The sequence below is a fragment of the Lathyrus oleraceus genome, chromosome 1 (genome assembly GCF_024323335.1).
Source record: "Lathyrus oleraceus cultivar Zhongwan6 chromosome 1, CAAS_Psat_ZW6_1.0, whole genome shotgun sequence".
In the NCBI taxonomy this organism is placed as follows: Eukaryota; Viridiplantae; Streptophyta; class Magnoliopsida; order Fabales; family Fabaceae; genus Lathyrus; species Lathyrus oleraceus.
In genome coordinates, this window is record NC_066579.1 from 259,884,314 (window position 1) to 259,956,402 (window position 72,089).

The window sequence follows — 72,089 nt, forward strand, 5'->3', positions numbered from 1 at the left end:
GTAACCGTCATCCACTTAGGATGAACAAAAAAGTTAACTCTGCAAAGGGGAGAAAATAGGGTTTACATATACCGGTATAAGGGTAGTAAACCACAGGCTCCGTCGGGGGTAAGATGAATGATTACCGATTACCGAGCAATTATTCATTTATGCCACAGGGAAACACAGGAGACAGTCACAAGAGGCCAATTTGGGATCAAACCAAAGAGTCAAACTGAATCAAAACTCGTCCTAATAAAGATATAACTCAATAGGGAAGCCCATCCCAATATATGTGTTGGGAGGAAGCGAAAACAACCGTCGTCCACGAGGATATAACTCAGTGGGGAATGCGGAAGGAAAGATAAACACTTTCTGCTTAAGGGGCTGACTCTCTATATTGAGGGATTAGACATCGACATCTTGCTTGGGAAAAGTATTACCCACTAGCAGAGGGATAACAAACAAGGATATATGGCAAAAAATGCAATATGAATATCCAAATGTTTGAAAAATATATGCACACATGCGTGGTTTATGCTTGATGAATGCTGACAGACAGACATTTCTAACACAAACAGCTCCAAGGAGTACAGACATCCGGTACTACATCTCAAGAGAGAAAGCCAAAATCACCGGAGAGTATCCAATCTGCCGGGGATCAGAGATGCCAGTAAACAACAATACCTCTGCAGGGGATGAATCATCAGTCTCAGCTGGGGAAAAGAGTTTATTGCACAAGTAGAATCTGCCAAATAAGAAACTCTACTGGGGAATCTATCCGAGGGATAAAGGGATTCTGGGGATCAACCACCAAGTGTTGTACCTACCAAGGAGATCACGTCTGCTGAGGAGAAAATGTTGCTACCCCTCTGAAGGGGGAGAGTGGTGAATATCTAATCAAGCATACCACTCAGGCTCCGGAGGAAGAAAATACAGTTATGTCAGGAATATGAACAAACGTCTTACCATGTTGGAGATCATACCATCCTTGGGAGAGCACTGAGGATCTCCTAAGTATCCTTTTCATCATTGTGAATGTTCACCTTGTTTAAAAACAAGTTATGAAAAATTCATTTTTTTACAAAACAATGATATTTTCTCAATTAAAGGCATGCAAAACGTTTGTTGAATAGAAACAAATAAGAGGGCAAATAATTGGATAAAAGGCTCAAATTTACTTGATGGAATGGTAGCCTGCAAATGGCAAGACTCCATGGATCTTTACAAGTTTGAAATTGGTGATATATATTGGAAAAGGGCTACATTGAACATAATGACCATTTCTCCACCAATTCTGAATTTGATGTATTTGAAGCTTCGGTTAATGACGAATGAGCAAGAATCTCTGACGGATGACAGATGTAGAACAAGGTCTTGTCAGGATGCAATTACTTGCCAAATCCCTAATTTTTGCCTAGATTGCCTCAGGATGAGGTACTCAATCTAGCGGGATACAAATATTCATTTTTTTTATGTCTCTAACTTTTGCCTGGATCGCCCTTTCGGGTTTTCAATCCACCGAGACGCTCATTTTGGCCTAAGTCGCCCTTTCGGGTTTTCAACTTAGCGAGCTATTCTGTTTTTATTTTAAGGCGAAGTATTTCTTGACTGCATCTGAATTCACAGGACGAGTGAAATCCTCTCCATCCATAGTTGTAAGTATCAACGCACCGCCTGAAAAGGATATCTTAACAACATATGGACCTTCATAGTTTGGAGTCCACTTGCCCCTGGAATCGGGCGCGAAAGACAAGACTTTCTTGAGCACAAGGTCACCTTCTCGGAACACACGAGGCTTGACCTTCTTATCAAAAGCTTTCTTCATTCTCTGCTGATACAACTGACAATGGAACATGGCAGTCAATCTCTTCTCTTCTATCAAATTCAGCTGGTCATAACGACTCTGAACCCATTCAGCATCAGTCAACTTGGCTTCCATCAAGACCCTCGTTGATGGGATCTCCACCTCTACTGGGAGTATAACCTCCATGCCATAAACAAGAGAGAAAGGGGTTGCCCATGTTGAAGTGCGGACAGACGTGCGATATCCATGTAAAGCGAATGGCAACATCTCATGCCAATCCTTATACGTGACCACCATTTTCTGGATATTCTTCTTGATATTCTTATTAGCAGCTTCAGCAGCCCCATTCATCTTGGGTCTATAAGGAGAAGAATTATGGTGTGCAATCTTGAACTCACTACACAGCTCTTCCATCATTTTGTTATTCAAGTTAGATCCATTATCAGTAATGATCTTATCTGGCACACCATAACGGCATATGAGTTGATTCTTGATAAACTTCACGACCACCTGCCTGGTCACATTTGCATATGATGCCGCTTCAACCCATTTGGTGAAGTAATCAATAGCTACGAGAATAAATCTGTGTCCGTTAGATGCTTTAGGCGCTATCATGCCAATCATGTCAATTCCCCACATGGAGAAAGGCCATGGTGATGAAATCACATTCAGAAGTGTCGGGGGAATATGAATCTTATCCGCATAAATCTGACACTTATGGCATTTCTTCACGTATTTGCAGCAGTCAGACTCCATTGTCAGCCAATAGTAGCCTACTCTCAACATTTTTCTAGCCATGGCATGTCCATTGGAATGAGTACCAAATGAACCCTCATGGACTTCAGTCTTCAACAGGTTTGCTTCGTGTCTATCCACGCATCTGAGAAGAACCATGTCAAAGTTTCTCTTATAAAGTACATTGCGGTTGAGGTAGAAACTGCCTGACAATCTCCTCAAAGTCTTCCTATCTTTTACAGATGCCCAGGCGGGTAACTCTGGTTCTGAAGGAAACACTTGATGTCATAATACCATGGCTTATCATCTTTCACTTCTTCAACCGCAAACACATGAGCTGGTCTGTCCAAGCGCATCACGGTGATATTGGGAACTTCATTCCAAAGTTTAACCACAATCATCGAAGCAAGTGTAGCAAGAGCATCTGCCATCCGGTTCTCATCTCGAGGAATATGGTGAAAGTCAACCTCAGTAAAGAACGTTGAAATCCTCCTCGCATAGTCTCTATATGGAATGAGACCAGGTTGATTCGTTTCCCATTCACCCTTAATCTGATTAACCACGAGGGTCGAATCACCATATACATCAAGGTGCTTGATCCTTAGATCAATACACTCTTCTAAACCCATAATACAGGCCTCATACTCAGCCATATTATTCGTGCATTTGAAAGTTAGCCGTGCTGTAAAAGGAATATGTATGCCCTAAGGAGTAATAATTACGGCGCCATCAAACACCATGCTCGATCTGGAACCAGGCTCTGGCCCTTCATCGAGTGTAGGCTCATCGCAATCTTTCACTTTCAAATACAGAATTTCCTCATCCGGAAAATCATACTGAACTGACTGATAATCTTCAATAGGCTGATGTGCCAAATGGTCAGCCAAGATACTACCTGTAGCGGTGTATTCGTCACTTTATGATTTATTGATTAAACCAAAAGCAAAGCATACAAGGAATCGAGTCGCCATGGCACTTTTATTTATCTAAAGGAATGGCTAAAAAGCGAACAAAAGCCTAAGTAGTTTTACACGTAGAAAACTAATGAAAGATTAGAGAATCTGGGTAAGGGGTAAATTACGCAATGGGAAGGTGTTAGGCACCCAAAACGTCCTAGGTACTCCTAGGGAGCCCTTTTCGCACTTGTTGAAATGAAATGTTATTTGTTATGAAAAGCATTAATTGTGCAAACATGGATTGAGAGGATGAGAAAAGAATATCAATCATCTATTTTGGCGGATTATGGTTTACACCTTATCAACGCCCAAGTTCCATTGATATTAAGGATGTCTGAACGACTCAACCATGAATCACGGGTTTGCTGATAGTCACGAGCATGGAGTCTCGGTTAAGAACCACCCAAAGGGAATGTACTAGGGTTTAAACCTGTCGAACATGTTCTACCAGAGGTTCCCATAGTCATCATCCCATCTTTCGAATATTATCGGAGGAACGAATACTCGTATTCCAAAAATATTCTCAAGAGAGACTCTCATGAGTGTAGTATCGCGTAACAATCGCATCAGATCTTACATCTGAACGACCTCCGCACTACGTCCTAAAATAGGCCAAGATGGGCTTGGTAAACTACAGTCCTTGGCTTCTAAGGCACATGATTGAAAGAATAATGCCTAACCACAAATAACTTGTGTGACATTATTAATCCAACATGACCTCCACCAAGTGAATGGACTCGCAAGTCAACTTGTTAAGGAATACTCCACACAAGTCGACAAGACTATGCCATTCTCCTATCCTAAGGTGCACTCGAGTTCGGGTATAGAACTTATCTCACAGAGATCACCAAAGTAAACAGCAATTGTATATCAAGCAATTCAAACATTACAATCAATACAGTTATCCCAAATTGTACAAAAATATGTCACATAATAGATAAACAATATCATACAACAAGGGTGAAAAGTAGGCAATACCACCAAGGATATTTATCCCCAACAGAGTCGCCACTTTTCTGTAGCGGTGTATTCGTCACTTTATGATTTATTGATTAAACCAAAAGCAAAGCATACAAGGAATCGAGTCGCCACCGCACTTTTATTTATCCAAAGGAATGGTTAAAAAGCGAACAAAAGCCTAAGAAGTTTTACACGTAGAAAACTAATGAAAGATCAGAGAATCTGGGTAAGGGGTAAATTACGCAATGGGAAGGTGTTAGGCACCCAAAACGTCCTAGGTACTCCTAGGGAGCCCTTTTCACACTTGTTGAAATGAAATGTTATTTGTTATGAATAGCATTAATTGTGCAAACATGGATTGAGAGGATGAGAAAAGAATATACAAGTTATTATTTTTGTGTTTGAACGGATGAACCCGTTGCCTACGTACCTTCCCATGAAAGGTAAGGATCAAAACACCGTAGTTCGGCTAAAAGATTTCCAAAATATGAGTGGGTTCATTTTAAAACAAAAGCCCTAAAGTCTTTCGTTATCCACGGGAGAAAACTCAACCTTATACAAACAACGAGTCCACCACGTGAGAATAGCTTCAACTTGCTAGTGAGGGGTTAACCCTATAATAAGCAAGGAAGTCTTACAATTCAATCACTAAGGACAAGAAGATGAGATTAATATCAACCAACTAGGATAAATCAAACCTATGGCTAATGTATGAAAACTTATCAAGAATGGACAAAGCCATAAAACAATTGAATGAGTTGGATTAACCAATTAGGATTTATTCACAAAAGAGTGGTCAAGGTATGATTAGAATTCAATTCAAAGAAGTATTATGAAATGGAGTTTGAAAAATCAAAGGCCTAAAGCCTAGGTTTCTAATTTGAAAAGAGATGACAATGTTTGCACAATATTTTGATTAACATGCGAATGGAGGTTTAAAGAAACAAAAGATGGAAGGGTGAAGGAGGGTAAAACTTCTTAGATGTTCACCTCTTGAGATCATATGTAGATGATTCAAGTGTGTCCTTTGGAATGAGGCAACAATGTAAGTAAGCAAATGAAAAATGGATACCGGATGCCAATCAATGGGCTTACACCAATCTCCTAAAACAAACATGGATATCAGATGCCAATCAATGGACTTACACTAATCTCACAAACAAAGGTGGATACCGGATACCAATCAATGGATTTACACCAATCTCCTAAAACAAAACAATGATACCAGATGCCAATCAATGGACTTACACTAATCTCACAAACAAAGGTGGATACCGGATACCAATCAATGGATTTACACCAATCTCCTAAAACAAAACAAATGATACCAGATGCCAATCAATGGACTTACACTAGTCTCACACCATATCATAGGGACAACTGCCAAGTAATGGACTTATGCTTGTCTCCTCCATGGACAAAGCAAAAATGCTATAAAACGAAGTTTATGAAATGATATACAAATGATGATGATAAATGCACTAAGGCACACTCAAGCAGATATGCACAGATGAATCAAGTAAGTAGACAATCAATTCAGTTAGCACACATTATATACAATCAATTAGGCTCAAGCAAGGTTAGACTTTAAAGTCAACTGGAATGGGGTAAGTTGTGCTCTTAACCTTAACATTGAGAGTTAAGGTGAAGCAGATGAAATGGAGATGAGGGGTGTGCCTCATAGCTCTTATCCCTGGTCAGGGAGAGCATTGAATAATAGAAGGTGTGGGAGTTCAGAAAGTTGGAACTCTTCTCCACAAATGATTAGACTCTATAGATCTTGGGCTTTTACTCACTATGCATCAACACATGTGGTGTGAGCAAGGTGAGTGACACACTGAGTAGCAGGAGATGGATTACACATCTCTTTTATCTGCCAATTGCCTTATCAAAGGACTTTTCCTGCTTAGCACAAAGATAAACAAACACACGCATTGCCTCTTAAGGAGGGCTTCAGACAGGTGCCTGACCACATAACAGGCCAGGTCTTCCAGACTACATGAAGAAGAGAGGTTATACCTAGTTGGTTAAGCAACCAAGCAAGAGCAAGTTCAAAGTGAACTTAAGCAACTTATGTACCTCTTGTAGAACAGTGCTGGAATTGGTGTTGTTCAAGCCTTGCAGTGCTCAATATCTCCTCTAGAACTCTTGTATGGATGATTGGAAGAGGAATTACAGCTCAATTGCACACGAACTTGCAAGAATTTGGATTCACCATTGATGTTCAAAGCTTCAAGTATGAACAAAACTGCACGAATTGCTATGGATCTTCCTTCAATCTTGCTCAAGAACTCTCCAGAAGCATGAATCAACAAAGGAAATGCAAATTGTTGAAGAATTGGAGAGAAAATTTAGAGAGAAAAAAGTGTGAAAAATTTCTAGATCTGAAAAATGAAGTGTTGTTAGCAGAAAAATAGTTATGATTTGCTATATATACCTCTCCCTAATTACTCTCCTAAACATGTTTAAGCAATGGTTAAGCGGATTAGCCAAAATGGAGTGTTTGTGCAAATTGGCATTTCACCCTATGCATGAAAATGCATGGTGAACAGTGCACGGGTTTGTGTTTAAATTCACTTAAAAACTCATTTTGAAGCTGAATGCAATGGAACCATGCTTAAACAATGCACCAATTTCAAATTTTGAAAATTCCCTCCAAAAATCCAAGAATGTGAAAATGATTATGTGATGAGAATTGGTGTAATGCAATGCATATTTTGGAAAGTAGAGGTCAAGAGAAGAATGTACAAAAAAGACCCACTTGAATTGGACATTTGGTTGAGAAGTTATGCACACTTGAATCTCCAAGTACACTTTGCCATGATTTGATCACATCTCCATAACCACACATGAGAAATGATGATCTTGGACTTTTTGGAAATGGGAGAGAAAGATCTACAACTTTCATGTTCAACAAAATTTCATTTGAAGCTTTCTTGATGATGTAATTTGAAGTTGAAGTTAAGTTAAAACCTTTCCATTTTTGGCAATTTTGAATTATAGGTCACTTTCTATTTTTGGAAAACTTTGACCTGACTTTATTTTCTTCAATGTTGATGTTTGAAATGTCAAATGAGACTTGTTTGAACATGAATGAAGTATTTCCCATCACTTCCCACCTCCAAATCGAACAGTTGACTGGCTAGGGTTTCAGTTGACTGAAGAATGCCTTGATGAGATTCAAGCCTCTACCACTTGGGGTTTTGATTCAAAATGATATCATGGCTCATATGAACTCTTATGAAAGATTATGGTGCCCAAATTCTCAAGAATGGCCACCGTCTATTGCTCAATGGCTGCCTTTGACTGCCTTGACCTATGATTGCTTCATCTGCAAGACAAAGGTTAGATGACATATTTTTGTACTTTGGTTAGTGGTAAAATGAAAAGCAATGATATACAAATACAAAAGATGCTTGGTGATCAAGAAATCACACTCAAAAGCTAACCCACCCACAGGGAAGGAGGCAAGGTGCACAAAGATCCTTGAGGCAATGAAATGATATGATATGATGCCATGAGGGATCTTAGGGACAAAATTGGGGTCTTATAGATGCCCCTATTTAAGGTCATTCTAGCCGGAGAAGTGAAGTTTAGAAATCTTCATCTCGACGCGGTAGAATGGGCTTAAATAACAGTAATGAGACAAATTTTGGTCCCTAAGAGACCTCATGATGCAGATGTATGCATGCAAAAGAAACAACTCTGTGGGGAATAATAATCCACAAAGAAAAGACAATCCATCGGATTAATACACTCACCAAGAACAAAGACTCTAACAGGACTCTCACGGGGATAAGAAAAAGAAAAAGAATGCGTGAGCAGGACACGACTCTGAATTAGGGGAAACAAGAATTAGACACAGCGTGAGCAGGACACAATTGGATTAGAGTCCTTACTGGGGAGTAAAGGACTCAAACAGGGGAAAAGAAAGAATTCCAAAGGAAGACACATCTATTGGAAAGACTCAAGCTGACTCAAACTATCCACAAAGGATACTTCGGATGAAAATCCGGACTCGGACCAAGGAAAAGATTCACAAAGAACCTCCCTGCCGGGGAAAATTGCATATATTGGGGAAAACGCCAATACAGCACCGGGGTAAAAATCACCACAGGAAACTCCACTGGAGAAGGTCTAACAAAGAGACTCTCCTGGAGAAGCAACAAAGAATGAGGTGTTACGGGTATAAGGGTAACAGGCTCAGGAAGAATGAATATCTAAGACCGGTATAAGGGTGAGAGATATCAATCAACCAAACATCTGAGAAAGACCTGAAAAAGGTACATCAACTCAGGAAAATCTGACTCCACAGGGGACCAAAGTCATAATAGGGAGCAGAAAGGAAGGAACACCAAGGATACCGGTTACTGGGTATATAATAGGTGACCGACCGAAGCGTGAATTGGTATATATGCCAAAACACTCATCATCCGAAAGGAGAGCTTGAAAAAGCAAATCGACTTACAGGATGGACATTCGAATCCACAATAGGAAAATGAATCTTACTCAACTAGGGACACAAACCCAAAGAGCGCATGAGATATAATATCCATTACCGTCAGAACATGGATAGAATACTCGCATGAGATATATTATCTATTACCGTCAGAACGTAGATAATATACTCGCATGGAAGAGAACACCAGGGATACCGGTTACTGGGTATATAATAGGTGACCTACCGAAAACGTGAATTGGTATATATGCCAAGACACTCATCATCCAAAACACAAACTTGTTAAAGGATGGATATTCGATTCTACAAAGAATACGAATCTTACTCTACTGGGGAAAATCAACAAAGGATTCCAACCAAAGAGCGAAAGAGATATATCATTCATTACCGTCAAAACGTGAATAATATACTCGAAAAGGAAGAGACACCAGAGATACCGGTTACTGGGTATATCATAGGTGATCAACCAAAAAGAGAAACAATCGTTACCAACAACAAGGTCAACGAAAGATAACTCACAGGGGATAAATTGCAAGCATCCGACAATTATCCAAGAAACAAAGAATATTCAATTCCACAAAGGAATACGAATCTTACTCGACTAGGGAAACACAACAGGCTTCGACTGAAGAGTGCATGAGATATATTATCCATTACCGTCAAAACGTGGATAACATACTCGAATGGAAGATTATCCACCACCGGTTACTGGGTTAATAAAGGATAAATCGACCGAAAAGAAAGACATCGGGATACCAAAACTAGGTATATAAAGGTGACCAATCAAAGGGAGCAACAATCATTACCAAGCAAAAGGGTAAATGAAAGAAGACCCACTGGGGATGAATTGCATAAACAAAAATTATCCACAAGGACTTGCTGGCGACTTCAAAGGGGATAAAATTGCAGGCAAACGGCAACTACCCAGAAGAAGATTTGCTGGGGATACAATTGCTAGCAAAAGGCAATTATCCAGAAGCAAGGGAGGAATATCAACATCGAATACTGGATGAAGATAACCACGAAGAGTAACCATCATCGGTTAGGATGAATAATAAGGTTAACTCTGCAAAGGGGAGGAATTAGGGTTTACAACTACCGAATACGGGGTAGAAGACCAAAACTCTGGTTGAGGATAAAAATTGCTAGCATTCGGCAACTATCCACAAAAAGCACAGACTCCGTTGGGAATAAAACCACAACAACATAGGATTTACAACTACCGAATACTGGGTAGAAGACCACAAAATCCACCATCAACCAGAACGAACCACAAAGGTTACCTCTGCTAGGGGAAAAGAGATGGGACTTACGACTACCGAATACGGGGTAGTAGCCAACAACTCTGATGAGGATAAAAAATAAGGTTTACATCTACCGAATACTGGGTAGAAAACCAGACAACTCCTGCTGAGGAATAAAAGGTATATAACCATAAATTCCGCCAAGAAGAGGGAACATAGGACTTACAGCTACCGGTATGAGGGTAGAGGCCCAAAAGATTCCGCTGGGGATAAAAGAATTATTGCCGGTTACTGGGCAATTCATTCATTTATTCCACAGGGAAGCACAAGAAACAGTTGACAAATAGCCAATTCGGAATCAAACCGAAAAGACAGACTGAATCAAGACTCATCCTAATGAGGATATAACTCAATAGGAAAATCCATCCCAATATATGTGTTGGGAGGAAACGGAAGAAACCGTCATCCACGAGGATATATCTCAGTGGGGAACTGCAGAAGGAAAGACAGACACTTTCTGCTTATGGGGCGGACTCTTATATTGAGAGATTAAACACCCGACATCTGCTTGGGAAGATCTATTGGAGATCTATATCACCCATTAGCAGGGAACAACAAACAAGAGATATATGGCAAAAATGCAACATGAATATCTGAATGTTGAAAGTATGCATGAATATGCGGAATTTATGTTTGATGAATGCTGACAAAACAGACATATCTAACACAAATAGGCCCAGGAATCAAACGCCCGGTACTACACTTCCAGAGGAAAAACCAAAGAAATCCAACTGGAAAGCTAATCTGTTAGAGATCTACAAGCTGAAAAGCAAAGATCTGCGGGGAGGCCAAAGATCAGAGATATCAAAGAAACCATAAAATCTCTGAGTGATGGATCAACAATCAACCCAACTGGAGTATAGAAAGTCACAACAGGCATAAACAGCCACAAAGACAAATCTGTTGGGGAATGGGAGAGCTCCCAAAATATCTGCAGGGAGATTAAGAGTTCACTGCACAGGCGAGAACTGCCACGAAAGCAACTCCAAATAACTCCGCTGGGGAACAACCCACAAAGGGAGAACAAATCATCCAAGTAGAATCTAAATGCACAAGCAACTCTACTGGGAAATAATGTCAACCATTCCATTGGGAAATAAACCCACTAAGGGAAAAGTAGATCACACAGGTAGATTCTGCAACAAGCTACTCTACTAGGGATCAAAAGCATCAGGAAATCAACCAAATCTCTGAGGATGATAGATCACCAACCGACCCTACTGTGGGAAAACAACTCCGGCGGGGATCCTGACTCTGTTGGGGACTCTGGGGAAATCATAGCTAAGATCCACCATACCATAAATATACTGACGGCTTCATTGGGGAATCTACCGGGGACGAGGAAGAGAGCTGGGGATCAACCACCAAATGCTGAACCTTCCAAGAATAAACCCACAACTGCTGAGGAGGAAAATAAACACTGCTCTGCTGAAGGGATAAGAGGTAAAACCTCAACAAGCACTCCGATGGGGAGATATAACATCAAATGCAGTATATCATATCAACAACCCTGGCGACAATGCTGAGGAGAGAAGCAACAACTCCGCTGGCGACTGCACTGGGGAGAGTGATGGGGTACCGGGGTCTCAAACCACCTACTACCGAATCTTCCAAAGGAAAGCACCCATGCTGGGGAGAAAAACTGTTGGAGAAGAAAACGAAGTCTTCAACAAGCACTCTGCTTGGGGAACAACCCCAAAAACAGCTTTGCTTGGGGAACAACCCCAACCACAATCTGGAGAAAAAGGATCCAACCATGCCAGGAATATGAACAAATGTCTTACCTGTTGGAAATCATGCCACCCTTGGGAGAGCACTGAGAAATCTTTAAGTATCCTTTCATCATTGTGAATGTTCACTTTGTTTAAAACAGTAGTTTGAAAAATTTATTTGTTTAAAACAATGACATTTTATCAATTAAAACATGCAAAACATTTGTTTAATTGAAACAAATAAGAGTGCAAATAATTGGATAAAAAGCTCAAATTGATTTGATGGAATGGTAGCCTACAAATGGCAAGAGTCCATAGATCTGTACAAATTTGAAATCAGTGATATATATTGGAAGAGGGCTACATTGAACATAATGATCCTTTCTCTACCAATTTGAATCTCGATGTATTCGAAGCTTCAGTTGACGACGAATCGAGAATCTCTAACGAAAAGACGGTTGTGGAACAGAAAGTCTTATCGGGATGTAGTTACTTGCCAAATCCCAAATTTTTGCCGAGATTTCCCCAGGGTGAGGTACTCAATCTAGCGGGATGCAAATATATCCTTTTTTTTATGTCTCTAACTTTTGCCTGGATCGCCCTTGCGGGTTCTCCACCGAGACGCTCATTTTTGCCTAAGCCTCCCTTTCGGGTTTTTAACTTAGTGAGCTATTATGTTTTTATATACTTTTTAGGCGAAGTATTTCTTGACTACATCTGAATTCACAGGACGAGTGAAATCCTCCCCATCCATCGTTGTAAGTATCAAAGCACCGCCTGAAAAGGCTCTCTTAACAACATATGGACCCTCATAGTTTGGAGTCCACTTGCCCTTGGAATCGGGCGCGAAAGACAAGACTTTCTTGAGCACGAGGTCACCTTCTCGGAACACGCGAGGCTTGACCTTCTTATCGAATGCTTTCTTCATTCTCTGCTGATACAACTGACCATGGCACATGGCAGTCAATCACTTCTCTTCAATCAGATTCAACTGGTCATAATGACTCTGAATCCATTCAGCATCAGTCAACTTGGCTTCCATCAAGACTCTCATTGATGGGATCTCCACCTCTACTGGAAGAACAGCCTCCATGCGGTAAACAAGAGAGAAAGGGGTGGCCCCTTTTGAAGTGCAGACAGATGTACGATATCCATGCAAAGCAAATGGCAGCATCTCATGCCAATCTTTGTACGTAACTGTCATCTTCTGGATAATCTTCTTGATATTCTTATTAGCAGCTTCAACAGCCCCATTCATCTTAGGTCTGTAAGGAGAGGAATTATGGTGTGCAATCTTGAACTCAGCGCACAACTCATCCATCATCTTATTATTCAGATTAGATCCATTATCAGTAATGATCTTATCTGGCACACCATACCGGCAAATCAGCTGATTCTTGATAAACTTCACGACCACCTGCCTGGTCACATTCGCATACGAAGCGACTTCAACCCATTTGGTGAAGTAATCAATTGCTACGAGAATAAACCTGTGTCCATTGGACGCCTTTGGTTCAATCATGCCGATCATGTCAATTCCCCACATAGAGAAAGGCCATGGTGATGAAATCACATTCAGAAGTGTCGGAGGAATATGAATCTTATCCGCGTAAATCTGACACTTGTGGCATTTCTTCACATATTTGCAGCAGTCAGACGCCATTGTCACCCAATAGTAGCCTGCTCTCAACATCTTTCTTGCCATGGCATGTCCATTGGAATGAGTACCAAATGAACCCTCATGGACCTCAGTCATCAACAGGTTTGCTTCGTGTCTATCCACGCATCTGAGTAAAACCATGTCAAAATTTCTCTTATACAGCACTTCACCACTGAGGTAGAAATTGCCTAACAACCTTCTCAAAGTTTTCCTATCTTTCACAGATGCCCCAGGCGGGTAGGCCTGGTTCTAGAGGAAATTCTTGATATCAAAATACCAAGGCTTGTCATCATTCACTTCTTCAACTGCAAACACGTGAGTTGGTCTGTCCAAGCGCATCACGGCAATGTTAGGAACTTCATTCCAAAACTTGACCACAATCATTGAAGCAAGCGTAGCAAGCGCATCTGCCATCCGATTATCCTCTCGAGGAATATGATGAAAGTCAACTTCAGTAAAGAATGTTGAAATCCTCCTCGCATAATCTCTATACGGAATGAGACCTGGCTGATTCGTCTCCCATTCACCCTTGATCTGATTGACAACCAGGGCCGAATCACCATACACATCAAGATACTTGATTCTCAAATCAATACATTCTTCCAGTCCCATAATGCAGGCTTCGTACTCAGCCATATTGTTCGTGCATTTGAAAGTTAGCCTTGCTGTAAACGGAATATGTGTGCCATGAGGAGTAACAATTACTGCCCCAATTCCATTTCCGTACTGATTCACAGCGCCATCAAACACCATCGTCCATCTGGAACCAGGTTCTGGACCTTCATCAAGTGTAGGCTCATCACCATCTTTCATTTTCAAATACAGAATCTCCTCATCTGGGAAGTCGTACTGAACAGACTGATGATCTTCAATCGTCTGGTGCGCTAAATGGTTAGCCAAGATACTACCTTTGATAGCTTTCTGAGCTCGATACTCGATATCAGACTCAGACAACAACATCTGCCAACGGGCAATCCTCCCAGTTAAAGCAGGCTTCTCGAAAATATACTTAATTGGATCCATTCCGGATATCAACCAAGTAGTATGATTTATCATGTATTGGCGCAAACGCTTAGCAGCCCAAGCCAAAGCACAACACGTCTTCTCAAGCATGGAGTATCGAGACTCACAATCAGTAAACTTCTTACTGAGGTAGTAGATAACGGATTCTTTCTTCCCTGATTCATCTTGTTGACCGAGTACACAACCCATCGAGTCTTCAAGCACAGTCAAATACATGATCAGAGGTCTTCCTTCTACAGGCGGAGACAAGATCGGAGGTTCAGACAGATACTCCTTGATACTGTCGAAAGCTTTCTGACAATCCTCGGTCCAATCATGAGATTGATCTTTCCGGAGGAGCTTGAATATCGGCGTACATGTGGCAGTCATGTGGGATATAAATCTAGAAATATAGTTCAAGCGGCCAAGAAAACCTCGGACTTGCTTCTCAGTTTTGGGCGCAGGCATCTCTTGTATTGCTTTGACCTTTGCAGGATCAACCTCAATACCTCTTTCGCCGACAACAAAACCCAACAACTTGCCGGAACGGACTCCAAATGTACATTTGTTCGGATTCAGACGAAGCCTAAACTTCCTCAAACGCTGAAAAAGCTTCAACAAATGCTCAACATGTTCAACTTCCGTTCAGGACTTGTAGCGGTGTATTCGTCGCTATATGATTTATTGATTAAACCATAAGCAAAGCATACAATGAATTCGAGTCGCCACCGCACTTTTATTTATCCAAAGGACTGGCTAAAAAGCGAACAAAAACCTAAGAAGTTTTACGCGTAGAAAACTAATGAAAAGATCAGAGAGTCTGGGTAAGGGGTAATTTACGCAATGGGAAGGTGTTAGGCACCCACTACGTCCTAGGTACTCCTAGGGAGCCCTTTTCACACTTGTTGTATAAAATTGTTATTTGTTATGAAATATTTATTGTGCAAACATGATTGGGATGATGAGAAAAGAATATACAAGTTAATTATTTTTGTGTTCGAACGGATGAACCCGTTGCCTACGTACCTTCCATCAAAGGTAAGGATCAAAACGCCGTAGTTCGGCTAAAAGATTTCCAAAAGGTTGGTGTAGCATGAAACAAACAAATAAGTTCGAGCTCTTTGAAGTTTTCAGCAAAAATTCAAGTGAAGAGAAAATGAATGTTTTTGAGAGCAAGAGAGTTTTTGATCTGTTTAGTAAAAAGTGGCTGCTAGGGCTTTTCAGAATGGAAATGTGGTATATGTAGTCTGTTTAGCATTTGTAATCATGGTTAATGGAAGTGTTAATTGGAAATTTGGTTAATGGAGTGTTTTTGCCATTTGCTAAAAATCACTCAAGTTGCATGGGGGTGCATGGTAATGCATGAAATGGGCCTTGAACAACCTCTAAATATCATTTCTGAACTTTGGCAAGTGGTAGAATGTGTAGCAAATAGCTATTTTGAAAGTCAACTTTTTTACCCTTCCTTTTTAATTCAAGTCAACTAAAAAATGCCATTTTGATTGGTTGAGTTTTGGTGAATTGTGATGAAAGATTTGGATAGAGCACATCAAATATGACTTGTAGCAAAAAACCTCACTCAATTTGGCCAAATGGTTTGGAAGTTATGGCCTTTTGAAGTTCAAAATTGTTTGAGAATGATTTGATCATAACTTGCCAACCATAAATGAGAAATGAGTGTTCTTGGACTTTTTGGAAATGGGAGAACAAGATCTTCAACTTTCATGTTGGACAAAAATTCATTTGAAGCGTTTATGATGAAGTAATGTTGAGGAGAAGAAGTTTCCATTTTTGGCAAATTCCAATTACAGGTCAACTTTCTATTTTGGGAAATTTCTTGTCTGACTTTATTTTCTTCACTGTGGATGTTTGACATGTTATATGAGGCTTATATGGACATGAATGAGACCTCTCAGACCAATTCCCACCATCAAATCACTGATTAAATGCACAGTTGACCAAGGTTGACTTCAGTTGACTTTGCTAGGGTTTAGCTTGACTGAACCATGTTCTGATGAATTCCAAGTCCCTACCACTTGATATCTTGATCCAAAATGATGTCACAACTCATATGAACTCTTGATGAGTGATCATGGTGCCCAAATTCTGCAAGAATGGCCACCACCTATCTCAATGACTGACTTTGACTGATTTGACCTAATTTGCTTCATCTGCAAGTAACATGGTTAGCTGACAATATTTTTGTACTTTTGGTTAACAAATAGATGAAAAGCAATGATATACAAATGCAATACATGCTTGGTGATCAAGAACCACACTCACAAGATAACCCACCCACTAGGAGGGAAGCTAGGGCATGCAATGATCCTTGAGGCCATGATATGATATGATATGGGCCATGAGGGATCTTAGGGACAAAATTGGGGTCTTACAGGGCTTAGCAATCATATCGTCAACATAGACCTCTATCTCCTTGTGCATCATATCATGAAACAAGGTAGTCATTGCACGTTGATACGTGGCTCCGGCGTTCTTCAAACCGAAGGGCATCACTCGATAACAGAATGTTCCCCAAGGTGTGATGAATGTTGTCTTCTCCATATCCTCGGGTGCCATCTTGATTTGGTTATAACCGGAAAATCCGTCCATAAAGGAAAAGACTTTGAATTTAGCTGTATTGTCTACCAACATATCAATGTGTGGTAGAGGGAAATCATCTTTCGGACTAGCTTTGTTCAAATCTCTGTAATCAACACACATACAGACTTTTCCGTCCTTCTTAGGCACAGGCACAGTATTGGCCACCCATTGAGGATATGTAGAAGTCACCAGAAACCCCACATCAATTTTCTTCTGAACTTCCTCTTTGATCTTCACCGCCATATCTGGATGAGTTCTTCTGAGCTTCTGCTTCACAGGCACGCACTCAGGCTTCAAAGGCAGGAAATGTTGCACAATATCTGTATCTAGACCCGGCATGTCTTCATACGACCAAGCAAAGATATCGGAATATTCTCGTAGCAAACTGATCAACCCCTTCTTGACAGACTCTTCAAGAAGTGCCCCGATCTTCACCATACGAACACAATCTTCAGACCCCAAGTTGACTGTTTCCAGATCTTCGAGATGCGACTGAATGATCTTCTTCTCGTGCTCAAGGAGACGGGAAATCTCATCAGGAATTCCTTCAACATCATCTTCCTCTGTCTCGAATACAGGGAATTCAAAATTGGGAGATGGCGTTGGATCATTATGTTCAATGGGTTTTAGAATCAACCTGCATAATGATTTTGGTTAATGAAAAACTTTAGAATTTAAACAAGCAAATCATTATGCAGATGAAAAGATTGCTTTTATCTCGTTTTTAGGGTTTTTTGTGATCACTGATTTCATGCAAAAGCAAAAAGTGAAAACAAATGGAAAAACAAATGTTTAACAATGCATTAATTGAATGAAAACATCATTGTATATTATGCTGCCAACAATGTCATCACTTCTCCTTTTGGCATGGGAGAAGGGTTTTGAACAAAGTGAACCATTACTCTGATCTATGAATGACTGTAGGAACATCTACAGCGACCCAATTGTGGCAGACACCACCAGGTATGATAAAGTTGCTCAGGTCCTCTGCATCCACTTCTAAGATAGCAGCAGCTTCCTCAAGTTGATCAGCATGGATGAAACCTCCACTCTTGAACAAACCTTGCTCGTTAAATGCCCCAGAGGAATAGCCAATGCCAGCCCGGGACTTGTTGTCTTCAAGCTCGATCATCTTCCCTAAACCAGCAACTGCACCACATTCAATGGCCAGTTTCGCATCACGGCAGGAAGCAAATGAAGGAGACTTCTTCTCAATTGGCTCAGTAATAGATAAAGCTTGGAAAGGAGTTCCAACTTCATCCTCAGCATCAATATATGAGAAAGAAGACAAGTGGCTAACCAGGAGAGCCTTTTCTCCCCCTACCACAACCAGTTTCTTATTCTTGACGAATTTCAGCTTTTGGTGTAGGGGGGATGTCACAGCGCCAGCCTCGTGAATCCATGGTCTACCAAGGAGACAACTATATGATGGGTGGATATCCATAACCTGGAAGGTAACCTGGAAATCACTTGGTCCAATCTTGATTAGGAGATTAACTTCCCCAATCACAGTCTCACGCGACCCGTCAAAAGCTTTCACAACAACACCACTCTGCCTCATGGGAGGCCCCTGACATGACAGTCTCGAAAGAGTGGTCTTTGGCAATACATTCAAAGATGATCCAGTGTCCACCAGCACGTTGGACATGGCATCAGTCTTGCAGTTCATAGAAATATGTAAAGCCATGTTGTGGTCTCTTCCCTCCTCAGGGAGATCAGCGTCACAGAAACTCAAAGTGTTGCAAGCAGTGATGTTTGCAACTATACTATCAAACTATTCTATGGTGACGTCGTGATCAACATAAGTCAGGTCCAGTACTTTCTGCAGAGCCTCCCTATGAGGTTCTGAATTCAGAAGCAAAGATAGCACGGAGATCTTGAATGGCGTTTGTAGAAGCTGGTCTACAACGTTGTACTCACTCTTCTTGATGAGCCTCAGCATCTCATCACATTCTTCATTCACAGTGCCACTCGGGCCAACAGAAGAAACAGGAGTCTTTTGTACAGAGGAGGGTTTGGCGACAGCAAGTGCCGAATTCTGAACATTCACAGCAGTCCCAACCAGATGCTCAGCAGAATCAGAAACAACATGATGCTTTGGGGGTGCAGAAAACACACGACCACTACGGGTCAATCCGCTCACGTCAGCAATATTAACAACGGAAGTTGAAGGAAACGAAACTTCTTTTCCATCTTCCACAGCAACGGGATTGTACCGGAAAGGAATCGCTTTGTCCGAAGAATAAGGCACAGGGCCTGCAGGCTTGATGACCAGAGAAGGAGAAACCTTCGGCTTGCTACCATCGTAACGGATGACAACAGGCTCAGGCAATTTGAACACAGGAGAAATCACATTCACCTCTGGTTCATCTTCATCAACATTTCAATTCTGAAGAATCTCAATGGTACCCTCATCCAACAGCTCTTGAAGCTCTCTTCGCACTTGGCGACAACCCAATCTGTTGACAGAGCAGATGCGGTATCTGTCATGGTCATGCTCCATATGACTGTATTGACACAGCAGACGATGCAACTCGACCAATGATTGTCGAATATGACTCACATATTTGACTTTATACTTCCCAGGGCACCCCTGGACCATGTTCACTGATTTCCCATGCTCGGGCAATGGGTTCTTTGTAACATTGGGGCCTGAGTCCTCGAAGCTCAGAATACCGCATCGCATAAGGTTTTGAACCTTAGTCTTCAATGGAAAGCAGTTCTCCACATTATGACCCGGAGCACCGGAATGATATACACAATGTTGATCGGGCTTGTACCACCACTGCGGGTTAGCAGGCACAGCCGGAGGATCCCTGGGAGTAACCAGTTTCCTCTCCAACAAGGAAGGATATAATTCAGCATATGACATAGGAATGGGATCGAAGCTGATCTTCTTCCTATCATAATTCAAATTGGCTTGGTTGCTGGTACTGCCACGAGGCTGGTAAGCCTGTTGCTGTGGACGGTGCTGCTGTTGATACTGAGGTTGTTGCTGATGCAGATGATGTTGCTGATACTGCTGAGAATTATCTCTGAAAACAGGTGCTATATGAGCCACCTGGTGTTGGCCGCTGGCGTGATGCACAGGCTTCCTCTTAAAAGAGGGTCTTCTTGGTTTAGCATGGGATTGCACAGCATGTGCCTCACCATCTTTCTTCTTAAACGCCCCATACCGTTTAGAAGAGCTCTCATCTTTAGCCAACCGTCCTTCACGGACACCTTCCTCCAGACGCATCCCCATATTCACCATTTCAGTGAAATCAGAGGGAGCACTCGCAACCATCCGCTCATAGTAAAATGAACTAAGAGTCTTCAGGAAGATCTTAGTCATCTCCTTCTCTTCCAGCGGAGGAGTGATCTGAGCTGCTAACTCTCGCCACCTCTAGGCGTACTCCTTAAATGTCTCTTTATCCTTCTGAGACATGGCCCTGAGTTGATCACGGTCAGGCGCCATATCAACATTGTACTTGTACTGCTTGACGAAGGCCTCGCCAAGATTGTTGAAGGATCGGATGTTTGCACTATCAAGGCTCATATACCAGCGAAGAGCCACACCGGACAAACTATCCTGGAAGTAATGAATCAAAAGCTGATCATTATTTGTCTGAGTAGACATTTTCCTGGCGTACATGACTAGGTGAGTGAGAGGGCAGGTGTTCCCTTTATACTTTTCAAAGTCAGGCACTTTGAACTTGATTGGAATCTTCACACCGGGAACCAGGCAAAGTTCAGCAGCAGACTTGCCAAGCAGATCTTTCCCTCGGAGGGTCTTCAATTCCTTACGCAGCTCAAGGAATTGGTCATTCATCGCATCCATCTTTTCATTGACATCTGGGCCCTCAGACGGCTCAGAATGATAGATGGTGTCGTCTACCCTAGGAATGGTATGCACGACAGGAGGAGGCATAGCAAGGACCGGGCTAGATGCCGACATGGAAGCAAAAGTTGGAGCTGGAATATCTGGCATGAAACCAGGAGGCATACCCCACGGAAACCCGGCTGGCATGGCATTCGGCCCGAAGTGAGCACTAACAGCAGGCACAGTTGAAGAAGCAACCTCTGATATAACGGTCCTCTGGAGAGGTGATAACATGAAATAGTATCACATTCTAGGACTCAATTTAATTAAATTATATTATTATTTACTTCAATTTATTTCATTTTATTAGATATTACGTAGTATTTTCTTTCTATTTATCTCAGGTGGTTTATTTGAAGCACAAGTAAAAAAGGAAGAAAAGGAGGTGCAAAAAGGAATGAAAAGAAGCAAATATCAAAAGCCAAAGCCCAACCCAAAAAGCACAGGCGTTGTGCCTGTGACGAGCGTCACAAAGGCTCTGACGAGCGTCATGCCTTGCACACTCCTGTGACGAGCGTCACACATGGTGTGACGGACGTCACACCATTCCCCTATATATTTGGCACCAGGAACGCAACAGACCACGTTGAAGCTACTTTCACGCTTGACCCTTTTACAACGTAATGGCTATATTTACGGAAAACCCTTGGAAGCAGTGGCAATAAGTATCAGTATAAATAGAGCTTTTTGGAAAGCTCTCGGTGACACACTTTTTCCAGCTTTCTTTGCCGTCTGTCTATTTATATTATTTGCCTGAGATGAATCTGTTTATGCATGATAATTATTTAAGTCTGTTTTGCATGTCTGGCTGATTCACTTAGGTATCGGTATGTAGAGTAAGCGAAATGAAGGAATCAAAACCAAATTGGTTTAATTAAGTTTAAAACTAAAATCACTCTTTTTACGGTCTCAATTTACAGGTTTAATAACAAGGTTTTTGTACGAAAGTAAAAGACATAAAGAAGTTAAAAGCAATAGAGCGAGAGTTTGAGTTTTTGACTGGACAATGTAAATTGGACATTAATTCTAGATCAGGGCGAGAGCAATTTTTAGAGTTAATTAAATTCTAACCTTTTTCAAAAAGTATTTTTAAAGATTGAATGTGAGGACGAGAGTTAAGCATTTGAATTTAATTATATAACCTAAGTCAACAAAGCGAGAGTTTGAGATAAGGGTGTTTAAACGATTAGTGTTTTCTTAAAAAGAGTTTCTACGGATCCTATTGTTTTCAAAAAGTGGTTTTTGACTTAACTATAAGTGACAGCTACGTTAATATAAAATCATAGTTTATTCAACAGAGCGAGAGTTTGAGATAAAACTTTTAATCAATAGCGTCAACTGAAAAGATTTATTTTAAAACCAAGAAACCAACAAAGAATTGATTCCCTAATTACGACGAACTACATACCGATATCCGCTTATTAGATATTTATTTCAGATCTTATTTTAGTTTTAGCTTTTCCCCCAAACAATCAAAGTATTACCTGCCTTAGCTTTACGAAGTAACCTTAGATAACGGTATATCGATTCATAAGTCCCTGTGGGATCGATATCTTTTAAAACTACGCGATAGAACTGTGCACTTGCAGTTTGTACCCCAAATTCGACTCATAAAGTCGCGATCAAGTTTTTGGCGCCGTTGCCGGGGACTTTTATTTATCAATATCGTAACTCTTCTGTTACGCTGTAGAGACTAAGGCTTTTCGTTTTTTTTCTTTCGTTGATTTGTATGCCACACACTCGCTCACAAGGCGAGCCGTTCTACTTACGAATCAACGATATCGAACTATATCTCCGAGTCTTACGACGAATTCGGGAATATCGTGCTGCAAACAATCTCCCTCCTGTTGAACTTCCCGATTTCAAAAATATTTTCCCTTCGACACCCGAGATGGCAGAACCAGCTCGTGCTCTTCGAGATTACGCCGCTCCATCGCAAGATGAACCGCATTCATGTATTGCTCCATCCGCAATCGAAGCAAATAACTTTGAACTCAAACCTTCACTGTTGCAGGCAGTGCAACAGAACCAATTCTCTGGAAATCCTACCGAGGATCCAAACCTTCATTTATCCGTATTTGTCCAATACGCTGATACTGTTAAAGCTAATGGTGTCACTTCAGAGGCAATTCGACTTCGTCTTTTTCCTTTCTCATTAAGAGATAGCGCTAGAAGATGGCTTCAATCTCTTCCTTCCAACTCAGTCACCACATGGAACGAGTTGAAGAAATTTTTTCTTGCTCGATACTTTTCGCCAAGCAAAACAGCTATGTTAAGAGCCTAGATAAATGGATTTAAACAGAAAGATAACGAGTCTCTTTTCGAAGCATGGGAAAGATACAAAGACATGATGAGACTTTGTCCACACCATGGTTTAGAAGACTGGTTAGTAATTCATACCTTCTATAATGGTCTCCTGTACAACACGAGGTTAACAATAGACGCCGCCGCAGGTGGTGCACTAATGAACAAACCTTATGCTGACGCTTACCAACTTATCGAAAGCATGGCTCAAAACCACTATCAGTGGGGAAGCGAACGAACAATGGTAGAAAAACCTCAAACGAAAACTGGCATGTACGAGATAAGTAACCTTGATCATGTTAATGCAAAAGTGGATGCTTTGGTCCAGAAAATTGAAAGTTTAAATGTATCATCTCCAGCCACCGTAGTTGCCATAACTCAGAATTGCGAAGTCTGTGGAATCCAAGGTCACACTCCTGCAGATTGTCAACTCCTAACAGGAATCCAAGCGGAGCAAGTAAACTATGCTCAAGGAAGCCCCTACTCGCACACCTATAACTCAAATTGGAAGAATCATCCCAATTTTTCATATAAGAGTAATAATGCTTTATACGCACCTGGACAATCTCCAAATCAAGCCCCAGCTATACCTCCGGGATATCAGAAGCTGATCCCATCTACACCTAACAATAACGCCCCTAGGAAATCCAACTTGGAAATCATGATGGAAAACTTTATAGCTTCTCAACAGCAAACCAATAAAGATTTCTTAAACCAGAATGTACACACTGGCGAACAAATTAAACAACTAGCAAATAAAGTAGATGCCCTGGCTACTCACAACAAAATGCTGGAAACGCTAATTTCACAAGTAGCTCAACAACAAGCGCCTACTGCTGCCCCAACTGCTACATTTCCTGGCCAACCCCAACCTAACCCAAGAAGCCACGCTCATGCAATCATACTGAGAAGTGGAACGAAAGTGGAAGTACCGTCTGACCCAAGGATAGAAAACCAAAACTCTAAAGAGTCAACTGAGGAGGAAAGTGAACCTAAGGAAAAGGAAGAGAGTAACAAGGAAACCGTAGAAAATAAGGAACCTTATGTACCTCCGCCAACTTATAAACCGCCTATCCCTTACCCTCAAAGGCTTATTAAAACCAAAGATGCAGGCCAATTCAAAAAATTTGTTGACCTACTAAAACAATTAAACGTCACAATTCCGTTTACAGAAGCTATTATGCAGATGCCCTCATATGCCAAGTTTTTAAAAGAAATTCTTTCTAATAAAAGGAAACTTGAAGATAGCGAAACCGTTACAATCCTAGGTAGTTTCTCTATACCCTGTCACATAGGAAAGTTTGTCATAGACAAAGCCTTATGCGATTTAGGAGCCGGTATTAGTGTTATGCCTTTATCCATATGCAAGAGACTTGAAATGGGAGAATTACGACCAACTAAAATGTCTGTGCAACTAGCAGATCGTTCCGTCAAATATCCTGTAGGAATTCTTGAAAACGTTCCAGTGCGCATAGGTCAATTCTACATTCCAACTGATTTTATAATTATGGATATTAGAGAAGATGAAGTTACACCCATTATATTGGGAAGACCGTTCTTAGCAACTGTCGGTGCAATCATAGACGTAAAACGAGGACGACTCACTTTTGAAGTAGGAGAAGAAAAAATTGAGTTCATTCTTTCCTAATTTTTGAAAACACCTGCAATAGAAGATACATGTTACTTCATGGATATCATCGATGAATGCATAAAAGAAACGGAGTTAGAAAAAGACAAATCATCTGACTATCTTGTAGAAGACAAACTTAACCAATGTTTAGCAATAACACCGGACCCTACGCAATGCCTTAAGAAACCAACCTTAGACCTGAAAACACTTCCCAAGAATCTGAGATATGAATTCCTAGACTTAGAGCTTGAACGGCCAGTGATAGTTAATGCTGACCTAGGAAAACTCGAAACAGAAAAACTCCTGCATATCTTAAGAAAATATCCAACCGCACTAGGTTACAACATCACCGATCTTAAAGGAATAAGTCCCTCTATTTGTATGCACCGCATCATGCTAGAAGAAGATTGTAAAACATCTAGGGAACACCAGAGGAGACTAAACCCGATCCTGAGTGAGGTAGTGAAGAAGGAAATAACCAAGTTATTAGAGGCAGGTGTCATATATCCTATATCTGATAGCAAATGGGTTAGTCCTGTACAAGTAGTACCAAAGAAAGGAGGTGTAACAGTCATTGAAAATGAAAAAGGAGAAACAATAACCAAACGAATCGAATCGGGATGGAGAATGTGCATTGACTATAGGAAACTAAACAAAGCAACCCGAAAATATCATTTCCCTTTACCATTCATTGACCAGATGTTAGAACGATTAGCCAAACATTCTCATTTCTGCTATCTAGACGGTTACTCAGGTTTCTTTCAAATACCAATTCACCCTGATGACCAAGAAAAGACAATGTTCACGTGCCCTTTTGGTACCTTCGCTTATAGACGAATGCCATTTGGCTTGTGTAATGCTCCTGCAACTTTCCAAAGGTGCATGATGGCAATATTCGCCGATTTCCTAGAAAACATCATGGAAGTATTTATGGATGACTTTTCCGTATGCGGACAAAGCTTTGAAGAATGTCTTGAAAACCTAGAGAGAGTTCTAGAGCGATGTGTAAAAGTAAACCTAGTACTTAATTGGGAAAAATGTCACTTTATGGTACAAGAAGGAATTGTTTTAGGACACATCATCTCGAACAGAGGAATTGAAGTAGACAAAGCTAAAATAGAGTTAATCGAAAATCTTCAACCCCCGAAAACTGTGAGAGAAGTACGAAGCTTCTTAGGACATGCTGGTTTCTACTGACGATTCATTAAAGACTTCTCTAAAATAACTAAAACGTTAACCGGGTTATTAATGAAAGATGCTGAATTCATATTCGACAATAAATGTTTAGAAGCGTTTCAAACGCTTAAACAAGCACTAATCTCCGCACCCATAATGCAGACACCAGATTGGAATGAACCATTCGAAATAATGTGTGATGCTAGTGATTACGCTGTAGGTGCTGTTTTGGGACAACGAAAGGATAAAAAGCTTCATGTTATATATTACGCAAGTAGAACTCTAGATGAAGCACAAATGAACTATGCCACAACCGAGAAAGAACTTCTAGCAGTAGTGTTTGCGCTAGATAAATTTCGTTCTTACTTGGTCGGAGCCAAAATAATCATCTACACTGACCACGCTGCTATCAAATACCTCTTAACAAAAAAGGATGCTAAACCTAGACTCCTAAGGTGGATCCTTTTGCTACAAGAGTTCGATTTGGAAATCAAAGACAAGAAAGGAACTGAAAACGTAGTAGCAGATCACCTCTCTAGACTTGAGAACCTTGAACCGGAAAGAACATCGATCAACGATGATTTCTCGTACGATAAACTTATAGCTACTTTGGAAGAAAATAACGCTGATAAACAGGTAGAAACCACTTTAGCTATATCTATTACACCGTGGTACGCTGACCTCGTCAATTATTTAGCTGCCGGAATAGTTCCACCTACCTTATCCTACCAACAGAAGAAACGATTCTTCTATGACATAAAACACTATTACTGGGATGATCCCTTACTTTTTAAAAGAGGCCCCAATGGTATTTTCCGTCGGTGTATACCCGAAGAAGAGGTAGAAAATATAATCCAACATTGTCACTCCGCTCCTTATGGTGGACACGCAAGTACATCCAAGACCTGCTCTAAAATCCTACAAGCCAGTTTCTATTGGCCAAATATATGGAAGGATGTACATGCAGCTATTAAGAAATGTGACAGATGTCAACGCACAGGAAACATATCTAGACGTGACGAGATGCCACAAAAGGGCGTTTTGGAAGTAGAGATTTTCGACGTGTGGGGAATAGACTTCATGGGACCTTTTCCATCCTCTTTCGGTAACAAATACATACTCGTGGCAGTTGACTACGTATCGAAATGGATTGAAGCTATAGCTTCTCCAAAAAACGACACACGAGTAGTAACTAGACTCTTTAAGAATATAATATTTCCAAGGTTTGGTGTCCCAAGAATAGTAGTCAGTGATGGTGGATCGCATTTCATATCCAAGGTACTCGAAAAACTACTGCTTAAGTATGGCGTAAGACATAGAGTAGCGACACCTTACCACCCTCAAACCAGTGGGCAAGTGGAAGTGTCTAACAGAGAAATCAAACAGATACTAGAGAAAACAGTCGCCACTTCAAGGAAAGACTGGTCATTGAAATTACCAGAAGCTTTATGGGCTTACCGAACTGCTTACAAAAATCCCATAGGGACAACCCCATTTAAGCTAATTTATGGAAAATCCTGTCACCTCCCGGTAGAATTAGAACATAAAGCCTATTGGGCTATTAAAAATCTAAATTTAAACTATAAAGCCGCCGGCGAATAGAGAATCCTTGATATAAGCGAATTAGAGGAACTCAGAAGAGACGCTTACGAAAATGCCAGAATCTACAAAGAAAGAACAAAACAATGGCATGACAAGCGCATATCAAGGAAAATCTTCAAACAAGGCGATATAGTCCTTTTATTTAACTCCAGACTAAAGTTATTCCCGGGAAAACTACGATCTAGATGGTCAGGTCCTTTTCAAATCACCAATGTTTTTCCCAGTGGAGCAGTAGAAATTAAAGGCAAATCTATGGAACCATTTACCGTAAACGGGCAACGTCTAAAACATTATCACTATGCAGAAAACACTGAAGATTCGCAAGTCTTGCACTTAGACGAAATGCCTCAAGAACTTATAGATTATAATTGATAGTTTTTATGTCGAGCTTGCGACATTAAACAAAGCGCTTAGTGGGAGACAACCCACAAATATTTTATTATTTTCTTCTATTATTATTTTTCTATTTCTTCCTTAATTATTCTTTTAATTTTTGTTTAGTATTCATTCTTAATTTATTTTTATTTATTAAAAACTTTTCTCTTCTTTCGGCATTTGGCCAAATCCTGACTAAAACTCTTGTTTTTTTTTTCTCTAGCTAACACTAACCTGATGGGACAAATTGATCGTATGGGTATCAAATTCAGAGGAACAGCTCAGAAACAAAAGTTTGAGGAACTAGCCACGAGAGAGATGCTACCTAGTCTGTATGCTGATGACTGGGCACTGACTGCCCTTGGACTAAGACAAAGTGTCCTGTATTTGCTGAGTCAGATAGGGTGGGAAACCGCTCCTATCCGTAGACAACTCATCACTTACCGGAGACTGACTCTAGAATTCCTTAGTTCTCTGATCTATCTACCCAGCCATGGAAAAGGAATAAGCAGAGGTTTCATCCAGTTCAGAATGTTTAACATGGAGTACCAATTTAATATTCAAGATTTTACCAACCTTTTAGGTTTCCCTATATCCTTTGACACATTCACAGTGAGCCAAGAAGAACTTTTTGAATATAGAGAACTTGAACACTTTTGGGGTAACTTGACTGGAAATGACGATCCCGAGGAACATGAGTTTCTCTCTAGAAACATACATAACCCGGCCTTCCGTTATTTCCATAAGATCCTGACCCACACCTTATTTGGGAAGAAGCCAAATAGTACCACAGTTTCACGTGATGAACTCTTCATCATATTTTGTGCTTCCCAGAACCGTCCAGTAAACAGTGCCACTTTTATGTTGGCAAATTTAGACCACCTTATCCAAGATGAACGAGCACCAATTCGAATAGGCGGTTTGATAACCATGATTGGTAATGCTATCGGATTGCGTCAGCCTATGCTTGACTTAAGCCCTTTTTGTGGCATTACTACTATGAGTATACCCTTCCTCTTCAACACTATGTTTATAGCAAACCTAGGATCTGATGAGTTTGAGCTTATAATTAATAACCAAGTTCTTTGCCTATTCACCATGCCCGATCCTAGGACTAGTGTTCATAACCGCAATAACTGGCTCTACAATCTGAACGAAACCCCCTCTCCTGCTAGATCTACTGAATCCATCCAGGACTATGAGATTTGTGATGACCTGATTCCTTATGCTGAATCAGACCCTCAGAGACCATCTGGTTATTATGACATTGATCCTCCTCCTCAACCTGTTCAGACCGAAGAATCGGCAATACCCGACCTTAGACATCATATGCACGGAACTTATTATAACACTGCCGTTGAAGCTTTGATGTCAGAACAAGACGCCCTCAGAGAAGAGTTCACTAGCTTGAGACACGAATTTCTGGGATACATGAACAGTATGACAAATCAGTTTCACGAGTTACTATACCGTGTTAACTCCTTTGCTCCTCCAGCCAGAGATCGTGCAGATGGATAGAAGCCGTTTTTCTTAGTTATCTAGCTTTAGTTAGTTTTATTATTTAATGTTATTTCAAATCATGTTCGTATTTGTTTCTCTTTCGCATTTTTGTTTTTCTCCATTGTTACATTACGATTATTTTATGAAGCTATTGAATTATCCTATTTTATTATGAATTATGCAATATTTATCAAAAAATGCTCTCTACTGTTGCTGCCTACATAAATTATTAACAACATAATACATTTATGCACTATTATAGCATGCAGGAAAATTAAATAGAAAAATAAAATAATCTGAAGCAAAACAAAATAAATAAAAAAAAAAATTACCAAAGTTATTCTGAAGAACGCTAGCTGAAGCCAAGCCAAAAAGACTGTGTGACGAGCGTCACACAATCTTTGACGGACGGCACGCCAAGTACTTGTTACGCCCGTCACGCCCCTGTGACGAGCGTAACACCTTTCTGACTAGGTGAACGTTACAGAGCCGTTGGAGACGAACGTTACACCCTTTCACCTTTTTACCTTCCCCATTTATTCCCATTAACCCACATTTATTCACTTTTCAACCACCTCTTTTCCAACTTCCAAATTTTTTTCCTATAAATACCCACCAAACCTTCCTTCATTCACCACAAACCACTCTCTAATATCAAATACATTTCTTTTCTTTATTACTTCTCCCAACTCATTCATCAGTATGGCGGGGAATCAAAATTTCGGAAATATCATCTTCCGATCCGAAGATGAAAACTATCAAAGGGAGCAATTCGAGCGCTTTCAACAATGAGGTGTCACTTCTACCAGGTATCCAGATTCAACTGGTTTACAACAATTAGGATTACTTCAAGGTATCGAGTGGATGCTACGCCTTGCCGATCTAACCTTCCTATGCACGCATAATCAACCCACCTACCCATCCCTAACCTTAGAATTCTTAAGTTCATATGCGTACAACACTCCCACCGGTGAGGACGAATTCTTAACCGGTACCGCAACCTTCCGTCTGTTCAATACCGAGTACTCCCTATCCCAAAACCAATTGAGTACCATGCTACAATTCCCCATAGAAGGTCAAGTCTACCCCAGAATCCCTCCAAACCTAAACTGGAGCACAGTTGCTGCTTTCGACCTCTTTAGGAAAATATCCGGTGTAGATGCCAACAACTGGGAAGAGCTCCTTGTTTCCCATATACATAACCCAACTATCCGGTACTTTATCCGCATCCTACAAAACACAGTTTTTGGAAGACCGAACAACAGCAAGGTCAACGCAAAAGAACTATTCTTCCTCGAATGCGTCTTCGAACCGAATGCTAAGGTAAACGCCGCCTCCTTCCTATTTCATCATATCCGCACCTTATGTGCTAGAGGCCGTCAACCTTTTGTAATTGGTGGGTTAATCACCACCATAGCACTTGGCTTAAACCTAGGGGACCGACTCCAAACTTTAGAATCTTTACCTCCCCTCTTTATGGATATAGGCTACTGTCGGTCCAGCCGCCTAATAAAGAACAGAGTAGGCGGAAAATATTACCTTATGGTGAATAACCAGGCAGTCCCAAGCGTTGTTCTACCCAACATTGCCTTAACCGATGTCACCAATCCCAACCGCCACCTCTATGATCTGAATGCTCCCGAAGCTACCGAGCCTTCACATACAAACCCGTCTGCAGACGAGTTCGAAGAAATGGAGCAAGGTGACAACGCTCCTGCACAACAATCAGTCCCGCTCAACCCTTCCGATACTGCAGCTGGCCCATCCTCCCGACGTCGTCGACGTAAAAGGCCTGCAACCAACGACGACATCATGGATGCTATTGATGGTATGCAAGCACAGAATCTCGAAATGATGCAAATGATGCGCCAAATGCAACAACAGCAGGAAGAGAGGAATGCCATAACCGACCAGCGGTTCACTGATTTGCTTAGCAGGTTCGACAACTTAGAAGTACGCCAAAGATCACCAGGTCCACGAACAAGAGGCGACAGGCACCCTTAACTTTAGTTTTTTTTCCTTTCTCTTTGTAATTCATCTTTTTTTTCCTTCAAACATTGAGGACAATGTTTCATTCAAGTATGGGGGGGAAAACCATGTTCTTTCTATCCTCCTTTTTCCTTTTCAAGTATGTATCTTTCTTTTCATTATTATTTCCCTTATAAAAAAAAATAATAATAATAAAATAATATTTCTTATAATATAGATTTATTTTAAGTTAAGTCCCAAATGTGGAAACCTTCTACTATCTATTCCCCTCAATTTTCATGAGCCATAACAAAAACTCATCACACTCAATAAGTATAAAGGTCGCTTATTTTATAAAACTTGAGTGAAATCAAGACAAAAATTATTACCATAACAACGCTCTAAGAACCTCAACATGTTAGATCAGAATAAGTACCTATTATACCAATCCCTTGAACTTTTAGTTTTATAGTAACCCCGAGTAGTTTATACGAGAAGTCAGCACGATCTCAATAGCAAACTGCGTGGAGAGCCGATGAATATAAGTGAATGATTCCCAAAGTAACATAAAATATATATATATATATATATATATATATATATATATATATATATATATCAGAAATGCACTAATTAAGTTAGGTGATCCTTACCAGATCATTTAATCTAAAGGTTGCAGATCATACAAAAGCATAATATGAAAGATCCATTATGAGTTGGTTCAGCAGGTATCTGGTACTGAACTTGGTAGGACGGACTACGGTCCGATCCCCCGCAATTTGCACTGGACTGAATAACGAAGTTATCTGACTTATGTACCAGAACTTCTAGCTAAAAGGGGATCAGAATCACTAACCGGTTACTCCACTATGTGCGCGAAAAGATAAAGGGCTTAATGTGATTTCGCTAGAATGAAAACGGGTGAAATAAGAGTAAAGGAACTAGGATAGCTATAATGGCATTACTCGAACTGGTTTGCATAAGGTGAGGTTATCTGAGGTTGTGACGGTGGTTGTTGATGTCAAGATTAAAACCAAGTTACTTCTAAACAAGGTTTACATGCAACCTAGTACGAATTGATGTGTGTTTCGGAATTTCATTTGGCTAAATTTTTTTAAAACAAGTTCTATACTGTATTTTGCTTGAGGACAAGCAAAGATCTAAGTATGGGGGAGTTTGATAACATGAAATAGTATCACATTCTAGGACTCAATTTAATTAAATTATATTATTATTTACTTCAATTTATTTCATTTTATTAGATATTACGCAGTATTTTCTTTCTATTTATCTCAGGTGGTTTATTTGAAGCACAAGTAAAAAAGGAAGAAAAGGAGGTGCAAAAAGGAATGAAAAGAAGCAAATATCAAAAGCCAAAGCCCAGCCCAAAAAGCACAGGCGTTGTGCCTGTGACGAGCGTCACAAAGGCTGTGACGAGCGTCACGCCTTGCACACTCCTGTGACGAGCGTCACACATGGTGTGACGGACGTCACACCATTCCCCTATATTTTTGGCACCAGGAACGCAACAGACCACGTTGAAGCTACTTTCACGCTTGACCCTTTTACAACGTAATGGCTATATTTACGGAAAACCCTTGGAAGCAGTGGCAATAAGTATCAGTATAAATAGAGCTTTTTGGAAAGCTCTCGGTGACACACTTTTTCCAACATTCTTTGCCGTTTTCGCTTTTTCGCATTTTTTCTTTTCCAGCAGCTTAAGTATATTTTTACAGCAATACTTGTACGAGTTTTATATTGTTTTCCCTTGCAATTTCTATTTTCCTTTTTAGCATTTAGTTAATTCTTTTTCGCACAATAGTTTCTACACCGGAAACTATTGTGTACCTTTTACCGGATCTAACCTTACGTTAGAATCTAGTTTTTTATTCCTTCGCTTTTATTTTATTTTCCTGCCTGATTGAAGAATTCAAGAACAAATCCAACCGACCTGTGGTGGAGAGTTCAAGACTGCTATTTAATTTCTCAGGTTCTTTAATTATTGTTTGAATTTATATATGCCCTGTTTTACTGTCTATTTATATTATTTGCCTGAGATGAATCTGTTTATGCATGATAATTATTTAAGTCTGTTTAGCATGTCTGGCTGATTCACTTAGGTATCGGTATGTAGAGTAAGCGGAATGAAGGAATCAAAACCAAATTGGTTTAATTAAGTTTAAAACTAAAATCACTCTTTTTACGGTCTCAATTTATAGGTTTAATAAGAAGGTTTTTGTACGAAAGTAAAAGACATAAAGAAGTTAAAAGCAATAGAGCGAGAGTTTGAGTTTTTGACTGGACAGTGTAAATTGGACATTAATTCTAGATCAGAGCGAGAGCAATTTTTAGAGTTAATTAAATTCTAACCTTTTTCAAAAAGTATTTTTAAAGATTGAAAGTGAGGACTGTTAGACGGTGTGGCTAGTGATCGAGAGGGGGGGGTGAATAGATCACCTCTTTAAAATTAACGGATTTAACGTTTTATCAGAGTTTTCAAAAATGGCGGAAAAATCAGTCCCGAATCGACTTCCGTCTATTCTGAACTGCTACTAGAAAGCCGGACACGCAAGTGCAGTTGCTGGATTTTAATGAGTATGACAGAAATAACACACACAGAATTTTAACAGATTGAATGCGCTTATCCTCAAATTCTATTTCCAATGAACACAATCAAGTTAACCGTTTTGTCAAACAGTTGGTGTGTGTGTGTTTGATGATAAACAGCAATGGTGTATGACTAAAGGTTTTATTATCACTGCTGTCCAACAAAAATGATCAATCACCACACACTAACAGAAATTGCAAAACAGTTTTGAAACGTAAAGAAGATTAAGGTAAGAGTACGATACGCAGAGATTTGTTAAGGAAGTTCCCCACGTCGTCCTCGCGTGTGGGTACGTCTCCCTCTCAATTTCAAACGAAATTGAGAACTTTGATTATCAATTATTGCCGAATCCGTTGATACAAGGTTTTGATACAAAGACAGAATTTCTAAACTCCAAGAATCTCTTCTTGTATAAACCTTCACTTGATCTGAGCTCGATCAAGATTTTCCTGCACAAAGTTGCAAACAATTCACCGGTTCCACGACCTGCTTGCGAAATCCCCCGATCTCCAAACGCAACGCTGCGGCTGAATATGTTCTGCAAATGTGACTCCCAAACCCTCAAGAACACACCAGTTCTTGAAGGACAAACCAGTGGGTTTTTCCTAGAAACCCCCTTCAATCTTCGACTCAGCTAGATCCTCGATCGTTCCACTGCAACCCACAGCTAGATCCTTGATCGTACCACTGAACGTTATCTCAATCCTTCATTAATCCAAAGAACAAGAATTGTTATGTGTAATTGTTCTTGAAGAGAAGTGATTGAGAAGATGAAGAAGATGAAGTCTCTTTCAGGTTTCTATGTGCTCACAAACAATTGCTCCAACACTGCTTTTGATCTGTGTTCAATTGTTTTCCCTCAATGAATTCGTTCCGTCATCTGCTGTTGAGACCTGTTCTTATATTTGCTGCAAAAACAGTTGCTGTTATGACTTAAAACAACTTTGTGTATTGATGCATAGGAGTGTGTATCGATACATACTGTAAGTTGTGTGAATATTTGGTGAAATTAATTACTCATGTATCGATGCATAAATCGTGTGTATCGATGCATGTGATTTTTACACTGATATGTATCGATGCTTAATGCTTATGTATTGATGCACAGGCTGTCTCAGGTGGTCATGTATCGATGCCTATTGCGCATGTATTGATGCACAGGCTGTCTCAAGTGGTCATGTATCAATGCAGAATTCGTGTGTATCGATGCATAGAGTTTTTGCCCTTCCATGTATTGATGCATACTGAACAGAAATTGTTTTGTGATTAATCACATGCTACATGTATCGATGCAGAGGCTCATGTATTGATACATACTGATATAAAATGCATTTGAATTGTTATTTGAAGGGAATTTTCAATGTAGATTTGTATGTATGTTTATGCAACAATAAAGTGGGATGATGGACAAAATAAGAACACAAATATATCATGTAATGCAATGCACAATCAATTTGGATGATGATCACACAATTTGCTATCATTAAAAATTAATTCAAGTTAAAGAATTCTTTCACAAACTCCCCCTTTTTGATGATGGCAAATTCTTGGCAAGATGTGTGATACTCCCCCTGAGTTTGTGCATATCTGCGTTTTCTCCCCCTTTGTCAACATCAAAAAGAGGAAGAACCATAGTCATCAAGCAGAAAGTGTAGCAGGGCATGGCAAAATTTGATAATAGGCTATCAATCACAAAGAAAGAAGCTGCAAGTTAAAGAATCATTCACAAAGAATCATTCAAAAAGTAAGGGCAATAACAAATAGAGGTAAACAGAATTTGAAAAGCATTTTAAGTGTGCGAACGGGTTTAAGAGTTACATAAGCTAAACCATATATTGTGCAACAGAATAAAACATGAGCAATATGAAATGAAATGCAGTGAGATGGAAGGGTGGTTGGTTAAGTTGGATTGTTGCCACCACAGGACTCCTCATCATGTCTGTCAGGATCTCGGTAGCTTGGCGGAGGCGGAGGAGGAGGCATTGTGTCTGGATTTTGGCCCATGAAGGAGTATCGCCTAAATCGATTCTGAACTTCAATGCTTCTAAAGCTGTCCATAATCCCAGGATTTTCACGGCAATCATCCATAAAGCCGGACATTTCCTTGTAGAAAACCTAATGCCATTTAACCAAGTCTTGGTGCCAAGCGTGTTGGTTGTGATACATCCGTGTGTGCTCATCATGCCAGTCCCGATGCTCGTTGTGCCATTCAGTTTGTTGAACATGCCAGTACCGTGCTTCTTCATGGCGTTCTTTGTTGACGATTTCCATCTGTTGAAGCATGTGAGTGATGTCCGCATTTGGTGTTGAGGCTGAAGTACCACCGGCGAATGGAGGGGCTGTAGGTTCAGGTACGTAGTTGGTGGGAGACCACCTTCGTGGCACCCACTCACCCCAACCAGTATTGGCCTCAGCTTGAGGCACATCTGTTTCAGGCGCATCCTGCATTTCTTCATCAGGCTGTTCTTCAGCAACATGGATGCGTTCCGAAGGCACGTCAAAGTTGTAAATTCTGGTTTTGGATTTTCTTTCGAAGAAATAGAAGCATTTGCGGTCTTTGTCCCACCTATATCCCATATGCGATAGAGTGGCAGAATCAAACTCTTGAGCTGCCGACGGAGATAGGAGAGGCACAATAGGTATTGCAACTTTCCAAAACTTAAGAATTTTCATTATTTGAGAGGCATACCCTAGAGCCACAGTTTTGGAGCTGTCTCGCACATAAAATAGACGTTTTACAAAGTAGTTCGCCCAATTTAAGAGAATCTTTTTTGCAGAATGTAGAGAAGATGTATGCTAGGCCTATCCAACCGAGAGTGGCCACTGTTGGTTGGACGCAGAATGTGTGTAATGATCCAGTGAAGAATACGCGGAGTTTGTTTGATCATACCTGACGTGACGTGTTCGTCCTCACTCAGCGGTCTGTCAATCTTTAGGATAGAAGTTGTAAAGTCCCTCAAGTCAAATTCAGGATCAAAATGCAGGTCATGCCAGGACTTGACAGCCATCGACGGAAGCGGCATTTGAAACACCGTTTCCCAATCAGAGGCTTCAAAGGTATATGTTCTGACTCCGATAGAACACCGGAACATATAGCCTCTACCAGTTTGTAAACCAGCATAAAAGGCCCGGATGAAATCCTCATGATACTCATCTTTTGTAGATAGAAAGGACCCAAGTCTTTGTGCATGTAACTGTTCAACTACTTCATTTAGGTGCAGATGAACAACATCTGTTTTATCAAAGATATGAGGTTTCATTACCAACCTGGCCTTGAAGGATTCCTCAAATTCAGCAGTGATGGCAGGATGAAGAATGTCTAAGGCGTTTGAAGGAACATCTGGTGGTTGCTGAGAAGTACCGGCTGCTTCCTTTCCCTTTCCTTTTCCTTTGGCTCTGGCTGGAATAGTGCGTGGAGGCATGGTGATGTGAGATTTAGGGTTTTACCAAGTTTGTGAGAGAGAGTGAGGATGAGGAGGATTAGGGTTAGCCACTGGTTTGGGGTTTTTGAGGGCAAATGAGATGAAGTAATGAGATAGGAAGTGATATGATTGGCTGATGTGTCGATGCATGAGAGAGAAAGAAATGCATTTAATTCAGATAGCATCAGTATGTATCGATGCAGATAGTCATGCGTCGATGCGTAGTATTCAAAATTGTCATGTGTATCGATACATACGATGGATGCGTCGATGCCAAGTGTTTACAATTGCCCTGTGTGTCGATACATGCGATGGATGCATCGATACATCCTGAAGCAGTTTTAAAAAATTGAATTTTTTTGAATATATGGATCGATGCAGGCTTCGTTTGTGTCGATGCATACTGATGCTGAACCAGTTTTTAATGAATTTTAATGCAGTATGTATATGCATTATGCACTGTCATGATGATTATGCTCAACAGAGATTCAGAAGTCAAATTTTAGTGTGCACACAATATGGACAGGAGTATAAGTAGTCAAATTTTGTATCAACTATAGTAAGAACATTTGATGCAACATACACAATCACTTAGCAATAGGAAAATTGTAGAAAGGATTGATATTACCTCTGTTGGAGAACTCTTGTGATGTATAATTGACATCTAAAACAGCTCTTATCAACCATGGTGAGGCATAATATAATTAAGAGATAACATGCTTATGACATCAATTGAGAAAGATCTAAGATTCCCAATTCGCGACGAATGTTGAAGAAAGGTTCCGTTGCCAATGGTTTAGTGAAAATATCAGCGAGCTGATTTTTGGAATCAACGTGCTCAAAGACAACGTCTTCTTTTTCAACATGATCACGAAGGAAATGATGCCTAATCTCTATGTGTTTAGTGCGTGAGTGTAAAACAGGGTTTTTAGTAAGGTTTATGGCACTAGTGTTGTCACATTTGATAGGAATACGTTTGAGTTGAATGTTGAAGTCTTGTAGTTGCTGCTTCAGCCATAAAATCTGAGCGCAACAACTACCGGCTGCAACGTATTCTGCCTCTGCAGTTGACAAAGCCACAGAAACCTGCTTTTTGCTATGCCAACTGACCAAGGAGTTTGAAAACAGATGACATGTGCCACTTGTGCTTTTCCTATCTGATTTGCAGCCAGCAAAATCAGAATCGGAGTACCCTACTAAGCTACAATCACTTCCTTTGGAATACCAAAGCCCATATTTAGTTGTTCCGTGAAGGTATCTAAATATGCGCTTTACCGCTTTAAGGTGCGATTCCTTAGGATTTGATTGATAGCGTGCACACATACAAACACTAAACATGATGTCAGGCCTAGAAGCAGAAAGATACAAGAGAGATCCGATCATACCTCTGAACCTTTTGTCATCTACACACTTACCATGCTCATCCTTGTCTAGATTTCCGTTGGTAGGCATTGGGGTGTCAATCGATTTTGAGTCATTCATTCCAAAGCGCTTGAGTAGTTCTCTGTAGTATTTTGTTTGACATACTGCTGTACCCTCATCAAGTTGCTTTATTTGCAGTCCTAGGAAGTAGTTCAGCTCCCCCATTAGACTCATCTCAAATTCACCCTGCATAACCTTAGAAAATTCTTCGACCAAGTGTATGTTAGTTGAACCAAATATGATATCATCGACATAAACTTGAACTAAAAGAATGTGCTTCCCTTTGTGTTTAATAAAGAGAGTATTATCCACTTTACCTCTTGAATATCCATGATCAATTAGAAATTTGCTAAGCCTTTCATACCAAACCCGAGGGGCTTGTTTAAGACCATACAAAGCTCTTTTTAATTTGTAAACATGATCTGGATTTTCAGCATTTTCAAAACCGGGAGGTTGTGAAACATATACTTCTTCATTTATGACACCATTTAGAAAGGCACTCTTTACGTCCATTTGGTAAAGCTTAAAATCCTTAGAACACGCATAGGCAAGCAAAAGACGTATAGCTTCGAGGCGAGCAACTGGAGCATAAGTTTCCTCATAGTCTATGCCCTCCTCTAGTTATATCCTTGTGCTACTAAGCGTGCCTTGTTCCTAGTAATCACTCCGTTTTCATCAAGTTGTTTCTAAAAACCCACTTAGTGCCTATGATATGATGATCTCGCGGACGAGGGACAAGTTCCCAAACGTCATTTCTTTAAATTGATTAAGCTCTTCTTGCATGGCCATTAGCCAAAATTCATCAATCAAGGCCTCTTTGGCATTTTTAGGTTCTACTTGTGAAACAAACGCGAAGTGAGAACAAAAGTTACTTATCTTAGACCGGGTCATTACTCCCTTTGAAATGTCTCCCAAAATGTTGTCAATGGGATGGTCTTTTGAGGATCTCAAAGCTGTTGGAAGATCATTCACTTCAGCTGTCTTTTCTTCCTCAATTTCTTCATGACTTGTATCTTCCTCCTTCTCATGGGCAGCTGTTTTGGACTGATCAGTTTCCTCAACAGCTTCCTTGAGTATGTCTTCTGTAGATACACCTGCGTCATCAAAAGAAATACCTTTTCCGACATTTTTCGGATAAGACTCATCAAAAGAAACATGAACCGACTCTTCAACAGTAAGTAAACGCTTATTATACACTCTATATGCTTTACTTGACATTGAGTAACCGAGAAAAATACCTTCATCCGCTTTTGCATCAAACTTCCCAATGTTTTCCTTACCGTTATTCAGAACAAAACATTTACAACCGAAGACGTGAAGATGTGACAAGTTTGGTTTTCTTCCTTTCAAAAGTTCATAAGGAGTTTTGTTTAAAATAGGGCGAATTGAGATTCTGTTTAGAACATAACAGGCTGTGCTAACAGCATCGGCCCAAAAGTATTTTGGTAATCCACCCTCATTAAGCATTGTTCTTGCCAACTCCTCTAAAACACGATTTTTACGCTCCACAACACCATTTTGTTGTGGAGTGCGAGGAGCTGAAAAGTTATGCTCAATGCCATACTTGTCACAAAACTTCTCAAAGTGGTAATTTTGAAACTCACCACCATGATCACTACGAATTGTAACTATTTTGGAATTCATTTTGTTTTGGGACAGATTTGCAAAATTCTTAAAAGCATAAAAAGTTTCATCTTTGCTATGAAGGAATATAGTCCAAGTGAATCTAGAGTAGTCATCAACTATTACAAAGCCATAGTAATTTCCACCTAGGCTCTTTGTCCTAGAAGGTCCAAAGAGGTCCATATGGAGAAGCTCAAGGGGTCGTGAAGTTGAAATTACATTTTTAGATTTAAAAGACACCCTTGTTTGCTTTCCCATTTGGCACGCGTCACATAGGTGGTCTTTTGAAAATTTTATTTTTGGTAGACCGACTACTAGATCCTTAGATACAACCTTGTTTAGCAAATCGAAGTTAACGTGAGCTAAACGTCTATGCCAAAGCCAAGAATCATCATTCAAGGTGACTAGACATTTAGTATTTGTTAACGGTACATCAAACAAGTCAAGCATATAGATATTGATTACTCTTACACCCTTAAACACAATGTTTTGTTCAGCATGTTCAATTATGCAGCAAGTTTTTGTAAACGAAACTTTATAGCCCATGTCGCATAGTTGACTTATGCTTAACAAATTGTGTTTAAGTCCCTCAACTAAATGGACATTTGAAATAGTAGTGGTGGAGGGATTACCTACACTACCTTTGCCGAGTATAGCTCCTTTGTTGTTGTCTCCATAAGTAACATATCCCTTTTTCTTCGCCTTGAAGTCTATAAAAAGCGATATGTCACCGGTCATGTGCCTTGAGCAGCCGCTGTCAAGAAACCACCTTCTATCTACGGAGGCAAGGCACTCATCCTACAACATCAAAAGAGAGAAGTTGGTCCCCAATTTTCATTGGGTCCAAGAGGGTAAGTGTTAACATGGTTGCCTTTTGGCTTCCATTGATAAATACCGTTAGGGACTAGAAATCTCCTAAATTTGCATTTCTCAATGGTATGGCCAGCATGACAACAATAATGACATAAACCATGATGATGTGTTTGTTGTTTCTTGTTCATTGAATCCTTTAGAATAAAAGAGTATTTTGCATATGGAGGATTCAATGACTTCTTAAACAACTTGGGGTCAACGGCATAAGTAATTTTAGGTTGTAGCGCTTTCTCTAATTTGACTTTAAGAGTGTTTACCTCTTTTTGCCAAACATAACAAGCGTCACAATACCTAACTCTACTACATCCGTCAATGTCAATAGTTTTTGAATTTTCTGCAATACTAGTTTTCAATGCTTCTAAATCAATTTCAGCTTTGTTTACTTTTCCTTCCAAAAAAGAGAAGATATGTTTGTCGGAAGCTAGTCGTTTAAAAGCATCTACAGCTTCGTTATGCAGTTTTTCAAAAGCTATTTTTAATTCCGAAAAAGACATAGAGAAGAAATTATTGTAATAGGCTTGTTTTACCTTTTTGTCATTGTTTTTCTTCTTGTGGTAGGACAGATTTTTAGTGTGAGCCATAAGGCACAGATTTGCAGCTTCATCACCATCACTTGAGCTTTGTGTGCTTGATGAATCACTATCACTTTCCCATGCAATATACGCTCTTCTTTGTTTGCTGTACCCTTTTGGTGAATCTTTTCTTTGGTCCTTATACTTCATAGGGCAGTCCGTTTTAAAGTGTCCGGATTTACCACAATTAAAGCATGATCCTCTTCCTCTACTCTTCTTGTTCTCTTCTTGTTTCGAATTTATAGATTGTCTTCGAAATTTCATGAGATTTTTGTCGGAATGTTTGACTCCATTCTTTCGAATGAATCTATTGTATCTTCTTACAAACAGTCCCATTTCCTCATCATCCGAGTCTTGGTCACTACTTGAATCATTGTCGCTTTGCTCTTCTCGTGAGGACTTAGAGCTAGAGGCCACAAGAGCTATTGGCTTCTTCTCTCCCTCTTTGTCTCTTTTCTTCTCCTTTTCCTTCTTACTTTTATTCTCATATTTTTCAAGAATTTCCAAAGCTTGCTGATGTTCTTCCAGCTTTCCAAACAGTGTTGTAATCCTAAGTCTTGTAAGATCGTTGGCTTCCTTGATTGCTGTAACTTTAGGTTGCCACTCCCTGCTAAGACACCTGAGAATTTTATTAGTAGCAATTTCATTGGAAATAGGTTTTCCAAGAGCATTCAATCGGTTAGTTAGATGGGTGAATCTCTTTTGCATGTCGGAGATGGATTCTCCTTGTTTCATGCGAAAGAGCTCAAACTCTTGATTGAGTGTGTTAATGCGGGACTGTTTTACTTCAGTAGTACCCTCATGAGCAACTTCTAAAGCGTCCCACATTTCTTTAGCTGTCGTGCAATGGGATACTCGATAATACTCATCAACACCAAGTGCTGAAATTAACATGTTTCGAGCTCTCCAATCACACGACCACTTTTTCTCATCTTTCTCATTCCAATCATCTTCTGGTTTAGGTACTATGGCGCCAGCCGCATTAGTCATTGTAATTTGAAACGGACCGTTTTCAATGGCAGCCCATACTAACCTATCCACAGAATTTATATGAACTCGCATGCAGTCTTTCCAGTAGCCATAATTTTCACCGTTGAAAATAGGCGCTCTATTATACGCCCCCTTTGGTTCAGAATCCATACTGTTACAGGCAGCCACAGAGCACCAGCGAACCGGCGCTCTGATACCACTTGTTAGACGGTGTGGCTAGTGATCGAGAGGGGGGTGAATAGATCACCTCTTTAAAATTAACGGATTTAACGTTTTATCAGAGTTTTCAAAAATGGCGGAAAAATCAGTCCCGAATCGACTTCCGTCTATTCTGAACTGCTACTAGAAAGCCGGACACGCAAGTGCAGTTGCTGGATTTTAATGAGTATGACAGAAATAACACACACAGAATTTTAACAGATTGAATGCGCTTATCCTCAAATTCTATTTCCAATGAACACAATCAAGTTAACCGTTTTGTCAAATAGTTGGTGTGTGTGTGTTTGATGATAAACAGCAATGGTGTATGACTAAAGGTTTTATTATCACTGCTGTCCAACAAAAATGATCAATCACCACACACTAACAGAAATTGCAAAACAGTTTTGAAACGTAAAGAAGATTAAGGTAAGAGTACGATACGCAGAGATTTGTTAAGGAAGTTCCCTACGTCGTCCTCGCGTGTGGGTACGTCTCCCTCTTAATTTCAAATGAAATTGAGAACTTTGATTATCAATTATTGCTGAATCCGTTGATACAAGGTTTTGATACAAAGACAGAATTTCTAAACTCAAAGAATCTCTTCTTGTATAAACCTTCACTTGATCTGAGCTCGATCAAGATTTTCCTGCACAAAGTTGCAAACAATTCACCGGTTCCACGACCTGCTTGCGAAATCCCCGATCTCCAAACGCAACGCTGCGGCTGAATATGTTCTACAAATGTGACTCCCAAACCCTCAAGAACACACCAGTTCTTGAAGGACAAACCAGTAGGTTTTTCCTAGAAACCCCCTTCAATCTTCGACTCAGCTAGATCCTCGATCGTTCCACTGCAACCCACAGCTAGATCCTTGATCGTACCACTGAACGTTATCTCAATCCTTCTTTAATCCAAAGAACAAGAATTGTTATGTGTAATTGTTCTTGAAGAGAAGTGATTGAGAAGATGAAGAAGATGAAGTCTCTTTCAGGTTTCTATGTGCTCACAAACAATTGCTCCAACACTGCTTTTGATCTGTGTTCAATTGTTTTCCCTCAATGAATTCGTTCCGTCATCTGCTGTTGAGACCTGTTCTTATATTTGCTGCAAAAACAGTTGCTGTTATGACTTAAAACAACTTTGTGTATTGATGCATAGGAGTGTGTATCGATACATACTGTAAGTTGTGTGAATATTTGGTGAAATTAATTACTCATGTATCGATGCATAAATCGTGTGTATCGATGCATGTGATTTTTACACTGATATGTATCGATGCTTAATGCTTATGTATTGATGCACAGGCTGTCTCAGGTGGTCATGTATCGATGCCTATTGCGCATGTATTGATGCACAGGCTGTCTCAAGTGGTCATGTATCAATGCAGAATTCGTGTGTATCGATGCATAGAGTTTTTGCCCTTCCATGTATTGATGCATGGCTCGTATGCATCGATGTATACTGAACAGAAATTGTTTCGTGATTAATCACATGCTACATGTATCGATGCAGAGGCTCATGTATTGATACATACTGATATAAAATGCATTTGAATTGTTATTTGAAGGGAATTTTCAATGTAGATTTGTATGTATGTTTATGCAACAATAAAGTGGGATGATGGACAAAATAAGAACACAAATATATCATGTAATGCAATGCACAATCAATTTGGATGATGATCACACAATTTGCTATCATTAAAAATTAATTCAAGTTAAAGAATTCTTTCACAAGGACGAGAGTTAAGCATTTGAATTTAATTATATAACCTAAGTCAACAGAGCGAGAGTTTGAGATAAGGGTGTTTAAACGATTAGTGTTTTCTTAAAAAGAGTTTCTACGGATCCTATTGTTTTCAAAAAGTGGTTTTTGACTTAACTATAAGTGACAGCTACGTTAATATAAAATCATAGTTTATTCAACAGAGCGAGAGTTTGAGATAAAACTTTTAATCAATAGCGTCAACTGAAAAGATTTATTTTAAAACCAAGAAACCAACAAAGAATTGATTCCCTAATTACGACGAACTACATACCGATATCCGCTTATTAGATATTTATTTCAGATCTTATTTTAGTTTTAGCTTTTCCCCCAAACAATCAAAGTATTACCTGCCTTAGCTTTACGAAGTAACCTTAGATAACGGTATATCGATTCATAAGTCCCTGTGGGATCGATATCTTTTAAAACTACGCGATAGAACTGTGCACTTGCAGTTTGTACCCCAAATTTGACTCATAAAGTCGCGATCAAGAGGAGTTGCAGGAGGTGGAGACGGTTGATGCTGAGCAGCCAACAATTGCTCCATCAGAGCACCCAATCTGGCAACCTCTTCTTTCAGCTCTCTGTTCTCTTGTTCAAGTTGATCCATCACTCTTGCAGAATTGGCTCTGGTATAGTACCGGTGAGTCAGCTTGTCTTCAAAATAAATGAAGAGCACAGAGTTAGGCCATAGACAAGAAGACCAGAACAACCTGCTTATGCAAAATGATGCATGCGATGCTTGTGCGTATGCTTTATTTTATTTTCAAGGAACCTTTTAGGGCATTTATTTGCAAATTTGAAATTTTAAGCATTTAATAGCATATGGAAAAATATCTCATCAAATATATTTATTTGAACAAAGAAGTACAACATTTTTGATTATTACAAGGGAAAAGGAAAATGAACATCCTATGGATCCCTAGAAGCTCGAAATGCTGGAAGACGAGATACACAAAGCTTCTTGATCTCTCTCTCATAGGCTGCTTCCATATCCGCTTTCTCCTTTGCAAGTCGATCATACTTCCTCTTCCAGAACTTGGAAGATTGAGGAAGCAGAGAAGTCCAAGTATCATTCGGATCATCGATCACCTGATGCTCGAGAAACTCAATCAGAGCGTCCTTCTCCTTAAGCTGGTGTAGGTCTCGGATAGTCGTATGGCATGAGGTACACAACAGCTCTCTGTCTGACCCAAGAGGTATATGGCTCTAAAGCAATGCAATTCTTCGGACCCAACTCATTCCTACCCTTCTTCTGAATCTTGTGCCAAGCGCGGACAAATCTGGCTTTCAGGCCTTGGGGATCTTTACCCTCCTGAAAGAATACACCTTCTAACAGAATGTTATGAGGTTTATCCTTTAGGGGGAACCCAAGCTGACGACGTGCTAAGATAGGGTTGTAGCTGATCCCACCACATGTACCAAGAAGAGGCACATTAGGGAATTCACCACAATAATCAATAATCTGAACAGTATCATACACGCGATCATACCAAGAGATATCATCATTAGTGAGAGACATAAGTCTCGTAGACCACCGTAGACATCCCTTGTTCTCCTTGAAAGCAACCGTCTACGGTAAGTGAGAAATAAACCACTTATACAGCAGAGGAAAACAGCACACAATAACTCCTCCACCCTTTGCATTCCTCAGGTGCAAAGAGAAATAAGCATCACCCAACAGAGTCGGAACGGGATTAAGAACTGAGAAGATCCTAATGGCGTTCACATCCACAAATTTGTCGATGTTGGGGAACAATACCAATCCATAGATGAGCAGCACAAATATGGACTCAAAGGCATCCTCACTCCTGGCCTTCCCATAAACGGTAGCTTGAGCAATGAGGAAATCAGAAGGAAGACCCTGAATTTCACCTTTAGTGGTCATATGCGCTTCAATCAGGGATTCATCTATGTGCAACAAGTTTGCAATCTCTCGAGAAGTCGGAATACTCTCTAAGCCACTGAACGGCACCTGATCCAGAATCGGGATCCCAATAAGATGAGCATACTCCTCCCAAGTAGGCAACAGCCGGAAGTCCGGAATAGAGAAGCAGTGATACAGAGGATCATAAAACTGAGCCAAAGTACTCATCAGCCCTTCATCAACCTGAGTAGTCAATAAAGGCAGAAGCTTCCCATATCGAGCTTTGAAACCCAAGGGATCTAATACATAAGATGTCAGATTCCTTAACTCTTTCACATCGGGTTGTCTAAAGCTGTACTTCTTTGTATGCCTTTTTGGTCTTTCCATGTCTGAAAATTTTGCAAATAAACCCTTTAAGTTCCTTGGAAATTTTCTGATTTTTCTGATGACATGAATGCAGATGAATGCATGAATGCATGAATGCAGCAATCACACTCAAGGATCAAGCAAGACACACCAGACAAAGGTCATGGGAAAGCTCATAGTAACCTTAATATCAATCATCCATTTTGGTGGATTATGGTTTTCACCTTATCAACACCCAAGTTCCATTGATATTAACAATACATGAACCGGCTCAATCATCCTTAATATCAATCATCCATTTTGGCGGATTATGGTTTACACCTTATCAACGCCCAAGTTCCATTGATATTAAGGATGTCTGAACGACTCAACCATGAATCACGGGTTTGCTGATAGTCACGAGCATGGAGTCTCGGTTAAGAACCACCCAAAGGGAATGTACTAGGGTTTAAACCTGTCGAACATGTTCTACCTGAGGTTCCCATAGTCATCATCCAATCTTTCGAATATTATCGGAGGAACGAATACTCGTATTCCAAAAATATTCTTAAGAGAGACTCTCATGAGTGTAGTATCGCGTAACAATCGCATCAGATCTTACATCTGAACGACCTCCGCACTACGTCCTAAAATAGGCCAAGACGGGCTTGGTAAACTACGGTGCTTGGCTTCTAAGGCACATGATTTAAAGAATAATGCCTAACCACAAATAACTTGTGTGACATTATTAATCCAACATGACCTCTACCAAGTGAATGGACTCGCAAGTCAACTTGTTAAGGAATACTCCACACAAGTCGACAAGACTATGACATTCTACTATCCTAAGGTGCACTCAAGTTCGGGTATAGAACTTATCTCACAGAGATCACCAAAGCAAACAGAAATTGTATATCAAGCAATTCAAACATTACAATCAATACAGTTATCCCAAATTGTACAAAAATATGTCACATAACAGATAAACAATATCATACAACAAAGGTGAAAAGTAGGCAATACCACCAAGGATATTTATCCCCAGCAGAGTCGCCACTTTTCTGTAGCGGTGTATTCGTCACTTTATGATTTATTGATTAAATCAAAAGCAAAGCATACAAGGAATCGAGTCGCCACCGCACTTTTATTTATCCAAAGGAATGGCTAAAAAGCGAACAAAAGCCTAAGAAGTTTTACACGTAGAAAACTAATGAAAGATCAGAGAATCTGGGTAAGGGGTAAATTACGCAATGGGAAGGTGTTAGGCACCCAAAACGTCCTAGGTACTCCTAGGGAGCCCTTTTCACACTTGTTGAAATGAAATGTTATTTGTTATAAAAAGCATTATTGTGCAAACATGGATTGAGAGGATGAGAAAAGAATATACAAGTTATTATTTTTGTGTTTGAACGGATGAACCCGTTGCCTACATACCTTCCCATGAAAGGCAAGGATCAAAACGCCGTAGTTCGGCTAAAAGATTTCCAAAATATGATTGGGTTCATTTTAAAATAGAAGCCCTAAAGTCTTTCGTTATCCACGGGAGAAAACTCAACCTTATACAAACAACGAGTCCACCACGTGAGAATAGCTTCAACTTGCTAGTGAGGGGTTAACCCTATAATAAGCAAGGAAGTCATACAATTCAATCACTAAGGACAAAAAGGTGAGATTAATATCAACCAACTAGGATAAATCAAACCTACGGCTAACGTATGAAAACTTATCAAGAATGGACAAAGCCACAAAACAATTGAATGAGTTGGATTAACCAATTAGGATTTATTCACAAAAGAGTGGTCAAGATATGATTAGAATTCAATTCAAAGAAGTATTATGAAATGGAGTTTGAAAAATCAAAGGCCTAAAGCCTAGGTTTCTAATTTGAAAAGAGATGACAATGTTTGCATAATATTTTGATTAACATGCGAATGGAGGTTTAAAGAAACAAAAGATGGAAGGGTGAGGGAGGGTAAAACTTCTTAGATGTTCACCTCTTGAGATCATATGTAGATGATTCAAGTGTGTCCTTTGGAATGAGGCAACAATGTAAGTAAGCAAATGAAAAATGGACACCGGATGCCAATCAATGGGCTTACACCAATCTCCTAAAACAAACATGGATATCAGATGCCAATCAATGGACTTACACTAATCTCACAAACAAAGGTGGATACCGGATACCAATCAATGGATTTACACCAATCTCCTAAAACAAAACAATGATACCAGATGCCAATCAATGGACTTACACTAATCTCACAAACAAAGGTGGATACCGGATACCAATCAATGGATTTACACCAATCTCCTAAAACAAAACAAATGATACCAAATGCCAATCGATGGACTTACACTAGTCTCACACCATATCATAGGGACAACTGCCAAGTAATGGACTTATGCTTGTCTCCTCCATGGACAAAGCAAAAATGCTATAAAACGAAGTTTATGAAATGATATACAAATGATGATGATAAATGCACTAAGGCACACTCAAGCAGATATGCACAAATGAATCAAGTAAGCAGACAATCAATTCAGTTAGCACACACTATATACAATCAATTAGGCTCAAGCAAGGTTAGACTTTAAAGTCAACTGGAATGGGGTAAGTTGTGCTCATAACCTTAACATTGAGAGTTAAGGTGAAGCAGATGAAATGGAGATGAGGGGTGTGCCTCATAGCTCTTATCCCTGGTCAGGGAGAGCATTGAATAATAGAAGGTGTGGGAGTTCAGAAAGTTGGAACTCTTCTCCACAAATGATTAGACTCTATAGATCTTGGGCTTTTACTCACTATGCATCAACACATGTGGTGTGAGCAAGGTGAGTGACACACTGAGTAGCAGGAGATGGATTACACATCTCTTTTATCTGCCAATTGCCTTATCAAAGGACTTTTCCTGCTTAGCACAAAGATAAACAAACACACGCATTGCCTCTTAAGGAGGGCTTCAGACAGGTGCCTGACCACATAACAGGCCAGGTCTTCCAGACTACATGAAGAAGAGAGGTTATACCTAGTTGGTTAAGCAACCAAGCAAGAGCAAGTTCAAAGTAAACTTAAGCAACTTATGTACCTCTTGTAGAACAGTGCTATATCTCCTCTAGAACTCTTGTATGGATGATTGGAAGAGGAATTACAGCTCAATTGCACACGAACTTGCAAGAATTTGGATTCACCATTGATGTTCAAAGCTTCAAGTATGAACAAAACTGCACGAATTGCTATGGATCTTCCTTCAATCTTGCTCAAGAACTCTCCAAAAGCATGAATCAACCAAAGGAAATGCAAATTGTTGAAGAATTGGAGAGAAAATTTAGAGAGAAAAAAGTGTGAAAATTTTCTATATCTGAAAAATGAAGTGTTGTTAGCAGAAAAACAGTTATGATTTGCTATATATACCTCTCCCTAATCACTCTCCTAGATGTTTAAGCAATGGTTAAGCGGATTATCCAAAATGGAGTGTTTGTGCAAATTGGCATTTCACCCTATGCATGAAAATGCCTGGTGAACAGTGCACGGGTTTGTGTTTAAATTCACTTAAAAACTCATTTTGAAGCTGAATGCAATGGAACCATGCTTAAACAATGCACCAATTTCAAATTTTGAAAATTCCCTCCAAAAATCCAAGAATGTGCAAATTATTATGTGATGAGAATTGGTGTAATGCAATGCATATTTTGGAAAGTAGAGGTCAAGATAAGAATGTACAAAAAAGAGCCACTTGAATTGGACATTTGGTTGAGAAGTTATGCACACTTGAATCTCCAAGTACACTTTGCCATGATTTGATCACATCTCCTTAACCACACATGAGAAATGGATGATCTTGGACTTTTTGGAAATTGGAGAGAAAGATCTACAACTTTCATGTTCAACAAAATTTCATTTGAAGATTTCTTCATGATGCAATTTGAAGTTGAAGTTAAGTTAAAACCTTTCCATTTTTGGCAATTTTGAATTATAGGTCACTTTCTATTTTTGGAAAGTTTTGACCTGACTTTATTTTCTTCAATGTTGATGTTTGAAATGTCAAATGAGACTTGTTTGAACATGAATGAAGTATTTCCCATCACTTCCCACCTCCAAATCCAACAGTTGACTAGCTAGGGTTTCAGTTGACTAAAGAATGCCTTGATGAGATTCAAGCCTCTACCACTTGGGGTTTTGATTCAAAATGATATCATGGCTCATATGAACTCTTATGAATGATTATGGTGCCCAAATTCTCAAGAATGGCCACCATCTATTGCTCAATGGCTGCCTTTGACTGCCTTGACCTGTGATTGCTTCATCTGCAAGACAAAGGTTAGATGACATATTTTTGTACTTTGGTTAGTGGTAAAATGAAAAGCAATGATATACAAATGCAAAAGATGCTTGGTGATCAAGAAATCACACTCAAAAGCTAACCAACCCACAGGGAAGGAGGCAAGGTGCACAAAGATCCTTGAGGCAATGAAATGATATGATATGATGCCATGAGGGATCTTAGGGACAAAATTGGGGTCTTACACTACCTTTAATAGCCTTCTAAGCTCGATACTCAATATCATACTCAGATAACAACATCTGCCATCGGGTAATTCTTCCTGTTAAAGCAGACTTCTCGAAGATGTACTTGATTGGATCCATTATGGATATCAACCAAGTCGTATGATTTATCATATAATGGCGTAGGCGCTTAGCAGCCCAAGCCAATGCACATCATGTCTTCTCAAGCATTGAGTATCGAGACTCACAATCAATAAACTTCTTGCTTAAGTAGTAAATAACATACTCCTTCTTCCATGATTCGTCTTGCTGACCAAGGACATAACCCATTGAGTCTTCCACAGGCGGAGACAGGATCGGAGGTTCGGACAGATACTCTTTAATACTGTCAAAAGCTTTCTGGCAATCCTCGGTCCAATGATGAGACTGATCTTTCCGGAGGAGCTTGAATATCGGCGCACATGTGGCCGTCATGAGGGATATGAATCTAGAAATGTAATTCAAGCGGCCAAGAAAACCTCAGACTTGTTTCTCAGTTTTGGGCGCAGGCATCTCTTGTATAGCTTTGACCTTCGCAGGATCAACCTCAATACCTCTTTCACTAACCATAAAGCCCAATAACTTGCCAGAACGGACTCCAAATGTACACTTGTTGGGATTCAGACGAAGCCTATATTTCCTCAAATGCTGGAAAAGCTTCAACAAATGCTCTACATGTTCAACTTCCGTTCTTGACTTAGCAATCATATCGTCAACATACACCTCGATCACCTTGTGCATCATATCATGAAACAAGGTGGTCATAGCTCGTTGATACTTGGCTCCGGCGTTCTTCAGACCAAAGGGCATCACTCGATAACAGAATGTTCCCCAAGGTGTGATAAATGTTGTCTTCTCCATATCCTCGGGTGCCATCTTGATCTAGTTGTATCCGGAAAATCCATCCATAAATGAGAAGACATTGAATTTAGATGTATTGTCTACCAACATATCGATATGTGGTAGAGGGAAATCATCTGTCGGACTAGCTTTATTCAAGTATCTGTAGTCCACACACATCCGGACTTTTCCATCTTTCTTAAGCACAGGCACAATATTGACCACCCATTGAGGATATGTAGAAGTCACCAGAAAACCCTCATCGATTTGCTTCTGAACTTCCTCTTTGATTTTCACTGCCATATCAAGATGAGTTCTTCTGAGCTTCTGCTTCACAGGCACGCATTCAGGTTTCAAAGGTAGGAAATGTTGCACAATATCAGTATCTAGACCTGGCATGTCTTCATACGACCAAGCGAAGACGTAAACATATTCTCGTAGCAATTCAATCAACCCCTTCTTAACAGATTCTTCAAGGAGTGCCCCGATCTTCACTTCACGAACACAATCCTCAGACCCCAAGTTGACTGTTTCCAGATTCTCGAGATGCGGCTGAATGATCTTCTCTTCATGCTCAAGTAGACGGGTAATCTCGTCAGGAATCTCTTCAACATCATCTTCTTCCGCTTCAAATACAGGGAACTCAAAATTGGTAGATGGTGTTGGATCATTATGTTCAATGGGTTTGATCAACCTGCATAATGACTTTGGATATGAAAAGATTTTAGAAATTAAACAAGGAAATAATTATGCAAATGAAAAGATTGATTTTATTCTATTTTTTTAGGGTTTTATGTGATCACCAATTTCATGCAAAAAGCGAAAAGGGAAAGTAATTGGAAAAACAAATGTTTAACATGCATTTATTGAATGAAAATATCATTGTATTTATGCGCCAACAATGTCATCACTCCTCCTTTTGGCATGGGAGAAGGGTTTTTAAACAAATTGATCATTACGTGGACTTGTGGATAACTGTAGGAATATCGACAGCGACCCGTTTCTTGCAAACCCCTCCAGGGATGATGAAATTGCTAGAATCCTCTGTATCTTCTTCCAAAACAGCAGCAGCTTCTTCATCCTGACCAGCGTGGATGAAACCTCCACTCTTGAATAACCCTTTAGTGTTGAAGACCCCAGAAGAAAAACCTAAGCCAGCCCGAGACTTAGTGTCTTCTAGCTCAATCATTTTTCCTAAACCAGCAGTTGCGCCACACTCAATAGCCAACTTTGCATCTTTGTAGGAAGTAAATGAAGGAGTTCTCTTCTCAATAGGTTCAGCAATAGACAAAGATTGGAAAGGAGTTCCAACTTCATCCTCAGCATCTATGTATGAGAAGGAAGAGAAATGGCTAACCAGGAGAGCCTTTTCTCCCCCTACCACCACCAGCTTCTTGTTCTTCACGAATTTCAGTTTCTGGTGTAGGGTGGATGTCACGGCGCCTGCCTCGTGAATCCATGGTCTGCCTAAGAGACAGCTATACGATGGGTGAATATCCATAACCTGGAAGGTAATCTGGAAATCACTCGGTCCGATTTTGACTGGGAGATCAACTTCCCCAATCACTGTTTTACACGACCCATCGAAGGCTTTCACAACTATTCCACTCTGCCTCATGGGAGGCCCTTGATATGACAGTTTATAAAGAGTGGTTTTTGGCAATACGTTCAATGAGGACCCAGTGTCTACCAGCACATTGGACATGGCGTCGTCTTTGCAGTTCATAGATATATGTAAAGCCAAGTTGTGGCTTCTTCCCTCCTCAGGGAGATCTGAGTCACAAAAACTCAAATTGTTACAAGCAGTAATGTTTGCAACAATGCTATCGAATTGTTCTATCGTGACATCATGATCTACATATGCCACATCCAATACCTTATGCAGTGCCTCTCTATGTGGTTCTGACTTCAGAAATAATGATAACACAGATATCTTGCATGGTGTTTGTAGAAGCTGGTCTACAACATTGTACTCACTTTTCTTGATGAGTCTCAGCATCTCATCACAGTCTTCTTTCACGTTGCCACTTGGGCCAATAGAAGTAGGAGTTATCAATGTAGAGGAGGGCTTAACAACAGGTGCCGGATTCAGAGTGCTCACAGCATTCCCAATCGGGCGTTTAGCAAAATCTGCATTAGCCTGGGGCTTGGGAGGTGCTGAAAACACACGACCGCTGCGGGTCAAACCACTAACATCTACGATATTAACAACAGAGGAAGATGGCAAGGACACCTCTTTCCCATCTTCTACAGCAACAACGTTGTACCGGAAGGGAATTGCTTTTTCGGAAGAATACGGTACAGGGCCGGCAGGCTTAATGATAAGAGCGGGAGAAGCCTTCTGCTTGCTACCATCATACTTGATGATAACAGGCTCGGGTATCCGGAATACTGGGGAAATCACGTTGACCTCAGGCTCATCTTCGTCAACATTGCTATTCTGAAGAATCTCAATGACTCCTTCATCCAGCATTTCCTGAATATCCTTGCGCACCTGGCGACAACCCAATTGGTTAACAGAGCATACTCGACATCTATCATGGTCGTGCTCATAATGATTGTACTCGCATAGCAAACGATGCATTTCAACAAGAGATTGTCGAATATGACTGACATATTTGACTTTGTACTTGCCAGGGCAGCCCTGGACCATGTTGAAAGATTTCCCATGCTCGGGCAATTGGTTCTTCTTTACATTAGGACCTACGTCCTCAAAACACAGAATGCCAGACCTCACAAGGTCTTGAACCTTGGTCTTCAAAGGGTAACAATTCTCCACGTCATGGCCGGGAGCACCAGAATGGTAAACACAATGTAACTCGGGTTTATACCACCACTGAGGGTTAGCAGGTAGAGCTGGTGGGTCTCTCGGAGTAATCAACTTCCTATCTATTAAAGAGGGATATAATTATGCATACGTCATTGGAATAGGATCAAAGGTGACCCTTTTCCTCTCGTAACTCGTGCTGGTTTGATTACCGTTTCGAGGCTGGTAGGCCTGCTGTTGCGGACGGTGATGTTGTTGTTGATATTGCGGATGTGATTGTTGATTGTTGCTATGTTGCTGATACTGTTGATTGTCTCTGAAAATAGGTGTTATATGAGCCACCTGGTGCTGGTTACTGGCGGGACGCACGGTCTTCCTCCTCACCGAGGGTCTTCTTGGTTTCACATGGGAAGTCACGGCATGTTCCTCTCCCTCTTTCTTCTTAGCAAACGCCCCATAACGTTTGGCAGAAGAGCCTTCTTCTCTGGTTAGACGTCCTTCTCTAACCCCTTCTTCTAGACGCATCCCCATATTCACCATCTCGGTGAAGTCAGAAGGAGCGCTAGCGATCATGCGCTCATAATAGAATGAACTCAAGGTCTTCAGAAAGATCTTGGTCATTTCCTTCTCTTCTAGCGGAGGCACGATCTGTGCTGCCAACTCTCGCCACCTCTGGGCGTACTCTTTGAATGTTTCCTTGTCCTTCTAGGACATGGCCCTCAATTGATCCCTATCGGGAGCCATATCCACATTATACTTGTACTGCTTGATGAAGGCCTCGCCAAGGTCATTGAAACATCGAATCTTTTCGCTGTCTAGACCCATATACCAACGCAAGGCGGCACTGGACAGACCGTCCTGAAAGTAGTGGATGAGCAACTGATCATTATCGGTTTGAGTCGACATTTTCCTGGCCTACCTGACCAGGTGGCTGAGAGGACAAGTATTTCCCTTGTATTTCTCAAAGTCAGGGACCTTGAATTTCACTGGGATCTTCACATTGGGGACCAAGCAAAGTTCGACAGCAGACTTGCCGAAAAGATCCTTTCCTCTGAGAGTTTTCAATTCCTTGCGAAGCTCAAGAAATTGATCATTCATAGCGTCCATCTTTTCATAGACATCTGGGCCCTCAGACGGCTCAGAATGATAGATGGTGTCGTCTACCCTTGGTATGGTATGCACGACAGGAGGAGGAACAACCAGGACCGGGCTAGATGTCGGTACAAAAGCAAAAGTTGGAGTAGGACCCTCAGGCATGAAATTGGGAGGCATCCCCCACGGGAATCCGGCTGGCATGGCCGCTGGAGCAAAATGTGCACTGGCTACAGGCACGGTTGAGGAAACAATTTCAGAGATGACTGTCCTCTGGGGAGGAGTTGAAGGCGTCGGAGAAGACTGGCTCTGGGCGGCCAGGAATGATTCCATCAAGGCACTCAGTCTGGCCACTTCCTCTTTCAGCTCACGGTTCTCTTGCTCTATATGATCCATCAGTCTTGAAATGTTGGCTCTAGTGTAGTACCGGTGAGTCAGCTTGTCTTCAAAATAAATGAAGAACACAAAGTTTAGACCATAGGACAAGAAGCCGGGAACAAAACCTGCTTATGCACATGATGCATGTAATGCTCGTGCATATGATTGTTTTTTTTTCAAAGGAACTTTTAGGGTTTTATTTGCAAATTTTGGGAATACTAAACATTTATCACATATGGAAATATCTCATCAAATAATATCAGGGAAAAAAGTACAACATTGTCAATCATATACAAGAGAAAAGGAAAATAATCATCCTATGGATCCCAAGAAACAATCATCTAAAGCTCGGGACACAGGAAGATAGGATGCACGAAGCCTCTTCACCTCTGTCTTGTAGGCTGCCTCCATATCTGCCTTCTCCTTGGCGAGTCGATCATACTTCCTCTTCCAAAACATGGAAGACTGAGGAAGTAGAGAAGTCCATTCATCATCAGGATCATCAATAACCTGGTGTTCGAGGAACTCTATCAAAGCGTCCTTTTCTCTAATCTGCTGAAGCAACTCTTCGCGTTCACATATCCAAGCACGTGAACGGTCTTCGTCTCTCAACTCCTCTACTCCTTGATTAGGGAGGGTTGAAGGCGTAGCCATAATCATAGGTGTAGGTCTCGGATACTCGTAAGGCATGAGATACTCAGACGCTCTCTTCCACACCCAAGCAGTATAAGGCTCCAAAGCGACACAGTTCTTAGGACCCAACTCTTTTCTTCCTTTCCTATGAATCTTGCGCCAAGCACGGGCCATTCTGCCCTTCAAGCCTTGGGGATCTTTACCCTCCTGAAAGAACACATCCTCTAACAGAATGTTATTAGGTTTATCCTTTAGGGGGAACCCAAGCTGACGACGTCCCAAAACAGGGTTGTAGTTAATCCCACCACATGTACCAAGAAGAGGTACATTGGAGAATTCACCACAAGAGTCGATAATCTGCACACCATCATACACACAGTTGTACCAAGAGATATCATCATTAGTGAGAGACATAAGTCTCATGGACCACCGTAGACATCCCTTGTTCTCCTTGAAGGGGACCGTCTGCGGTAAGTGAGAAATAAACCACTTATACAGCAGAGGCAAACAGCACACAATGGCACCACCACCCTTTGCAATCCTCATATGTAAAGAGAAATAGGTATCACCCAACAGAGTCAGGACGGGATTAAGAGTAGAAAAGATCCTAATAGCGTTCACATCCACAAACTTGTCGATGTTGGGGAACAATACCAATCCATAGATGAGAAGTACAAATATGGCTTCAAAGGCATCCTCACTCATGGCCTTCCCATAGATGGTAGCTTGAGCAATGAGGAACTCAGAAGGGAGACCTTGAATTCCACCTTTGGTAGTCATATGAGCACCAACCAGAGATTCATCTATGTGTAACATGTCAGCTATCTCTTGAGAAGTAGGAATACTTTCCAAACCACTGAACGGCAACTGGTCTAGGATAGGTATGCCCACCAGGTAGGCATACTCCTCAAGGGTAGGAAAAAGATGGAAATCCGGAAACGTGAAGCAACGGTACAAGGGATCATAAAACTGCACCAATACACTCATCAACCCTTCATCCACCTGAGTAGTCAGAAGAGGAAGAAGCTTCCCAAAACGAGCTTTGAAACCCAAAGGATCTAATACATAGGATGTCAGATTCCTTAACTCTTTCAGATCTGGCTATCTGAAGCTGTACTTCTTTGTATTCCTTCTTTGCCTTTCCATGTCTGAAAGTTTTGCAAATAAACCCCTTAAGTTCCTTGAAAATTTTCTTATTATTGATGATATGGATGCAAATAGGTGCATGAATGCAACAATCACACTCAAGGATCAAGCAAAGCACACCAAACAAAGGTCATGGGATGGATCATGTTATCCTTAATATCAATCATCCATTTTGATGGATTATGGTTTACACCTTATCAACACCCAAGTTCCATTGATATTAAGGATTCATGAACGGATCAACCATGAATCAAGGGTTTGTTGTAAGTCACGAGCATGGAGTCTTGGTTAAGGGCCACCCAAAGGGAGTGTACTAAGGTTTAAACCTGCCAAACATGTTCTATAAAAGGTTCCCATAGTCATCATCTCATCTTTCGGATATTATCGGAGAAACGACTACTCGTATTCCAAAAATATTCTCAAGAGAGACTCTTATGAGTGTAGTATCGCGTAACAATCGTATCAAATCTTACACTTGAACGACTTCCGCACTACATCCTAAGAATAGGCCAAGATGGGCTTGGTAAACTAAGGTCCTTGGCTTCTAAGGTCTATATTGGAAAGAGTAATGTCTAACCACAACTTACTTGTGTGACATTATTGATCCCAACATGACCTCCACCAAGTGAATGGACTTGCAAGTCAACTTTCTAAGGAATAACTCCACACAAGTCAACAAACCTACGCCATTCTCCTATCCTAAGTGGACTTGAGTCTGGATATAGAACTCATCTCACAAAGATCACCAAGCATACAAGGAACTAATATCAAGCAAATCAATCATTACACACAATACAGTAATCTCAAATTGCACAAAAATATGTCACAAAACAAAACAATACAACAAGCATGAAAAGTTGGCAAAACCCACTAGGTAAACCTCCCCAGCAGAGTCGCCACTTTTCTGTAGCGGGGTATTCGTTACCATTAGAGATATTGACTAAATCCAAGGTAAATCATACAAAGTCGAGTCGCCACCGCACTTCTATTTATCCAAAGGAATGGTTAGAAAGCGAACAAAAACCTGATAGCTTTAACAAAAACTAGTAAAAGAAACAGAGATCTGTGTAAGGGAGTTGGTTATGCAATGGGAAGGTGTTAGGCACCCAAAACATCCTAGGTACTCCTAGGGAGCCCTTTTCATAGTTGTTGCAAAGGTTTTTTGTTTTGTGAAAATTTGTTTGTGCAAACATGATTGAAGAGATGAGAAGAGAATATACAAGTTATTTACATTTTGTGTTTGGATGGATAAACCCATTGCCTACGTATCATCTTATAAAAGATTAGGATCAAAACCTCGTAGTTCGGGGTAAAAATCTCAAAACAAGTGGGTGAATTGATTGGTCCAAAAGCCTTAAGGTCTTTTGTTATCAAAGGGAGAAAACTCAACCAAACCACAAATCCACCATGTGAGGATAGCTTCAACATGCTAGTGAGGGGTTAACCCTATAATAAGCATGGAAGACTTATTATCCATCACTAAGGATATAGGTGAGTATTACATCTACCACAAGGATAACTCAAACCTAATAACTAAAGGTTATGAAAGATTTTGATTAAGAAAGTGGCCATTGGAACCACAAAAGACATTTGAATGGGTTATATTTACCAATTAGTGTAAGACCCCAATTTTGACCCTAAGATTCCTCATGGCATCATAACATTGCATTTGCATTGCCTCAAGGATCTTTAGCATCTTGGTTCCCTTTGCCTTTGGGTGAGACTCCTTGTGATTGGTTTGAGATCACCAAGCATGCTTGAATTATACATCATTGTTTCTCTTACTTTTGTTTACTAACCAAAAGCACAAAAATGTGTCACTAACATCTTTTGTTTGAAGCTTGAGTATCATCCAAGACACTTTGTAGGTTCTATTTAGATGATCAGTCAACACAAGGGAATGACTTAAGATACTTCCAACAGGTTCAAATGGGGTCTATTCGTCAGTCAAAACGTTAATCTTGAAGGAGCAAAAGTTCGTTCATGAGCTGTCATGCTCGCTGGGCGAGCAGAATGGGTCGCCTAGCGAGTCCCAAGAAAAGCCACCAGAATCACCTACGCTCAGAGGAATTTCTTGAACTGTCATGCTCGCTAGGCGAAGCCCACGTGTTTAAAAATAAATAAAAAATAAAAAAACGAAAATAAATAAATAAATAAAATATAACTGAATTTTTTTGGACTTGGGCCTCTCTCATTTGAGCCCACAGGTCCATAAAAACCAGGTTATAAATTCAGAGTTTCAGTGAAACAAAAGGCAATTCTATTCCTATTACCCTGGCAGGGAAAAAGATAGTGAGGGAAGAGCTAACAGAGTTCAGAGCAACCTTCAGAGACTGAAGGGAACTCATCGACAAAGAACCAATTCCCTCTCATATAAACCCTCAGATTGCTTTGCAAACCCAACCGGGCAATTTAATTTCATTCGATCTCTCCAGTCAGATTTTCCTTATTCCCATTACTTTATGCTTTTAATTTGAATGCTCTGAATGTATGAGGTATTATGGGTGAATTTGATACCCTTTTGATGCATGTGTTTGACAAGAGGTTTAGACCTCCTACCCTTGGTTGCTTTTTGTGAGCTTTTTGTGAATTTTAATGGCATGATTCATGTGGTTACATTTTGATTTGGGGGCAACTCTTGATTACCCTATCTTGTTTCTCTAACCTGTTTGTTGAGTTTTGTTTTGTGAGGGCTCATATGACTCTTGTAGAGATGGCTTGCCTGGTGTTCCACTTTATTTGTGGGATACCACTTGGAGGTTTATTCTGATTACCTGTACTGACTTACTTTCTTTTATGGTGCTAGCATGAGAGATCTCTGGGTTTCTTATCTCTTTAATTGTTGTTACTTCGGATCTTTATCCGTACGGTAGATCTCTCGATCCCTTTACTTTTCCCCCATGTTATCGATTTCTTAGGTTTCGTATAGCCTCTCGTGGCATGTCATTTAAGGTAGCGCGGTTCCTTCATCTAGGATTGCCTTTTTGCATGAGCATCCCTAAACACCCCTAACTCATTGATTTTTCTTCTCCTAAGAACACGTTATATCCTTCTACTACAGGCGAGTAAGTCTCCAAAGGTCGAGCATCCGGTAGATTGCGTAGTAACGTCGTTCACCCCAAAACACAACCCTTACCCCATAGGTGGTCGAACTACGTTTTGCTCTAATTTTCATCCCAGATGAGATACGTAGGCATAAGACGCGATGTCTTAGCGAGCACACTCCTCTTTAACCCATAGGTAGCCGAGCTACGAAGACTCTGATTCTCAGATTCAGATGAGATATGTATGCAGTGGATGCGACGTCCGTGCGAGTCATTTTCTTTTGACCCTTCTTTTAGTAAGTAGTACATTAGATAAACATACACGCTTTTCTCATCCCTTCAATCATGTTTGCACAAATAATTTTTCACAAAACAACAACCTTTGCAACAAATGTGAAAAGGGCTCCCTAGGAGTATCTTGGATGCTTTGGGTGCCTAATACCTTCTCATTGGATAACCAACCCCCTTACCCAGATCTCTGACATTTTTACTAGTTTTTGATTCGATAAAACTTTTAGGTTTTTGTTCGCTTTCTAACCATTCCTTTGGATAAATAGAAGTGCGGTGGTGACTCGACTTGTATGATTTACCTTGGATTTAGTCAATATCTCTAATGGTAACGAATACCCCGCTACAAAAAAGTGGCGACTCTGCTGGGGAAATCAATTTGCCTAGTGGGTTTTGCCTACTTTTCATATTTGTTGTATTGTATTGTATATTTTTTGTGTGACATATTTTTGTGCAATTTGGGATTTATGTATTGTATGTAATGATTGAATTGTTTGAATATTAATTCCTTGTATGCTTGGTGATCTTTGTGAGACGAGTTCTATACCCGGACTCGAGTGCACTTAGGATAGGAGAATGGCGTAGTCTTGTTGACTTGTGTGGAGTTATTCCTTAGCAAGTTGACTTGCAAGTCCATTCACTTGGTGGAGGTTATGTTGAGATCAATAATGTCACACAAGTAAGTTGTGGTTAGACATTACTCTTTCCAATATAGACCTTAGAAGCCAAGGACCTTAGTTTACCAAGCCCATCTTGGCCTATTCTTAGGATGTAGTGCGAAAGTCGTTCAAGTGTAAGATTTGATACGATGTTACGCGATACTACACTCATAAGAGTCTCTCTTGAGAATATTTTTGGAATACGAGTAGTCGTTTCTCCGATAATATCCAAAAGATGGGATGATGACTATGGGAACCTTTTGTAGAACATGTTTGGCAGGTTTAAACCTTAGTACACTCCCTTTGGGTGGTCCTTAACCAAGACTCCATGCTTGTGACTTGCAACAAACCCTTAATTCATGGTTGATCCGTTCATATATCCTTAATATCAATGGAACTTGGGTGTTGATAGGGTGTAAACCATAATCCACCAAAATGGATGGTTGATATTAAGGATAACATGATCCATCCCATGACCTTTGTTTGGTGTGCTTTGCTTGATCCTTGAGTGTGATTGTTGCATTCATGCATTCATGCATCCATTTGCATTCATATCATCAAAATAATAAGAAAATTTTCAAGGAACTTAAGAGGTCTATTTGCAAAATTTACAGACATGGAAAGACAAAGAAGGAATACAAAGAAGTACAGTTTCAGACAACCAGACTTGAAAGAGTTAAGGAATTTGACATCTTATGTATTAGATCCCTTGGGTTTCAAGGCTCGTTTTGGGAAGCTTCTTTCTCTTCTGACTACTCAGGTGGATGAAGGATTGATGAGTGTATTGGTGCAGTTTTATGATCCCTTGTACCGTTGCTTCACGTTTCCGGATTTTCAGCTTTTTCCTACACTTGAGGAGTATGCTTATCTTGTGGGTATACCTATCTTGGATCAGTTGCCGTTCAGTGGCTTGGAGAATGTTCCCACTTCTCAAGAGATAGCAGACATGTTACACATAGATGAATCTCTGGTTGATGCTCATATGACTACCAAAGGTGGAATTCAAGGTCTCCCTTCTGAGTTCCTCATCGCTCAAGCTACTATGTATGGGAAGGCCATGAGTGAGGATGCCTTTGAGGCCATATTTGTACTTCTCATCTATGGGCTAGTGTTATTCCCCAACATCGACAAGTTTGAGGATGTGAATGCTATTAGGATTTTCTCTACTCTTAATCCCGTTCTGACTCTGTTGGGTGATACCTACTTCTCTTTGCATATGAGGAATACAAAGGGTGGTGGCGCCATTGTGTGTTGTTTGCCTCTGTTGTATAAGTGGTTTATTTCTCACTTACCTCAGACGGTCGCTTTCAAGGAGAACAAGGAATGTCTACGGTGGTCCACGAGACTTATGTCTCTCACTAATGATGATATCTTTTTGTATAACCATGTGTATGATGGTGTGCAGATTATTGACTCTTGTGGCGAATTCTCCAATGTTCCTCTTCTTGGTACATGTGGTGGGATTAACTACAATCCTGTTTTGGCACGCCGGCAGCTTGGGTTCCCCTAAAGGATAAACCCAATAACATTCTGTTAGAGGGTGTACTCTTTCAGGATGGTAAAGATCCCCAAGGCTTGAAAGCTAGGATGGTCCGCGCTTGGCGCAAGATTCATAGGAAAGGAAGGAAAGAGTTGGGTGCTAAGAATTGCATCGCTTTGGAGCCTTACACTGTTTCGGTTAGGAAGAGGGCGTCTGAGTATCTCATGCCTTAGGAGTATCCGAGACCTACACCTATGATTATGGCTGGGCCTTCAACCCTCCCTAATCAAGGAGTAGAGGTGTTGAGAGACGAAGACCGTTCGCGTACCTGGATCCGTGAACGTGAAGAGTTGCTTCAGCAGATTAAGGAGAAGGATGCGTTGATTGAGTTTCTTTAGCATCAGGTTATTGATGACCCTGATGATGTATGGACTTCTCTAATTCCTCAGTCTTCTAAGTTCTGGAAGAGGAAGTATGATCGACTCGCCAAAGAGAAGGCCAATATGGAGGCAGCCTATGAGAGGGAGGTGAAGAGGCTTCGCGCATCTTATCTTCCTGTGTCCCGAGCTTTAGATGATTGTTTCTAGGGATTCATAGGATGATTATTTTCCTTTTCTCTTGTATATGATTGATGATGTTGCACTTCTTTTCCCTGATATTATTTGATGAGATATTTCCATATGTGATAAAATGCTTAATATTTCCAGAATTTGCAAATAAAACTCTAAAGTTCCTTTGAAATAAAAAAACAAATCATATGCACAAGCATTGCATGCATCATATGCATAAGCAGGTTTTGTTCCCGGTTTCTTGTCCTGTGGTCTAACTCTATGTTCTTCATTTATTTTGAAGACAAGCTGACTCACCCGTACTACACTAGAGCCAACATTTCAAGACTGATGGATCACTTAGAGCAAGAGAACCGCGAGCTGAAAGAGGAAGTGGCCAGATTGACTGCCCTAATGGAGTCACTCATGGCTGCCCAGAGCCAGTCTTCTCCGACACCTTCAACTCCTCCCCAGAGGAAAGTTATCTTCGAGATTGTCTCCTCTACTGTGCCCGCTGCCAGTGCATACTTTGTTCCAACAGCCATGCCAACCGGGTTCCCGTGGGGGATGCCTCCCAATTTCATGCCTGAGGGTCATGTTCCCACCTTTGTTTCTCTGCCGGCATCTGGCCCGGTCCTTGCCGTTCCTCTTCCTGTCGTGCATACTTTGCCCAGGGTAGACGACACCATCTATCATTCTGAGCCGTCTGAGGGTCCAGATGTCTATGAGAAGATGGATGCTATGAACGATCAATTTCTTGAGCTTCGCAAGGAATTGAAAACTCTCAGAGGGAAGGATCTTTTCGGAAAGTCTGCTGCCGAACTCTGCTTGGTTCCAAATGCGAAGATCCCTGTGAAATTCAAGGTCCCTGATTTTGAAAAGTACAAAGGAAATACTTGTCCTCTCAGCCACCTGGTCATGTATGCCAGGAAGATGTCGACTCAAACCGATAATGACCAACTACTCATCCACTACTTTCAGGACAGTCTATCCGGTGCCGCTTTGCGTTGGTACATGGGTTTAGACAGCGCGGACATCCGATCCTTCAATGATCTCGGCGAAGCCTTTGTCAAGCAGTACAAGTACAACGTGGATATGGCTCCCGATAGAGATCAATTGAGAGCCATGTCCCAGAAGGATAAAGAAACATTTAAGGAATATGCCCAGAGGTGGCGAGAGGTGGCAGCACAGATCGTGCCTCCGCTAGAGGAGAAAGAGATGACTAAGATCTTTTTGAAGACTTTAAGTTCTTTTTATTATGAGCGGATGATTGCTAGCGCTCCTTCAGACTTCACCGAGATGGTGAATATGGGGATGCGTCTAGAAGAAGGGGTCCGTGAAGGACGGTTAACCAGAGAAGAAGGCTCTTCTGCCAAATGTTATGGGGCGTTTGCAAAGAAGAAAGATGGAGAGACACATGTTGTGATCTCCCATGAGAAACCAAGAAGGCCCTCTGTCAGGAGGAAGACTGTGCGTCCCGCCAGTAACCAGCACCAGGTGGCTCATATAGCACCTGTTTTCAGAGACAATCAACCGTATCAGCAACATAGTAACAATCAGCAACCACATTCACAATATCAGCAACAACAACACCGACCGCAGCAGCAGGCCTACCAGCCTCGAAACAGTAATCAAACCAGCACGAGTTACGAGAGGAAAAGGGTCACCTTCGATCCTATTCCTATGATGTACGCAGAGTTTTATCCCTCTTTGATAGAAAGGAAGTTGATTACTCCGAGAGACCCACCGACTATACCTGCTAACCCCCAGTGGTGGTATAAGCCTGAGTTACATTGTGTTTACCATTCTGGTGCTCCCGGCCACAACGTGGAGAATTATTACCCTTTGAAGACCAAGGTTCAAGACCTTGTGAGGTGTGGTATTTTATGTTTTGAGGATGTAGGCCCTAATGTGAAGAAGAACCCATTGCCCGAACATGGGAAATCTGTCAACATGGTCCAGGGTTGCCCTGGAAAATACAAGGTCAAATATGTCAGTCATATTCAACAGTCTCTGGTCCAGATGCATCGTTTGTTGTGTGACTACAGTCATTATGAGCATGACCATGATAGATGTCGAGTCTGCTCTGTTAACCGAATGGGTTGTTTCCAGGTGCGCAAGGATGTTTAGGAAATGCTGGACGAAGGAGTCATTGAGATCCTTCAAAACAGGAATGTTGATAAAAATGAGCCTGAGGTCAATGTGATCTCCCCAGTGTTCCGAATACACGAGCCTGTTATCATCAAGTACAATGGTAGCAAGCAGAAGGCTTCTCCCGCTCTGATCATTAAGCCTGCTGGTCCTGTGCCTTACTCCTCTGAAAAGGCAGTTCCCTATTGCTACAACGCCGTAGCAGTAGAGAATGGGAAAGAGGTGTCCTTACCCTCTTCTTTTGTTGTGAATATTACCGATGTTAGCGGTTTGACCCGTAGTGGCCGTGTATTTTCAGCACCACCGAAGCCTCAAATTAATGCTGATTTTGTTGAATGCCCGATCGGGAACGCTGTGAATTCTCCGAATCCGGAACTTGCTATTAAGCTCTCCTCCGTACTGAAAACTCCTCCTTTTGTTGGCCCGAGTGGCAATGTGAAACAAGACTGTGATGAGATGCTGAGACTCATCAAAAGGAGCGAGTACAATGTTGTAGACCAACTTCTACAAACGCCATCCAAAATATCTGTGTTATCCTTACTCTTAAATTCAGAACCACACCGAGAGGCTCTGCAGAAGGTGTTATATGTGGCATATGTGGATCACGATGTCACTTTGGAGCAATTCGATAGCATTGTTGCAAACATTACTGCTTGTAACAACCTGAGCTTTTGTGACTCTGATCTCCCTGAGGAGGGAAGAGACCACAACTTGGCTTTAGACATATCTATGAATTGCAGAGACGACGCCATGTCCAATGTGCTAGTGGACACCGGGTCATCATTGAACGTATTGCCAAAGTCCACTCTCTCAAAGCTATCATATCAAGGGCCTCCCATGAGGCAAAGTGGAGTAGTTGTGAAGGCTTTCGATGGGTCTCGCAAAACTGTGATTGGGGAAGTTGATCTCCCAATCAAGATCGGACCAAGTGATTTCCAGATGACCTCCCAGGTTATGGACATTCACCCATCGTATAGTTGTCTCTTAGGAATACCATGGATTCACGAGGCAGGCGCCGTGACGTCCACCCTACACCAGAAATTGAAATTCGTGAAAAACAAGAAGCTGGTGGTGGTAGGGGGAGAAAGGGCTCTCCTGGTTAGACATTTGTCTTCCTTCTCTTATATAGATGCAGAGATTGAAATTGGAACTCCTTTCCAAGCTTTATCTATAGCTGAGCCTATTGAGAAGAGAACTCCTTCATTTGCTTCCTACAAAGATGCAAAGTTGGCCATTGAGCGTGGTGCAACCACTAGTTTAGGAAAAATGATTGAGTTAGAAGACAACGAGTCTCGGGCTGGAATAGGCTTTTCTTCTGGTACATTCAATAAATAAGGGTTATTCAAGAGTGGAGGTTTTATCCACACTGGTCTAGATGAGGAGGCTGCTGCTGTCTTGGAAGAAGATACAGAGGATTCTGGAAATTTCATCATCCCTGGAGGGGTCTGCAACAATTGGGTCGCTGTGGATATTCCGACAGTTGTCCATAAGTCAACGTAATAATCACTTTGTTTGAAAACCCTTCTCCCATGCCAAACGGAGGAGTGATGACATCGTTGGCGCATAAGTACAATGATATTTTCATTCAATAAATTCATGTTAAATGTTTGTTTTTCCAATTATTTTCCCTTTTTGCTTTTTGCATGAAATTGGTGATCACATAAAACCCTAAAAATAGAATAAAATCAATCTTTTCATCTGCATAATGATTTGCCTTGTTTGAATTCTAAAGCTTTTCATATCCAAAATCATTATGCAGGTTGATTTCTAAACCCATTGAACATAGTAACCTAACACCATCTCCCAATTTTGAATTCCCCGTATTCGAGGCAGAGGAAGATGATGTTGAAGAGATTCCTGATGAGATAACCCGGCTACTTGAGCATGAAGAGAAGATCATTCAGCCGCATCTTGAGAATCTGGAAACAGTCAACTTGGGGTCTGAAGGTTGTGTGCGAGAGGTAAAGATTGGGGCACTTCTAGAAGAATCTGTTAAGAAGGGGTTGATTAAGTTGCTACGAGAATATGTTGACGTCTTTGCCTGGTCATATGAAGACATGCCGGGTCTAGATGCTGATATTGTGTAACATTTCCTACCCTTGAAGCCTAAGTGCGTGCCTGTAAAGCAGAAGCTCAGAAGAACGCATCCTGATATGGCAATAAAGATTAAAGAGGAGGTTCAGAAGCAAATTGATGCAGGGTTTCTGGTGACTTCTACATATCCTCAATGGGTGGCCAATATTGTGCCCGTTCCTAAGAAAGATGGAAAAGTCCGGATGTGTGTGGACTATAGAGACTTGAATAAAGCTAGTCCGAAAGATGATTTTCCTCTACTACATATTGATATGTTGGTAGACAATACAGCTAAATTCAAGGTCTTCTCGTTTATGGATGGATTTTCCGGATATAATCAGATTAAAATGGCACCCGAGGATATGGAGAAGACAACATTCATCACACCTTAGGGGACATTCTGTTATCGAGTGATGCCATTCGGTTTGAAGAACGTCGGAGCCACGTATCAACGAGCTATGACTACCTTGTTCCATGACATGATGCACAAGGAGATTGAGGTGTACGTTGATAATATGATCGCTAAGTCAAGATTGGAGGTTGTATTCTCTGTAGAGGTGGAGATCCCATCAATGAGAGTCTTGATGGAAGCCAAGTTGACTGATGCTGAATGGGTTCAGAGTCGTTATGACCAGCTGATTTTGATTGAAGAGAAGAGATTGACTGCCATGTGCCACGGTCAGTTATATCAGCAAAGGATGAAGAAAGCTTTTGATAAGAAGGTCAAGCCTCGTGTGTTCCGAGAAGGTGACCTCATGCTCAAGAAAGTCTTGTCTTTCGCGCCCGATTCCACGGGCAAGTGGACTCCAAACTATGAAGGTCCATATGTTGTTAAGAGAGCCTTTTCAGGCGGTGCTTTGATACTTACAACTATGGATGGGGAGGATTTCACTCGTCCTGTGAATTCATATGCAGTCAAGAAATACTTCGCCTAAAAATAAAAACAGAATAGCTCGCTAAGTTGAAAACCCGAAAGGGCGGCTTAGGCAAAAATGAGCGTCTCGGTAGATTGAAAACCCGAAAGGGCGGTCCAGGCAAAAGTTAGAGACATGAAAAATGAATATAGGTGTCCCACTAGATTGAGTACCTCATCATGGGGCAATCTAGGCAAAAATTAGGGATTTGGAAAGTAACTGCATCCTGACAAGACTTTGTTCTACAACTGTCGTCCGTCAGAGATCCTTGCTCATTATCAGCCAAAGCTTCAAATACATCGGATTCAGAATTGGTGGAGAAATGGTCATTATGTTCAATGTAGCCCTTTTCCAATATATATCACCAATTTCAAATTTGTAAAGATCAATGGAGTCTTGCCATTCGCAGACTACCATTCTATCAAATAAATTTGAGCCTTTTATCCAATTATTGGCACTCTTATCTGTTTCTATTCAACAAATGTTTTGCATGTTTTGATTAAGAAAATATCATTGTTTTAAACGATCAAATTTTTTATAATTTGTTTTTAAACAAAGTGAACATTCACAATGACGAAAGGATACTTAGGAGATCCTCAGTGCTCTCCCAAGGATGGTACGATCCCCAACAGGGTAAGATTTTTGTCCATATTCCTGGCATGACTGTATCTCCTCCCTCCGGAACCTTTTGTGGTTTATCCTACCAAGTGGATTACTTATTGAGAGTCACCTCTCTTCCCTTCAGCAGAGTAGAAATCTTTCTTCCTCAGCATCTTGGATCTCTTTGGGCAAGAGCGGTATTTGGTGGTTGATCCCGATAAATCCTTTATCTCCTCGGATAGATTCCCCAGTAGAGTTGTTGGTGTGGTGGACCTTGTATGTGATAACTCTCGTCCCTAGCTGGAATGATTGATGATTCATCCCTTGTAGAGTTCTTTGCTTCCTGGTATCTCTGATCCCCAACAGATTGGATACGCCCCGGTGAACTTGGCTTTCTCTCTTGAGATGTAGTACCGGGTGGTTGATTCCTAGACCTGGTTGTGTTAGATATGTCTGTCTGTCAGCATACATCATACATAAACCACGCATATTCATGCATAATTATAACATTCAGATATTCATGTTGCATTCTTTGCCATATATCGTTGTTTGCTGTCTCCTGCTATTTGGTGATATACTTCCCCGAGCAGATGTGTGTGTCTGATCTCTCCATATAGAGTCAGCTCCATAAGCAGAAAGCGTCTATCCTTTCTTCCATATTCCCCACCGGGTTATATCCTTGTGGATATTGATTGTTTTTGTTCCTTCCCAACACATATATTGGGATGGTTTTCCCCATTGAGTTATATCCTCACCGGGACAAGTCTTGATTTGGTATGCCTATCTAGTTCGATCCTAGATCGGTCTCTTGAGACTCTTTTCCTGTTTCCCCGTGGTAAAGGAATAATTGCTCAATAATTAGTAATTATTATCCCCGGCGGAGTCTGTGTTTCTCTACCGTCATACCGGTAGTTGTAAACCCTATTTCTTCCCTTTTTGCAGAGTAACTATTTTTGCTCATCTTTAATTGGTGACAGTTATCTTCATCCAATATTCGGTGATGATATCCCCTCATATGCTTGGATAATTGCCCTGATTACGCAATTTATCCCCAGCGGGTCATCTCTCGTCTACCTTGTTGTTGTTGGTAACAATTGTTCCTCCCCTGAATTGGTCATCATTATATACCTAGTTTCGGTATCCCGATGCCTTTTCTTTTCGGTCGATTTATCCTTTATTAACCTAGTAACAGGTTGTGGATAATCGTCCATGCGAGTATATTATTTACGTTCTGACGGTAATAGATAGTATATCTCATGCACTCTCGGGTCTGAAGCCTTTTGTTCTTCCCCAGTTGAGTAAGATTTGTATCCCCTTTGTGGAGTCGAATATCCATCCTGTAATCGAGTTTGCTTTTAGCCCTCTTTTGGATGATGAGTGTTTTGGGAATATTCCTCAATTCACGCCTTGGTTGGTCACCTATTATATGCCCAGTAACTGGTATCCCTGGTGTTCCTTCCTCTCTGCTCCCTATTATGACTTTTTGTCCCCTGTGGAGTCAGAATCCCTGAGTTGAAGTATACCTTTTAGGTTTTCCTCAGACGTTTTGAAGTTTTGATATCTCTCACCCTTATGTCGGTCTTGGATATTCATATCTTCCTGAGCATGTTGTATCTCTCACCCTCATACCTGGAGTTCAGATCACATGTCTCCTTGG

The 72,089-nt window shown here is 40.7% G+C and overlaps 1 non-coding gene across 1 annotated transcript; it reads right to left on the minus strand.

Moving 5' to 3' along the window:
- Positions 1-23,306: 23,306 nt before the first annotated feature.
- Positions 23,307-23,413, minus strand: LOC127115978 (small nucleolar RNA R71). Its single transcript, XR_007800972.1, has one exon. It is a non-coding gene; the product is annotated as a small nucleolar RNA R71 (small nucleolar RNA).
- Between the last annotated feature and the right edge of the window lie 48,676 nt (positions 23,414-72,089).